We start from the raw sequence: 72,089 nt of genomic DNA, 5'->3' as shown, positions 1-72,089 counted from the left end.
CCAGGAACAGTTAAACTGTTCCAGAAGATGGTGATAATTCTGACAATTGAGATGCACGTGTGGTGGTGTTTCTGGAGGCTAAAGCACAGGTGCCAAGTGGTTCCAAAGAGCTGGGTGCAGTTTGTCTCAGGGGCTTCTCTGGAGAGTCAGCCTGTTTCTTTCAGCCTCTAGAGGGCAGACATGAGTCCCTGACCATGTTCTCTGCATTGTCCTAGCCTTTCTGTGCTGTTTGTGAGGCAACTGCTGATAAGAATGTGTCCTGCATCGGGCACAGTGTATGTGGATGTTCTCCAGGAACAATCTTGGCTGGCAAGGAGAGCTAGACTCAAGGCTATCCAAATTGGAGTATCCAACACAAAATTCAAGCTTTTTCTTATTTTTTAAATATTTTTTTCATAATTAATTCAACATTACTCAGACTCAACAATTTCCAAGTTTTTGTCTTAGTTATTGTTCTATTACTATGACAAACACCATGAACAAGACAACACTTATAAAAGTCAACATTTAATTAGGGGCTAATTCAGAGGGTCAGTCTATTACCATCATGGAGGGAAGCCTACAGGCACATTGGTAGAGAATTAGCTGAGAGTGTTACATCCTGACCCACAGGCAGCAGAGAGAGAGAGAAAGAGAGAGAGACAGAGAGAGACAGAGAGAGAGACAGAGAGAGACAGAGAGAAACAGAGAAAGAGAGAGATAGAGGGAGGGAGAGGGAGAGAGAGAGACGGAGAGAGACAGAGAAAGAGAGAGGGAGGGAGGGAGAGGGAGAGGGAGAGGGGGAGGGGGAGAGAGAGTGAGAGCGAGCAAGACACTGGTTCTGGTGTAGACATTTGAACCCTCAAATCGTACTTCCAGTGGCACAGTTTCTTCAATAAGGCCACACTTCCTAATCCCTCTCATATAGTGCCACTCCCTGGTGATCTGTATTCAAATCTATGGTTCTGTGGGGCAGGGGTATTGTCATTCAAACCACTACTTGATTCAAAAGAGAAATAAAGAAATGAACTACTTTGCAGAACTTTTGAAAACTCATACACAACATTAGCAAACTAATGGAATACACTGAAGTCAGTTCTAAAGGGGATATTCATAGCATTAAGTGCTTATATAAAAAACACACAACTGAAAACTCTAGAACAAAAAGAGAAGATCACACTGCAAAGAAGTAGATGCCAAGAAATATTTTAATTACGGGCAGAAATAGATAATATAGAACAAAACAAAGCAACACAAGAATCCATGAAACAAAGTTCTTTGGAAAGTTATAGATGGCCTTCCGCTCGACTCGAGACTCGAGCCCCGGGCTACCTTGCCAGCAGAGTCTTGCCCAACACCCGCAAGGGCCCACACGGGACTCCCCACGGGACCCTAAGACCTCTGGTGAGTGGAACACAGCGCCTGCCCCAATCCAATCGCGCAGAACCTGAGACTGTGGTACATAGGGAAGCAGGCTACCCGGGCCTGATCTGGGGCACAAGTCCCTTCCGCTCGACTCGAGACTCGACCCCTGGGCTACCTTGCCAGCAGAGTCTTGCCCAACACCCGCAAGGGCCCACACGGGACTCCCCACGAGATCCTAAGACCTCTGGTGAGTGGAACACAGCGCCTGCCCCATTCCAATCGCGCGGAACCTGAGACTGCGGTACATAGGGAAGCAGGCTACGCGGGCTTGATCTGGGGCACAAACCCCTTCCACTCCACTCGAGGCCCGGGCTACCTTGCCAGCTGAGTCGCATGACACCCGCAAGGGCCCACACAGGATTCCACACGTGATCCTAAGACCTCTAGTGAGTGGAACACAACTTCTGCCAGGAGTCTGGTTCGAACACCAGATATCTGGGTACCTGCCTTGCAAGAAGAGAGCTTGCCTGCAGAGAACACTCTGCCCACTGAAACTAAGGAGAGTGCTACCCTCCAGGTCTGCTTATAGAGGCTAACAGAGTCACCTGAAGAACAAGCTCTTAACAGTGACAACTAAAACAGCTAGCTTAAGAGATTACCAGATGGCGAAAGGCAAACGTAAGAATCCTACTAACAGAAATCAAGACCACTCACCATCATCAGAACGCAGCACTCCCACCCCACCTAGTCCTGGGCACCCCAACACAACCGAAAATCTAGACCCAGGTTTAAAAACATTTCTCATGATGATGATAGAGGACATCAAGAAGGACTTTCATAAATCACTTAAAGAACTACAGGAGAGCACTGCTAAAGAGTTACAGGCCCTTAAAGAAAAGCAGGAAAACACAGCCAAACAGGTAGAAATCATTAAAGAAAAACAGGAAAACACATCCAAACAGGTGATGGAAATGAACAAAACCATACTAGAACTAAAAGGGGAAGTAGACACAATAAAGAAAACCCAAAGCGAGGCAACGCTGGAGATAGAAACCCTAGGAAAGAGATCTGGAACCATAGATGCGAGCATCAGCAACAGAATACAAGAAATGGAAGAGAGAATCTCAGGTGCAGAAGATTCCATAGAGAACATCGACACAACAGTCAAAGAAAATACAAAATGCAAAAGGATCCTAACTCAAAACATCCAGGTAATCCAGGACACAATGAGAAGACCAAACCTACGGATAATAGGAATTGATGAGAATGAAGATTTTCAACTTAAAGGGCCAGCTAATATCTTCAACAAAATAATAGAAGAAAACTTCCCAAACATAAAAAAAGAGATGCCCATGATCATACAAGAAGCCTACAGAACTCCAAATAGACTGGACCAGAAAAGAAATTCCTCCCAACACATAATAATCAGAACAACAAATGCACTAAATAAAGATAGAATATTAAAAGCAGTAAGGGAGAAAGGTCAAGTAACATATAAAGGAAGGCCTATCAGAATTACACCAGACTTTTCACCAGAGACTGTGAAAGCCAGAAGAGCCTGGACAGATGTTATACAGACACTAAGAGAACACAAATGCCAGCCCAGGCTACTATACGCGGGCAAACTCTCAATTACCATAGATGGAGAAACCAAAGTATTCCACGACAAAACCAAATTCACACAATATCTTTCCACGAATCCAGCCCTTCAAAGGATAATAACAGAAAAGAAGCAATACAAGGACGGAAATCACGTCCTAGAACAACCAAGACAGTAATCACTCAACAAACCAAAAAGAAGACAGCCACAAGAACAGAATGCCAACTCTAACAACAAAAATAAAAGGGAGCAACAATTACTTTTCCTTAATATCTCTTAATATCAATGGACTCAATTCCCCAATAAAAAGACATAGACTAACAGACTGGCTACCCAAACAGGACCCAACATTCTGCTGCTTACAGGAAACCCATCTCAGGGAAAAAGACAGACACTACCTCAGAGTGAAAGGCTGGAAAACAATTTACCAAGCAAATGGACTGAAGAAACAAGCTGGAGTAGCCATTTTAATATCGGATAAAATCGACTTCCAACCCAAAGTTATCAAAAAAGACAAGGAGGGACACTTCATACTCATCAAAGGTAAAATCCTCCAAGAGGAACTCTCAATTCTGAATATCTACGCACCAAATGCAAGGGCAGCCACATTCATTAGAGACACTTTAGTAAAGCTCAAAGCATACATTGCACCTCACACAATAATAGTGGGAGACTTCAACACACCACTTTATTCAAAGGACAGATTGTGGAAACAGAAACTAAACAGGGACACAGTGAAACTAGCAGAAGTTATGAAACAAATGGACCTGACAGGTATCTACAGAACATTTTATCCTAAAACAAAAGGATATACCTTCTTCTCAGCACCTCATGGGACCTTCTCCAAAATTGACCATTTAATTGGTCACAAAACAGGCCTCAACAGATACAAAAATATTGAAATTGTCCCATGTATCCTATCAGACCACCATGGCCTAAGACTGATCTTCAATAACAACATAAATAATGGAAAGCCAACATTCACGTGGAAACTGAATAACACTCTTCTCAATGATACCTTGGTCAAGGAAGGAATAAAGAAAGAAATAAAAGACGTTTTAGAGTTTAATGAAAATGAAGCCACAACGTACCCAAACCTATGGGACACAATGAAAGCATTTCTAAGAAAGAAACTCATAGCTCTGAGTGCCTCCAAGAAGAAACGGGAGACAGCACATACTAGCAGCTTGACAACACATCTAAAAGCCCTAGAAAAAAAGGAAGCAAATTCACCCAAGAGGAGTAGACGGCAGGAAATAATCAAACTCAGGGGTGAAATCAACCAAGTGGAAACAAGAAGAACTATTCAAAGAATTAACCAAACGAGGAGTTGGTTCTTTGAGAAAATCAACAAGATAGATAAACCCTTAGCTAGACTCACAAAAGGGCACAGGGACAAAATCCTAATTAACAAAATCAGAACTGAAAAGGGAGACATAACAACAGATCCTGAAGAAATCCAAAACACCATCAGATCCTTCTACAAAAGGCTATACTCAACAAAACTGGAAAACCTGGACGAAATGGACAAATTTCTGGACAGATACCAGGTACCAAAGTTGAATCAGGATCAAATTGACCATCTAAACAGTCCCATATCACCTAAAGAAATAGAAGCAGTTATTAATAGTATCCCAACCAAAAAAAGCCCAGGACCAGATGGGTTTAGTGCAGAGTTCTATCAGACCTTCAAAGAAGATCTAATTCCAATTCTGCACAATCTATTTCACAAAATAGAAGTAGAAGGTACTCTCCCCAACTCATTTTATGAAGCCACTATTACTCTGATACCTAAACCACAGAAAGATCCAACAAAGATAGAGAACTTCAGACCAATTTCTCTTATGAATATCGATGGAAAAATCCTCAATAAAATTCTTGCTAACTGAATCCAAGAACACATTAAAGCAATCATCCATCCTGACCAAGTAGGTTTTATTCCAGGGATGCAGGGATGGTTTAATATACGAAAATCCATCAATGTAATCCATTATATAAACAAACTCAAAGACAAAAAACACATGATCATCTCGTTAGATGCAGAAAAAGCATTTGACAAGATTCAACACCCATTCATGATAAAAGTTTTGGAAAGATCAGGAATTCAAGGCCCATACCTAAACATAATAAAAGCAATCTACAGCAAACCGGTAGCCAACATCAAAGTAAATGGAGAGAAGCTGGAAGCAATCCCACTAAAATCAGGGACTAGACAAGGTTGCCCACTTTCTCCCTACCTTTTCAACATAGTACTTGAAGTATTAGCCAGAGCAATTCGACAACAAAAGGAGATCAAGGGGATACAAACTGGAAAAGAGGAAGTCAAAATATCACTTTTTGCAGATGATATGATAGTATATATAAGTGACCCTAAAAATTCCACCAGAGAACTCCTAAACCTGATAAACAGCTTCGGTGAAGTAGCTGGATATAAAATAAACTCAAACAAGTCAATGGCCTTTCTCTATACAAAGAATAAACAGGCTGAGAAAGAAATTAGGGAAACAACACCCTTCTCAATAGTCACAAATAATATAAAATATCTTGGCGTGACTCTAACTAAGGAAGTGAAAGATCTGTACGATAAAAACTTCAAATCTCTGAAGAAAGAAATTAAGGAAGATCTCAGAAGATGGAAAGATCTCCCATGCTCATGGATTGGCAGGATCAACATTGTAAAAATGGCTATCTTGCCAAAAGCAATCTACAGATTCAATGCAATCCCCATCAAAATTCCAACTCAATTCTTCAACGAATTGGAAGGAGCAATTTGCAAATTTGTCTGGAATAACAAAAAACCTAGGATAGCAAAAAGTCTTCTCAAGGATAAAAGAACTTCTGGCGGAATCACCATGCCAGACCTAAAGCTTTACTACAGAGCAATTGTGATAAAAACTGCATGGTACTGGTATAGAGACAGACAAGTAGACCAATGGAATAGAATTGAAGACCCAGAAATGAACCCACACACCTATGGTCACTTGATCTTTGACAAGGGAGCGAAAAACATCCAGTGGAAGAAAGACAGCATTTTCAACAATTGGTGCTGGCACAACTGGTTGTTATCGTGTAGAAGAATGCGAATCGATCCATACTTATCTCCTTGTACTAAGGTCAAATCTAAGTGGATCAAGGATCTCCACATAAAACCAGAGACACTGAAACTTATAGAGGAGAAAGTGGGGAAAAGCCTTGAAGATATGGGCACAGGGGGAAAATTCCTGAACAGAACAGCAATGGCTTGTGCTGTAAGATCGAGAATTGACAAATGGGACCTAATGAAACTCCAAAGTTTCTGCAAGGCAAAAGACACCGTCAATAAGACAAAAAGACCACCAACAGATTGGGAAAGGATCTTTACCTATCCTAAATCAGATAGGGGACTAATATCCAACATATATAAGGAACTCAAGAAGGTGGACTCCAGAAAATCAAATAACCCCATTAAAAAATGGGGCTCAGAACTGAACAAAGAATTCTCACCTGAGGAATACCGAATGGCAGAGAAGCACCTGAAAAAATGCTCAACATCCTTAATCATCAGGGAAATGCAAATCAAAACAACCCTGAGATTCCACCTCACACCAGTCAGAATGGCTAAGATCAAAAACTCAGGTGACAGCAGATGCTGGCGTGGATGTGGAGAAAGAGGAACACTCCTCCATTGTTGGTGGGAGTGCAGGCTTGTACAACCACTATGGAAATCAGTCTGGCGGTTCCTCAGAAAACTGGATATAGTACTACCGGAGGATCCAGCAATACCTCTCCTGGGCATATATCCAGAAGATGCCCCAACTGGTAAGAAGGACACATGCTCCACTATGTTCATAGCAGCCTTATTTATAATAGCCAGAAGCTGGAAGGAACCCAGATGCCCCTCAACAGAGGAATGGATACAGAAAATGTGGTACATCTACAAAATGGAGTACTACTCAGCTATTAAAAAGAATGAATTTATGAAATTCCTAGCCAAATGGATGGACCTGGAGGGCATCATCCTGAGTGAGGTAACACATTCACAAAGGAACTCACACAATATGTACTCACTGATAAGTGGATATTAGCCCAAAACCTAAGATACCCAAGATATAAGATACAATTTCCTAAACACATGAAACTCAAGAAAAATGAAGACTGAAGTGTGAACACTATGCCCCTCCTTAGAAGTGGGAACAAAACACCCTTGGAAGGAGTTACAGAGACAAAGTTTGGAGCTGAGATAAAAGGATGGACCATGTAGACACTAGCATATCCGGGGATCCATCCCATAATCAGCTTCCAAATGCTGACACCATTGCATACACTAGCAAGATTATGCTGAAAGGACCCTGATATAGCTGTCTCTTGTCAGAGTATGCCTGGGCCTAGCAAACATAGAAGTGGATGCTCACAGTCGGCTATTGGATGGATCACATGGCCCCCAATGAAGGAGCTAGAGAAAGTACCAAAGAAGCTAAAGGGATCTGCAACCCTATAGGTGGAACAACATTATGAACTAACCAGTACCCCGGAGCTCTTGACTCTAGCTGCATATGCATCAAAAGATGGCCTAGTCGGCCATCACTGGAAAGAGAGGCCCATTGGACACACAAACTTAATATGCCCCAGTACAGGGGAACGCCAGGGCCATAAAAGGGGAGTGGGTGGGTAGGGGAGAGGGGGTGGGTGGCTATGGGGGACTTTTGGTATAGCATTGCAAATGTAAATGAGCGAAATACCTAATAAAAAATGGAAAAAAAAAATTCTACCAGAGAACTCCTAAACCTGATAAACAGCTTCGGTGAAGTAGCTGGATATAAAATAAACTCAAACAAGTCAATGGCCTTTCTCTATACAAAGAATAAACAGGCTGAGAAAGAAATTAGGGAAACAACACCCTTCTCAATAGTCACAAATAATATAAAATATCTTGGCGTGACTCTAACTAAGGAAGTGAAAGATCTGTACGATAAAAACTTCAAATCTCTGAAGAAAGAAATTAAGGAAGATCTCAGAAGATGGAAAGATCTCCCATGCTCATGGATTGGCAGGATCAACATTGTAAAAATGGCTATCTTGCCAAAAGCAATCTACAGATTCAATGCAATCCCCATCAAAATTCCAACTCAATTCTTCAACGAATTGGAAGGAGCAATTTGCAAATTTGTCTGGAATAACAAAAAACCTAGGATAGCAAAAAGTCTTCTCAAGGATAAAAGAACTTCTGGCGGAATCACCATGCCAGACCTAAAGCTTTACTACAGAGCAATTGTGATAAAAACTGCATGGTACTGGTATAGAGACAGACAAGTAGACCAATGGAATAGAATTGAAGACCCAGAAATGAACCCACACACCTATGGTCACTTGATCTTTGACAAGGGAGCGAAAAACATCCAGTGGAAGAAAGACAGCATTTTCAACAATTGGTGCTGGCACAACTGGTTGTTATCGTGTAGAAGAATGCGAATCGATCCATACTTATCTCCTTGTACTAAGGTCAAATCTAAGTGGATCAAGGATCTCCACATAAAACCAGAGACACTGAAACTTATAGAGGAGAAAGTGGGGAAAAGCCTTGAAGATATGGGCACAGGGGGAAAATTCCTGAACAGAACAGCAATGGCTTGTGCTGTAAGATCGAGAATTGACAAATGGGACCTAATGAAACTCCAAAGTTTCTGCAAGGCAAAAGACACCGTCAATAAGACAAAAAGACCACCAACAGATTGGGAAAGGATCTTTACCTATCCTAAATCAGATAGGGGACTAATATCCAACATATATAAGGAACTCAAGAAGGTGGACTCCAGAAAATCAAATAACCCCATTAAAAAATGGGGCTCAGAACTGAACAAAGAATTCTCACCTGAGGAATACCGAATGGCAGAGAAGCACCTGAAAAAATGCTCAACATCCTTAATCATCAGGGAAATGCAAATCAAAACAACCCTGAGATTCCACCTCACACCAGTCAGAATGGCTAAGATCAAAAACTCAGGTGACAGCAGATGCTGGCGTGGATGTGGAGAAAGAGGAACACTCCTCCATTGTTGGTGGGAGTGCAGGCTTGTACAACCACTATGGAAATCAGTCTGGCGGTTCCTCAGAAAACTGGATATAGTACTACCGGAGGATCCAGCAATACCTCTCCTGGGCATATATCCAGAAGATGCCCCAACTGGTAAGAAGGACACATGCTCCACTATGTTCATAGCAGCCTTATTTATAATAGCCAGAAGCTGGAAGGAACCCAGATGCCCCTCAACAGAGGAATGGATACAGAAAATGTGGTACATCTACAAAATGGAGTACTACTCAGCTATTAAAAAGAATGAATTTATGAAATTCCTAGCCAAATGGATGGACCTGGAGGGCATCATCCTGAGTGAGGTAACACATTCACAAAGGAACTCACACAATATGTACTCACTGATAAGTGGATATTAGCCCAAAACCTAAGATACCCAAGATATAAGATACAATTTCCTAAACACATGAAACTCAAGAAAAATGAAGACTGAAGTGTGAACACTATGCCCCTCCTTAGAAGTGGGAACAAAACACCCTTGGAAGGAGTTACAGAGACAAAGTTTGGAGCTGAGATAAAAGGATGGACCATGTAGACACTAGCATATCCGGGGATCCATCCCATAATCAGCTTCCAAATGCTGACACCATTGCATACACTAGCAAGATTATGCTGAAAGGACCCTGATATAGCTGTCTCTTGTCAGAGTATGCCTGGGCCTAGCAAACATAGAAGTGGATGCTCACAGTCGGCTATTGGATGGATCACATGGCCCCCAATGAAGGAGCTAGAGAAAGTACCAAAGAAGCTAAAGGGATCTGCAACCCTATAGGTGGAACAACATTATGAACTAACCAGTACCCCGGAGCTCTTGACTCTAGCTGCATATGCATCAAAAGATGGCCTAGTCGGCCATCACTGGAAAGAGAGGCCCATTGGACACACAAACTTAATATGCCCCAGTACAGGGGAACGCCAGGGCCATAAAAGGGGAGTGGGTGGGTAGGGGAGAGGGGGTGGGTGGCTATGGGGGACTTTTGGTATAGCATTGCAAATGTAAATGAGCGAAATACCTAATAAAAAATGGAAAAAAAAAATTCTACCAGAGAACTCCTAAACCTGATAAACAGCTTCGGTGAAGTAGCTGGATATAAAATAAACTCAAACAAGTCAATGGCCTTTCTCTATACAAAGAATAAACAGGCTGAGAAAGAAATTAGGGAAACAACACCCTTCTCAATAGTCACAAATAATATAAAATATCTTGGCGTGACTCTAACTAAGGAAGTGAAAGATCTGTACGATAAAAACTTCAAATCTCTGAAGAAAGAAATTAAGGAAGATCTCAGAAGATGGAAAGATCTCCCATGCTCATGGATTGGCAGGATCAACATTGTAAAAATGGCTATCTTGCCAAAAGCAATCTACAGATTCAATGCAATCCCCATCAAAATTCCAACTCAATTCTTCAACGAATTGGAAGGAGCAATTTGCAAATTTGTCTGGAATAACAAAAAACCTAGGATAGCAAAAAGTCTTCTCAAGGATAAAAGAACTTCTGGCGGAATCACCATGCCAGACCTAAAGCTTTACTACAGAGCAATTGTGATAAAAACTGCATGGTACTGGTATAGAGACAGACAAGTAGACCAATGGAATAGAATTGAAGACCCAGAAATGAACCCACACACCTATGGTCACTTGATCTTTGACAAGGGAGCGAAAAACATCCAGTGGAAGAAAGACAGCATTTTCAACAATTGGTGCTGGCACAACTGGTTGTTATCGTGTAGAAGAATGCGAATCGATCCATACTTATCTCCTTGTACTAAGGTCAAATCTAAGTGGATCAAGGATCTCCACATAAAACCAGAGACACTGAAACTTATAGAGGAGAAAGTGGGGAAAAGCCTTGAAGATATGGGCACAGGGGGAAAATTCCTGAACAGAACAGCAATGGCTTGTGCTGTAAGATCGAGAATTGACAAATGGGACCTAATGAAACTCCAAAGTTTCTGCAAGGCAAAAGACACCGTCAATAAGACAAAAAGACCACCAACAGATTGGGAAAGGATCTTTACCTATCCTAAATCAGATAGGGGACTAATATCCAACATATATAAGGAACTCAAGGAGGTGGACTCCAGAAAATCAAATAACCCCATTAAAAAATGGGGCTCAGAACTGAACAAAGAATTCTCACCTGAGGAATACCGAATGGCAGAGAAGCACCTGAAAAAATGCTCAACATCCTTAATCATCAGGGAAATGCAAATCAAAACAACCCTGAGATTCCACCTCACACCAGTCAGAATGGCTAAGATCAAAAACTCAGGTGACAGCAGATGCTGGCGTGGATGTGGAGAAAGAGGAACACTCCTCCATTGTTGGTGGGAGTGCAGGCTTGTACAACCACTATGGAAATCAGTCTGGCGGTTCCTCAGAAAACTGGATATAGTACTACCGGAGGATCCAGCAATACCTCTCCTGGGCATATATCCAGAAGATGCCCCAACTGGTAAGAAGGACACATGCTCCACTATGTTCATAGCAGCCTTATTTATAATAGCCAGAAGCTGGAAGGAACCCAGATGCCCCTCAACAGAGGAATGGATACAGAAAATGTGGTACATCTACAAAATGGAGTACTACTCAGCTATTAAAAAGAATGAATTTATGAAATTCCTAGCCAAATGGATGGACCTGGAGGGCATCATCCTGAGTGAGGTAACACATTCACAAAGGAACTCACACAATATGTACTCACTGATAAGTGGATATTAGCCCAAAACCTAAGATACCCAAGATATAAGATACAATTTCCTAAACACATGAAACTCAAGAAAAATGAAGACTGAAGTGTGAACACTATGCCCCTCCTTAGAAGTGGGAACAAAACACCCTTGGAAGGAGTTACAGAGACAAAGTTTGGAGCTGAGATAAAAGGATGGACCATGTAGACACTAGCATATCCGGGGATCCATCCCATAATCAGCTTCCAAATGCTGACACCATTGCATACACTAGCAAGATTATGCTGAAAGGACCCTGATATAGCTGTCTCTTGTCAGAGTATGCCTGGGCCTAGCAAACATAGAAGTGGATGCTCACAGTCGGCTATTGGATGGATCACATGGCCCCCAATGAAGGAGCTAGAGAAAGTACCAAAGAAGCTAAAGGGATCTGCAACCCTATAGGTGGAACAACATTATGAACTAACCAGTACCCCGGAGCTCTTGACTCTAGCTGCATATGCATCAAAAGATGGCCTAGTCGGCCATCACTGGAAAGAGAGGCCCATTGGACACACAAACTTTATATGCCCCAGTACAGGGGAACGCCAGGGCCATAAAAGGGGAGTGGGTGGGTAGGGGAGAGGGGGTGGGTGGCTATGGGGGACTTTTGGTATAGCATTGCAAATGTAAATGAGCGAAATACCTAATAAAAAATGGAAAAAAAAAATTCTACCAGAGAACTCCTAAACCTGATAAACAGCTTCGGTGAAGTAGCTGGATATAAAATAAACTCAAACAAGTCAATGGCCTTTCTCTATACAAAGAATAAACAGGCTGAGAAAGAAATTAGGGAAACAACACCCTTCTCAATAGTCACAAATAATATAAAATATCTTGGCGTGACTCTAACTAAGGAAGTGAAAGATCTGTACGATAAAAACTTCAAATCTCTGAAGAAAGAAATTAAGGAAGATCTCAGAAGATGGAAAGATCTCCTATGCTCATGGATTGGCAGGATCAACATTGTAAAAATGGCTATCTTGCCAAAAGCAATCTACAGATTCAATGCAATCCCCATCAAAATTCCAACTCAATTCTTCAACGAATTGGAAGGAGCAATTTGCAAATTTGTCTGGAATAACAAAAAACCTAGGATAGCAAAAAGTCTTCTCAAGGATAAAAGAACTTCTGGCGGAATCACCATGCCAGACCTAAAGCTTTACTACAGAGCAATTGTGATAAAAACTGCATGGTACTGGTATAGAGACAGACAAGTAGACCAATGGAATAGAATTGAAGACCCAGAAATGAACCCACACACCTATGGTCACTTGATCTTTGACAGGGGAGCGAAAAACATCCAGTGGAAGAAAGACAGCATTTTCAACAATTGGTGCTGGCACAACTGGTTGTTATCGTGTAGAAGAATGCGAATCGATCCATACTTATCTCCTTGTACTAAGGTCAAATCTAAGTGGATCAAGGATCTCCACATAAAACCAGAGACACTGAAACTTATAGAGGAGAAAGTGGGGAAAAGCCTTGAAGATATGGGCACAGGGGGAAAATTCCTGAACAGAACAGCAATGGCTTGTGCTGTAAGATCGAGAATTGACAAATGGGACCTAATGAAACTCCAAAGTTTCTGCAAGGCAAAAGACACCGTCAATAAGACAAAAAGACCACCAACAGATTGGGAAAGGATCTTTACCTATCCTAAATCAGATAGGGGACTAATATCCAACATATATAAGGAACTCAAGAAGGTGGACTCCAGAAAATCAAATAACCCCATTAAAAAATGGGGCTCAGAACTGAACAAAGAATTCTCACCTGAGGAATACCGAATGGCAGAGAAGCACCTGAAAAAATGCTCAACATCCTTAATCATCAGGGAAATGCAAATCAAAACAACCCTGAGATTCCACCTCACACCAGTCAGAATGGCTAAGATCAAAAACTCAGGTGACAGCAGATGCTGGCGTGGATGTGGAGAAAGAGGAACACTCCTCCATTGTTGGTGGGAGTGCAGGCTTGTACAACCACTATGGAAATCAGTCTGGCGGTTCCTCAGAAAACTGGATATAGTACTACCGGAGGATCCAGCAATACCTCTCCTGGGCATATATCCAGAAGATGCCCCAACTGGTAAGAAGGACACATGCTCCACTATGTTCATAGCAGCCTTATTTATAATAGCCAGAAGCTGGAAGGAACCCAGATGCCCCTCAACAGAGGAATGGATACAGAAAATGTGGTACATCTACAAAATGGAGTACTACTCAGCTATTAAAAAGAATGAATTTATGAAATTCCTAGCCAAATGGATGGACCTGGAGGGCATCATCCTGAGTGAGGTAACACATTCACAAAGGAACTCACACAATATGTACTCACTGATAAGTGGATATTAGCCCAAAACCTAAGATACCCAAGATATAAGATACAATTTCCTAAACACATGAAACTCAAGAAAAATGAAGACTGAAGTGTGAACACTATGCCCCTCCTTAGAAGTGGGAACAAAACACCCTTGGAAGGAGTTACAGAGACAAAGTTTGGAGCTGAGATAAAAGGATGGACCATGTAGACACTAGCATATCCGGGGATCCATCCCATAATCAGCTTCCAAATGCTGACACCATTGCATACACTAGCAAGATTATGCTGAAAGGACCCTGATATAGCTGTCTCTTGTCAGAGTATGCCTGGGCCTAGCAAACATAGAAGTGGATGCTCACAGTCGGCTATTGGATGGATCACATGGCCCCCAATGAAGGAGCTAGAGAAAGTACCAAAGAAGCTAAAGGGATCTGCAACCCTATAGGTGGAACAACATTATGAACTAACCAGTACCCCGGAGCTCTTGACTCTAGCTGCATATGCATCAAAAGATGGCCTAGTCGGCCATCACTGGAAAGAGAGGCCCATTGGACACACAAACTTTATATGCCCCAGTACAGGGGAACGCCAGGGCCATAAAAGGGGAGTGGGTGGGTAGGGGAGAGGGGGTGGGTGGCTATGGGGGACTTTTGGTATAGCATTGCAAATGTAAATGAGCGAAATACCTAATAAAAAATGGAAAAAAAAATTCTACCAGAGAACTCCTAAACCTGATAAACAGCTTCGGTGAAGTAGCTGGATATAAAATAAACTCAAACAAGTCAATGGCCTTTCTCTATACAAAGAATAAACAGGCTGAGAAAGAAATTAGGGAAACAACACCCTTCTCAATAGTCACAAATAATATAAAATATCTTGGCGTGACTCTAACTAAGGAAGTGAAAGATCTGTACGATAAAAACTTCAAATCTCTGAAGAAAGAAATTAAGGAAGATCTCAGAAGATGGAAAGATCTCCCATGCTCATGGATTGGCAGGATCAACATTGTAAAAATGGCTATCTTGCCAAAAGCAATCTACAGATTCAATGCAATCCCCATCAAAATTCCAACTCAATTCTTCAACGAATTGGAAGGAGCAATTTGCAAATTTGTCTGGAATAACAAAAAACCTAGGATAGCAAAAAGTCTTCTCAAGGATAAAAGAACTTCTGGCGGAATCACCATGCCAGACCTAAAGCTTTACTACAGAGCAATTGTGATAAAAACTGCATGGTACTGGTATAGAGACAGACAAGTAGACCAATGGAATAGAATTGAAGACCCAGAAATGAACCCACACACCTATGGTCACTTGATCTTTGACAGGGGAGCGAAAAACATCCAGTGGAAGAAAGACAGCATTTTCAACAATTGGTGCTGGCACAACTGGTTGTTATCGTGTAGAAGAATGCGAATCGATCCATACTTATCTCCTTGTACTAAGGTCAAATCTAAGTGGATCAAGGATCTCCACATAAAACCAGAGACACTGAAACTTATAGAGGAGAAAGTGGGGAAAAGCCTTGAAGATATGGGCACAGGGGGAAAATTCCTGAACAGAACAGCAATGGCTTGTGCTGTAAGATCGAGAATTGACAAATGGGACCTAATGAAACTCCAAAGTTTCTGCAAGGCAAAAGACACCGTCAATAAGACAAAAAGACCACCAACAGATTGGGAAAGGATCTTTACCTATCCTAAATCAGATAGGGGACTAATATCCAACATATATAAGGAACTCAAGAAGGTGGACTCCAGAAAATCAAATAACCCCATTAAAAAATGGGGCTCAGAACTGAACAAAGAATTCTCACCTGAGGAATACCGAATGGCAGAGAAGCACCTGAAAAAATGCTCAACATCCTTAATCATCAGGGAAATGCAAATCAAAACAACCCTGAGATTCCACCTCACACCAGTCAGAATGGCTAAGATCAAAAACTCAGGTGACAGCAGATGCTGGCGTGGATGTGGAGAAAGAGGAACACTCCTCCATTGTTGGTGGGAGTGCAGGCTTGTACAACCACTATGGAAATCAGTCTGGCGGTTCCTCAGAAAACTGGATATAGTACTACCGGAGGATCCAGCAATACCTCTCCTGGGCATATATCCAGAAGATGCCCCAACTGGTAAGAAGGACACATGCTCCACTATGTTCATAGCAGCCTTATTTATAATAGCCAGAAGCTGGAAGGAACCCAGATGCCCCTCAACAGAGGAATGGATACAGAAAATGTGGTACATCTACAAAATGGAGTACTACTCAGCTATTAAAAAGAATGAATTTATGAAATTCCTAGCCAAATGGATGGACCTGGAGGGCATCATCCTGAGTGAGGTAACACATTCACAAAGGAACTCACACAATATGTACTCACTGATAAGTGGATATTAGCCCAAAACCTAAGATACCCAAGATATAAGATACAATTTCCTAAACACATGAAACTCAAGAAAAATGAAGACTGAAGTGTGAACACTATGCCCCTCCTTAGAAGTGGGAACAAAACACCCTTGGAAGGAGTTACAGAGACAAAGTTTGGAGCTGAGATAAAAGGATGGACCATGTAGACACTAGCATATCCGGGGATCCATCCCATAATCAGCTTCCAAATGCTGACACCATTGCATACACTAGCAAGATTATGCTGAAAGGACCCTGATATAGCTGTCTCTTGTCAGAGTATGCCTGGGCCTAGCAAACATAGAAGTGGATGCTCACAGTCGGCTATTGGATGGATCACATGGCCCCCAATGAAGGAGCTAGAGAAAGTACCAAAGAAGCTAAAGGGATCTGCAACCCTATAGGTGGAACAACATTATGAACTAACCAGTACCCCGGAGCTCTTGACTCTAGCTGCATATGCATCAAAAGATGGCCTAGTCGGCCATCACTGGAAAGAGAGGCCCATTGGACACACAAACTTAATATGCCCCAGTACAGGGGAACGCCAGGGCCATAAAAGGGGAGTGGGTGGGTAGGGGAGAGGGGGTGGGTGGCTATGGGGGACTTTTGGTATAGCATTGCAAATGTAAATGAGCGAAATACCTAATAAAAAATGGAAAAAAAAAATTCTACCAGAGAACTCCTAAACCTGATAAACAGCTTCGGTGAAGTAGCTGGATATAAAATAAACTCAAACAAGTCAATGGCCTTTCTCTATACAAAGAATAAACAGGCTGAGAAAGAAATTAGGGAAACAACACCCTTCTCAATAGTCACAAATAATATAAAATATCTTGGCGTGACTCTAACTAAGGAAGTGAAAGATCTGTACGATAAAAACTTCAAATCTCTGAAGAAAGAAATTAAGGAAGATCTCAGAAGATGGAAAGATCTCCCATGCTCATGGATTGGCAGGATCAACATTGTAAAAATGGCTATCTTGCCAAAAGCAATCTACAGATTCAATGCAATCCCCATCAAAATTCCAACTCAATTCTTCAACGAATTGGAAGGAGCAATTTGCAAATTTGTCTGGAATAACAAAAAACCTAGGATAGCAAAAAGTCTTCTCAAGGATAAAAGAACTTCTGGCGGAATCACCATGCCAGACCTAAAGCTTTACTACAGAGCAATTGTGATAAAAACTGCATGGTACTGGTATAGAGACAGACAAGTAGACCAATGGAATAGAATTGAAGACCCAGAAATGAACCCACACACCTATGGTCACTTGATCTTTGACAAGGGAGCGAAAAACATCCAGTGGAAGAAAGACAGCATTTTCAACAATTGGTGCTGGCACAACTGGTTGTTATCGTGTAGAAGAATGCGAATCGATCCATACTTATCTCCTTGTACTAAGGTCAAATCTAAGTGGATCAAGGATCTCCACATAAAACCAGAGACACTGAAACTTATAGAGGAGAAAGTGGGGAAAAGCCTTGAAGATATGGGCACAGGGGGAAAATTCCTGAACAGAACAGCAATGGCTTGTGCTGTAAGATCGAGAATTGACAAATGGGACCTAATGAAACTCCAAAGTTTCTGCAAGGCAAAAGACACCGTCAATAAGACAAAAAGACCACCAACAGATTGGGAAAGGATCTTTACCTATCCTAAATCAGATAGGGGACTAATATCCAACATATATAAGGAACTCAAGAAGGTGGACTCCAGAAAATCAAATAACCCCATTAAAAAATGGGGCTCAGAACTGAACAAAGAATTCTCACCTGAGGAATACCGAATGGCAGAGAAGCACCTGAAAAAATGCTCAACATCCTTAATCATCAGGGAAATGCAAATCAAAACAACCCTGAGATTCCACCTCACACCAGTCAGAATGGCTAAGATCAAAAACTCAGGTGACAGCAGATGCTGGCGTGGATGTGGAGAAAGAGGAACACTCCTCCATTGTTGGTGGGAGTGCAGGCTTGTACAACCACTATGGAAATCAGTCTGGCGGTTCCTCAGAAAACTGGATATAGTACTACCAGAGGATCCAGCAATACCTCTCCTGGGCATATATCCAGAAGATGCCCCAACTGGTAAGAAGGACACATGCTCCACTATGTTCATAGCAGCCTTATTTATAATAGCCAGAAGCTGGAAGGAACCCAGATGCCCCTCAACAGAGGAATGGATACAGAAAATGTGGTACATCTACAAAATGGAGTACTACTCAGCTATTAAAAAGAATGAATTTATGAAATTCCTAGCCAAATGGATGGACCTGGAGGGCATCATCCTGAGTGAGGTAACACATTCACAAAGGAACTCACACAATATGTACTCACTGATAAGTGGATATTAGCCCAAAACCTAAGATACCCAAGATATAAGATACAATTTCCTAAACACATGAAACTCAAGAAAAATGAAGACTGAAGTGTGAACACTATGCCCCTCCTTAGAAGTGGGAACAAAACACCCTTGGAAGGAGTTACAGAGACAAAGTTTGGAGCTGAGATAAAAGGATGGACCATGTAGACACTAGCATATCCGGGGATCCATCCCATAATCAGCTTCCAAATGCTGACACCATTGCATACACTAGCAAGATTATGCTGAAAGGACCCTGATATAGCTGTCTCTTGTCAGAGTATGCCTGGGCCTAGCAAACATAGAAGTGGATGCTCACAGTCGGCTATTGGATGGATCACATGGCCCCCAATGAAGGAGCTAGAGAAAGTACCAAAGAAGCTAAAGGGATCTGCAACCCTATAGGTGGAACAACATTATGAACTAACCAGTACCCCGGAGCTCTTGACTCTAGCTGCATATGCATCAAAAGATGGCCTAGTCGGCCATCACTGGAAAGAGAGGCCCATTGGACACACAAACTTTATATGCCCCAGTACAGGGGAACGCCAGGGCCATAAAAGGGGAGTGGGTGGGTAGGGGAGAGGGGGTGGGTGGCTATGGGGGACTTTTGGTATAGCATTGCAAATGTAAATGAGCGAAATACCTAATAAAAAATGGAAAAAAAAAATTCTACCAGAGAACTCCTAAACCTGATAAACAGCTTCGGTGAAGTAGCTGGATATAAAATAAACTCAAACAAGTCAATGGCCTTTCTCTATACAAAGAATAAACAGGCTGAGAAAGAAATTAGGGAAACAACACCCTTCTCAATAGTCACAAATAATATAAAATATCTTGGCGTGACTCTAACTAAGGAAGTGAAAGATCTGTACGATAAAAACTTCAAATCTCTGAAGAAAGAAATTAAGGAAGATCTCAGAAGATGGAAAGATCTCCCATGCTCATGGATTGGCAGGATCAACATTGTAAAAATGGCTATCTTGCCAAAAGCAATCTACAGATTCAATGCAATCCCCATCAAAATTCCAACTCAATTCTTCAACGAATTGGAAGGAGCAATTTGCAAATTTGTCTGGAATAACAAAAAACCTAGGATAGCAAAAAGTCTTCTCAAGGATAAAAGAACTTCTGGCGGAATCACCATGCCAGACCTAAAGCTTTACTACAGAGCAATTGTGATAAAAACTGCATGGTACTGGTATAGAGACAGACAAGTAGACCAATGGAATAGAATTGAAGACCCAGAAATGAACCCACACACCTATGGTCACTTGATCTTTGACAAGGGAGCGAAAAACATCCAGTGGAAGAAAGACAGCATTTTCAACAATTGGTGCTGGCACAACTGGTTGTTATCGTGTAGAAGAATGCGAATCGATCCATACTTATCTCCTTGTACTAAGGTCAAATCTAAGTGGATCAAGGATCTCCACATAAAACCAGAGACACTGAAACTTATAGAGGAGAAAGTGGGGAAAAGCCTTGAAGATATGGGCACAGGGGGAAAATTCCTGAACAGAACAGCAATGGCTTGTGCTGTAAGATCGAGAATTGACAAATGGGACCTAATGAAACTCCAAAGTTTCTGCAAGGCAAAAGACACCGTCAATAAGACAAAAAGACCACCAACAGATTGGGAAAGGATCTTTACCTATCCTAAATCAGATAGGGGACTAATATCCAACATATATAAGGAACTCAAGAAGGTGGACTCCAGAAAATCAAATAACCCCATTAAAAAATGGGGCTCAGAACTGAACAAAGAATTCTCACCTGAGGAATACCGAATGGCAGAGAAGCACCTGAAAAAATGCTCAACATCCTTAATCATCAGGGAAATGCAAATCAAAACAACCCTGAGATTCCACCTCACACCAGTCAGAATGGCTAAGATCAAAAACTCAGGTGACAGCAGATGCTGGCGTGGATGTGGAGAAAGAGGAACACTCCTCCATTGTTGGTGGGAGTGCAGGCTTGTACAACCACTATGGAAATCAGTCTGGCGGTTCCTCAGAAAACTGGATATAGTACTACCGGAGGATCCAGCAATACCTCTCCTGGGCATATATCCAGAAGATGCCCCAACTGGTAAGAAGGACACATGCTCCACTATGTTCATAGCAGCCTTATTTATAATAGCCAGAAGCTGGAAGGAACCCAGATGCCCCTCAACAGAGGAATGGATACAGAAAATGTGGTACATCTACAAAATGGAGTACTACTCAGCTATTAAAAAGAATGAATTTATGAAATTCCTAGCCAAATGGATGGACCTGGAGGGCATCATCCTGAGTGAGGTAACACATTCACAAAGGAACTCACACAATATGTACTCACTGATAAGTGGATATTAGCCCAAAACCTAAGATACCCAAGATATAAGATACAATTTCCTAAACACATGAAACTCAAGAAAAATGAAGACTGAAGTGTGAACACTATGCCCCTCCTTAGAAGTGGGAACAAAACACCCTTGGAAGGAGTTACAGAGACAAAGTTTGGAGCTGAGATAAAAGGATGGACCATGTAGACACTAGCATATCCGGGGATCCATCCCATAATCAGCTTCCAAATGCTGACACCATTGCATACACTAGCAAGATTATGCTGAAAGGACCCTGATATAGCTGTCTCTTGTCAGAGTATGCCTGGGCCTAGCAAACATAGAAGTGGATGCTCACAGTCGGCTATTGGATGGATCACATGGCCCCCAATGAAGGAGCTAGAGAAAGTACCAAAGAAGCTAAAGGGATCTGCAACCCTATAGGTGGAACAACATTATGAACTAACCAGTACCCCGGAGCTCTTGACTCTAGCTGCATATGCATCAAAAGATGGCCTAGTCGGCCATCACTGGAAAGAGAGGCCCATTGGACACACAAACTTAATATGCCCCAGTACAGGGGAACGCCAGGGCCATAAAAGGGGAGTGGGTGGGTAGGGGAGAGGGGGTGGGTGGCTATGGGGGACTTTTGGTATAGCATTGCAAATGTAAATGAGCGAAATACCTAATAAAAAATGGAAAAAAAAAATTCTACCAGAGAACTCCTAAACCTGATAAACAGCTTCGGTGAAGTAGCTGGATATAAAATAAACTCAAACAAGTCAATGGCCTTTCTCTATACAAAGAATAAACAGGCTGAGAAAGAAATTAGGGAAACAACACCCTTCTCAATAGTCACAAATAATATAAAATATCTTGGCGTGACTCTAACTAAGGAAGTGAAAGATCTGTACGATAAAAACTTCAAATCTCTGAAGAAAGAAATTAAGGAAGATCTCAGAAGATGGAAAGATCTCCCATGCTCATGGATTGGCAGGATCAACATTGTAAAAATGGCTATCTTGCCAAAAGCAATCTACAGATTCAATGCAATCCCCATCAAAATTCCAACTCAATTCTTCAACGAATTGGAAGGAGCAATTTGCAAATTTGTCTGGAATAACAAAAAACCTAGGATAGCAAAAAGTCTTCTCAAGGATAAAAGAACTTCTGGCGGAATCACCATGCCAGACCTAAAGCTTTACTACAGAGCAATTGTGATAAAAACTGCATGGTACTGGTATAGAGACAGACAAGTAGACCAATGGAATAGAATTGAAGACCCAGAAATGAACCCACACACCTATGGTCACTTGATCTTTGACAAGGGAGCGAAAAACATCCAGTGGAAGAAAGACAGCATTTTCAACAATTGGTGCTGGCACAACTGGTTGTTATCGTGTAGAAGAATGCGAATCGATCCATACTTATCTCCTTGTACTAAGGTCAAATCTAAGTGGATCAAGGAACTTCACATAAAACCAGAGACACTGAAACTTATAGAGGAGAAAGTGGGGAAAAGCCTTGAAGATATGGGCACAGGGGGAAAATTCCTGAACAGAACAGCAATGGCTTGTGCTGTAAGATCGAGAATTGACAAATGGGACCTAATGAAACTCCAAAGTTTCTGCAAGGCAAAAGACACCGTCAATAAGACAAAAAGACCACCAACAGATTGGGAAAGGATCTTTACCTATCCTAAATCAGATAGGGGACTAATATCCAACATATATAAGGAACTCAAGAAGGTGGACTTCAGAAAATCAAATAACCCCATTAAAAAATGGGGCTCAGAACTGAACAAAGAATTCTCACCTGAGGAATACCGAATGGCAGAGAAGCACTTGAAAAAATGTTCAACATCCTTAATCATCAGGGAAATGCAAATCAAAACAACCCTGAGATTCCACCTCACACCAGTCAGAATGGCTAAGATCAAAAATTCAGGTGACAGCAGATGCTGGCGAGGATGTGGAGAAAGAGGAACACTCCTCCATTGTTGGTGGGAGTGCAGGCTTGTACAAACACTCTGGAAATCAGTCTGGCGGTTCCTCAGAAAACTGGACATAGTACTACCGGAGGATCCAGCAATACCTCTCCTGGGCATATATCCAGAAGATGCCCCAACAGGTAAGAAGGACACATGCTCCACTATGTTCATAGCAGCCTTATTTATAATAGCCAGAAGCTGGAAAGAACCTAGATGCCCCTCAACAGAGGAATGGATACAGAAAATGTGGTACATCTACACAATGGAGTACTACTCAGCTATTAAAAAGAATGAATTTATGAAATTCCTAGCCAAATGGATGGACCTGGAGGGCATCAACCTGAGTGAGGTAACACATTCACAAAGAAACTCACACAATACGTATTCACTGATAAGTGGATATTAGCCCCAAACCTAGGATACCCAAGATATAAGATATAATTTGCTAAACACATGAAACTCAAGGAGAATGAAGACTGAAGTGTGGACACTATGCCCCTCCTTAGATTTGGGAACAAAACACCCATGGAAGGAGTTACAGAGACGGAGTTTGGAGCTGAGATGAAAGGATGGACCATGTAGAGACTGCCATAGCCAGGGATCCACCCCATAATCAGCATCCAAACACTGACACCATTGCATACACTAGCAAGATTTTATTGAAAGGACGCAGATGTAGCTGTCTCTTGTGAGACTATGCCGGGGCCCAGCAAACACAAAAGTGGATGCTCACAGTCAGCTAATGGATGGATCATAGGGCTCCCAATGGAGGAGCTAGAGAAAGTAGCCAAGGAGCTAAAGGGATCTGCAACCCTATAGGTGGAACAACATTATGAGCTAACCAGTACCCCGGAGCTCTTGACTCTAGCTGCATATATATCAAAAGATGGCCTAGTCGGCCATCACTGGAAAGAGAGGCCCATTGGACTTGCAAACTTTATATGCCCCAGTACAGGGGAATACCAGGGACAAAAAGGGGGAGTGGGTGGGCAGGGGAGTGGGGGTGGTTGGATATGGGGGACTTTTGGTATAGCATTGGAAATGTAAATGAGTTAAATACCTAATAAAAAATGGAAAAAAAAAAGAATGCGAATCGATCCATACTTATCTCCTTGTACTAAGGTCAAATCTAAGTGGATCAAGGATCTCCACATAAAACCAGAGACACTGAAACTTATAGAGGAGAAAGTGGGGAAAAGCCTTGAAGATATGGGCACAGGGGGAAAATTCCTGAACAGAACAGCAATGGCTTGTGCTGTAAGATCGAGAATTGACAAATGGGACCTAATGAAACTCCAAAGTTTCTGCAAGGCAAAAGACACCGTCAATAAGACAAAAAGACCACCAACAGATTGGGAAAGGATCTTTACCTATCCTAAATCAGATAGGGGACTAATATCCAACATATATAAAGAACTCAAGAAGGTGGACTCCAGAAAATCAAATAACCCCATTAAAAAATGGGGCTCAGAACTGAACAAAGAATTCTCACCTGAGGAATACCGAATGGCAGAGAAGCACCTGAAAAAAATGTTCAACATCCTTAATCATCAGGGAAATGCAAATCAAAACAACCCTGAGATTCCACCTCACACCAGTCAGAATGGCTAAGATCAAAAATTCAGGTGACAGCAGATGCTGGCGTGGATGTGGAGAAAGAGGAACACTCCTCCATTGTTGGTGGGAGTGCAGGCTTGTACAAACACTCTGGAAATCAGTCTGGCGGTTCCTCAGAAAACTGGACATAGTACTACCGGAGGATCCAGCAATACCTCTCCTGGGCATATGTCCAGAAGATGCCCCAACTGGTAAGAAGGACACATGCTCCACTATGTTCATAGCAGCCTTATTTATTTATAATAGCCAGAAGCTGGAAAAAACCTAGATGCCCCTCAACAGAGGAATGGATACAGAAAATGTGGTACATCTACACAATGGAGTACTACTCAGCTATTAAAAAGAATGAATTTATGAAATTCCTAGCCAAATGGATGGACCTGGAGGGCATCATCCTGAGTGAGGTAACACATTCACAAAGAAACTCACACAATATATATTCACTGATAAGTGGATATTAGCCCCAAACCTAGGATACCCAAGATATAAGATATAATTTGCTAAACACATGAAACTCAAGAAGAATGAAGACTGAAGTGTGGACACTATGGCCCTCCTTAGATTTGGGAACAAAACACCCATGGAAGGAGTTACAGAGACAAAGTTTGGAGCGGAGATGAATGGATGGACCATGTAGAGACTGCCATATCCAGGGATCCACCCCATAATCAGCACCCAAACGTTGACACCATTGCATACACTAGCAAGATTTTATTGAAAGGACCCAGATGTAGCTGTCTCTTGTGAGACTATGCCGGGGCCTAGCAAACACAGAAGTGGATGCTCACAGTCAGCTAATGGATGGATCACAGGGCTCCCAATGGAGGAGCTAGAGAAATTACTCAAAGAGCTAAAGGGATCTGCAACCCTATAGGTGGAACAACATTATGAACTATCCAGTACCCCGGAGCTCTTGACTCTAGCTGCATATATATCAAAAGTTGGCCTAGTCGGCCATCACTGGAAAGAGAGGCCCATTGGACTTGCAAACTTTACATGCCCCTGTACAGGGGAACACCAGGGCCAAAAAGGGGGAGTGGGTGGGCAGGGGAGTGGGAGGTGGGTGGATATGGGGGACTTTTGGTATAGCATTGGAAATGTAAATGAGTTAAATACCTAATAAAAAATGGGAAAAAAAGGGAAAACTCTAAAAAAAAAAAAAGAAGAAAGTTATAGATGGAAAAGCCCTTATACAAAATTAATTAAAACCTCAGGAAAGAATGTTCAAATGAAAATAATTAGAAGTGAAAGAGAAATATGACAACAGAACCATGGAAATCCACAGAATCATAAAGACATAGTTTAAAATCTGTACTTCATCAAATTGGAAAATCCAAAAGAAATTGATAATTTTCTCTGTACATCCCACTTACCAAAGTTAAATCAACATAAGCAAACTAGATAGATCTGTACCTGTGACTGAAATAGAAGCAGTCAATAAAATATCCCACCACTCCCCAAAATTCCAGGGCCAAATGGTTTTACCGCAGAGTGCCACCAGTCTAGTTTATAAAAATAATTGTATTATGTTATTTGTGCGAGTCTTCTGCCTGTATGAATATATGTGCACTGCCAGTGTGCCTGGTGCTTTCAGAAGTCAGCAGTATATCCACCGGATTGGAGTTAGAGATGGTTGTGGGCCATCATGTAGGTGTTGGGAATTGAGCCTGGTCCTCTGAAAGAGCAGCAGCTACTGAGCCATTTCTCCAGACTTTTAAAAAAAAAGATATATTTCCTTATTATATGTAAGTACAATGTACCTTTCTTCAGACACACCAGAATAGGGCATCAGATCTCATTGCAGATTGTTGTGAGCCACCATGTGGTTGCTGGGAATTGAACTCAGGACGTTTGGAAGAGCAGTAAGTGCTCTTAACTGCTGAGACATCTCTCCAGCCCTTCTCCAGACTTCTAAAGAAGGGTTAATGCCAATGCTCATCAGAGTATTCCACAAAACAGAAACAAAAGAAACACTGCCCAATTCATTTTATGAGGCCACAATTACTCTGATACCCAAACCACATAAAAAACTAACAACAAAAGAGGGTTACAGACTAATTTCCCTTTATAAAAACATACAGGCAAAAATATTCATTAAGATACTTGCAAACCAAATCCAAGAACACATCACCAAGATCAAGTACCATGATCAGGCAGGCTTCATCCCAGAGATGTAAGCATGGTTAAACATACATGAATAGATAAATGTAATACACCATATGAGCAACCTGAAAGAGTAAAAGCTACATTAGATGCAGAAAAGACCTCTGACAAAATCCAAACCACTTTATAAAAGTCCTGGATAGAATAGGGACACAAGGGACATACCTCAACATAAAAGAAGCAGTTTAAACTCAGAAGAATTCCACTAAAATAAGGAATAAGACAAGGTTGTCCACTCTCTCCATACGTGTTCAATAGCTTAAAGCCTTAGCTACATCAATAAAAAGACAAGTGAAGGAGATCAATGGGAAACAAATTGGAAAGGAAGATGTCAAAGTATCTGCATTTGCAGATGATACGATATTGTATATAAGTGACCCTAAAAATTCTACCAGGAAACTTCTATAGCACATAAACATTTTCAGCAAAGTATTTAAATCCAAAATTGACCCCCCAAAAATCAGTAGCCCTCCTATATACAAATGACAAATGGACTGAGCAAGAAATCAGAGAAACAACGCCATTTGCAATAATATCAAATAATATATTGTTGGGTAACTCTAACCAAGCAAGGGAAAGACTTGGACAATAAAAATGTCAAGTCATTGAGGAAAGAAATTAAAGTCTTCTTTATCAGAACATGGAAAGCGATCCCATGGTCATTAACTTGTAAAAATGACCTTCCTATTGAAAGCAATCTACAGATTCAATACAATACCCATCAAACTGTAACACAATTCTTTAGAGACATTAAATGGACAATGTTCATGTTCATATGGAAACACAACACCCACAGGATAGTTAAAACAGTCCTGAAAAATAAAAGAACTGCCGGAGGTCTCGTCATTACCAACTTCAATGTGTACTATAGAGGTAGGATAATTAAAACAGCATGGTATTGGTTTCTGGATCCTGCTGAGACTAGTTTGCGCAGGTGAGAGTGAGGACTACAGAAGCTCACAGATTCTGGGACAGATGGAAGCCATAGAGTTTCTGAGGCAGACCTCGTTTCCGGCTCCAGACATCTGGGCACCTTCCCTGCCAGAGGAGAGGTGTCCGCCCCTTCTGGGAGGTCTTGCTGGAACACCCGGGGGACCCATCTTGGTTCCCGGATCCCTCTGAGACTAGTCTGCTCAGGTGAGACTGCGGAATACAGAAGCTAACAGCTTCTGTGACAGGCCCTGTTTCAGGCCTTCATCATCTGCTGGGAGACAGGTCCAAAAACCAGATATCTGTGCACCCTTCCGAGAAACCCTGTCTCGAAAAAAAGAAAAAAAAAAAAACAAAAACATAAACCAAAACATAAAAAAATAAAGAGGAGAGCTCGCCTGCAGAGATTGCTCTAACCACTGAAATTCAGGAGAGAGCTAGTCTCCCAGGTCTGGTGATAAAGTCTAACAGAATCACGAGAGGAACACGCTCTAACCAGAGACAACTATAACAACTAACTCCAGAGATTACCAGATGGTGAAAGCCATTGTAAGAATCTTACTAACAGGAGGTTTTTGCCTCAGGATCGGCGGGAGCCATCTTGGCTCCGGGACTCCTCAGAAAGTTGTCTGCACAGGCGAGAGTGTGGACCACAGAAGCTAACAGCTTCTGGGACAGGTGAGAGCCACAGAGCTTCTGAGGCAGTGCCATTTTTGGGCTCCAGACATCCAGCCATCTTCCCGGCCAGAGCACAGGTGTCTGCCCGGCCCCGGAGGCTTTTGCCTCAGGATCGGCGGGAGCCACCTTGGTTCCTGGACTCCTCAGAAAGTAGCCTCCACAGGTGAGAGTGTGGACTACAGAAGCTAACAGCTTTTGGGACAGGCAAGAGCCACAGAGCTTCTGAGGCAGCACCATTTTCGGGCTTCAGACATCCGGCCACCTTCCCAGCCAGAGGACAGGAGTTCACCCGGCCCGGAAGTCCCTAGCCTCAGGATCCACGGGAGCCATTTTGGTTCCAGGACTCTGCAGAAAGTATTCTGCACAGGTGAAAGTGTGGACTACTGAAATTAACAGCTTCTGGGACAGGCCAAAGCAACACAGCTTCTGGGAAAGGTCCTGTTTTGGCCCTTCATCTTCGGCCAGGAGGAGGTCCAAACGCCAAATAACTATGCATCTTCCCTGTAAGAGGTGAGCTTGCCTGCAGAGACTGCTCTGACCATTGAAACTCAGAGGAGAGAGCTAGTCTCCCAAGTCTGCTGATAGAGGGTAACAAAATCACCAGAGGAACAAGCTCTAAACAGAGACAACTATAACAAATAACTCCAGAGATTACCAGAAAGGGAAAGGCAAACGTAAGAATCTTACTAACAGAAAACAAGACCACTCACCATCATCAGAACCCAGCACTCCCACTTCACCCAGGCCAGGGCACCCTAACACACTTGAAAAGGTAGACCCAGATTTAAAAGCATATCTCATGATGATGGTAGAGTACATCAAGAAGGACTTTAATAACTCACTTAAAGAAATAGAGGAGAACACTGCTAAAGAGTTACAAGTCCTTAAAGAAAAACAGGAAAACACAACCAAACAGGTAGAAGTCCTTATAGAAAAACAGGAAAACACATCCAAACAGGTGATGGAAATGAACAAAACCATACTAGAACTAAAAAGGGAAGTAGACACAATAAAGAAAACCCAAAGTGAGGCAACGCTCGAGATAGAAACCCTAGGAAAGAAATCTGGAACCATAGATGCGAACATCAGCAACAGAATACAAGAGATGGAAGAGAGAATCTCAGGTGCAGAAGATTCCATAGAGAACATCGGCACAACAATCAAAGAAAATGGAAAATGCAAAAAGATCCTAACTCAAAATGTCCAGGAAATCCAGGACACAATGAGAAGACCAAACCTACGGATAATAGGAGTAGATGAGATTGAAGATTTTCAACTCAAAGGACCAGCAAATATCTTCAACAAAATTATAGAAGAAAACTTCTCAAATCTAAAGAATGACATGCCCATGAACATACAAGAAGCCTACAGAAATTCAAATAGACTGGATCAAAAAAGAAATTCCTCTCGACACATAATAATCAGAACAACAAATGCACTAAAGAAATATAGAATACTAAAAGCAGTAAGGGAAAAAAGTCAAGTAACTTATAAAGGAAGGCCTATCAGAATTACACCAGACTTTTCACCAGAGACTATGAAAGCCAGAAGAGCCTGGGCAGATGTTATACAGACACTAAGAGAACACAAATTCCAGCCCAGGCTACTATACCCAGCCAAACTCTCAATTACCATAGATGGAGAAACCAAAGTATTCCATGCCAAAATCAAATTCACACAATATCTTTCCACAAATCCAGCCCTTCAAAGGATAATAATAGAGAAAAACCAATACAAGGACGGAAATCAAGCCCTAGAAAAAGCAAGAAGATAATCCCTCAACAAACCTAAAAGAAGACAGCCACAAGAACAGAATGCCAACTTTAAAAACAAAAAAACAGGAAGCAACAATTACTTTTCCTTAATATCTCTTAATATCAATGGACTCAATTCCCCAATAAAAAGACATAGACTAACAGACTGGCTACATAAACAGGACGCAACATTCTGCTGCTTACAGGAAACTCATCTCAGAGAAAAAGATAGACACTACCTCAGTGTGAACTGCTGAAAAACAATTTTCCAAGCAAATGGTCTGAAGAAACAAGTTGGAGTAGTCATTCTAATATCAAATAAAATTGACTTCCAACCCAAAATTATCAAAAAAGACAAGGAGGGACACTTTATACCAATCAAAGGTAAAATCCTCCAAGAGGAAATCTCAATTCTAAATATCTATGCTCCAAATGCAAGGGCAGCCACATTCATTATAGACACTTTAGTAAAGCTCAAAGCACACATTGCACCTCACACAATAATAGTGGGAGACTTCAACACACCACATTCATCAATGGACAGATCGTGGAAACAGAAACTAAACAGGGACACAGTGAAACTAACAGAAGTTATGAAACAAATGTACTTAACAAATATCTACAGAACATTTTATCCTAAAACAAATGGATATATCTTCTTTTTAGAACATCATGGGACCTTCTCCAAAATTGACACAATTGGTCACAAAACAAGCCTCAACAGAAAAAAAAATATTGAAATTCTCCCATGCATCCTATCAGATCACCATGGACTAAGGGTGATCTTCAATAACAACATAAATAATGGAAAGCCAACATTCAGTGGAAACTGAGCAACACTCTTCTCAATGATACCTTGGTCAAGGAAGGAATAAAAAGAAATTAAAGACTTTTTAGAGTTTAATGAAAATGAAGCCATATCATACACAACAATATGGGACACAATGAAAGTATTCCTAAGAGGAAAACTCATAGCTCTGAGTGCCTCAAAAAGAAACTAGAGAGAGCAGACACTAGCAGCTTGAAAACACACCTACAAGCTCTAGAAAAAAAGGAAGCAAATTCACCCAAGAGGAGTAGATGGCAGGAAATAATCAAACTCAGGGGCGAAATCAACCAAGTGGAAACAAGAAGAACTATTCAAAGAATCAACCAAACGAGGAGCTGTTAATTTAGAAAAATCAACAAGATAGATAGACCCTTAGCTAGACTCACTAGAGGGCACAGGGACAGCAACCTAATTAACAAAATCAGAAATGAAAAGGGAGACATAACAACAGATCCTGAAGAAATTCCAAACCATCATCAGATCCTTCTACAAAAGGCTATACTCAACAAAACTGGAAAACCTGGACGGAATGGACAAATTTCTAGACAAATACCAGGTACCAAAATTAAATCAGGATCAAGTTAATTATCTAAACAGTCCTATATCCCCTAAAGAAATAGAAGCAGTCATTAATAGTCTCCCAACCAAAAAAGCCCAGGACCAGATGGGTTTAGTGCAGAGTTCTATCAGACCTTCAAAGAAGATCTAATCCCAGTTCTTCACACACTATTCCACAAAATAGAAAAAGAAGGTACTCTACCCAACTCATTCTATGAAGCCACAATTACTCTGATACCTAAACCACAAAAAGACCCAACAAAGATAGAGAACTTCAGACCAATTTCCCTTATCAATATCAATGCAAAAATCCTCAATAAAGTTCTTGCTAACCGAATCCAAGAACACATCAAAACAATCATCCATCCTGACCAAGTAGGTTTCATCCCAGAGATGCAGGGATGGTTCAATATATGGAAATCCATCAACGTAATCCAGTATATAAACAAACTCAAAGACAAAAACCACATGATCATCTCGTTAGATGCAGAAAAAGCATTTGACAAGATCCAACACCCATTCATGATAAAAGTCTTGGAAAGATCAGGAATTCAAGGCCCATACCTAAACATGATAAAAAGCAATCTACAGCAAACCAGTAGCCAACATCAAAGTAAATGGAGAGAAGCTGGAAGCAATCCCACTAAAATCAGGGACTAGACAAGGCTGCCCACTTTCTCCCTACCTTTTCAACATAGTACTTGAAGTATTAGCCCGAGCAAATCGACGACAAAAGGAGATCAAGGGGATACAAATTGGAAAAGAGGAAGTCAAAATATCACTTTTGCAGATGATATGACAGTATATATAAGTGACGCTAAAAATTACACCAGAGAATTCCTAAACCTGATAAACAGCTTTGGTGAAGTAGCTGGATATAAAATAAACTCAAACAAGTCAATGGCCTTTCTCTACACAAAGGATAAACAGGCTGAGAAAGACATTAGGGAAACAACACCCTTCTCAATAGTCAGAAATAATATAAATACCTTGGCATGACTCTAACTAGGGAAGTGAAGGATCTCTATGATAAGAACTTCAAGTCCCTGAAGAAAGAAATTATAGACGATCTCAGAAGATGGAAAGATCTCCCATGCTCATGGATTGGCAGGATCAACACTGTAAAAATGGCTATCTGGCCAAAAGCAATCTACAGATTCAATGCAATCCCCATCAAAATTCCAACTCAATTTTTCAACGAATTAAAAAGAGAAATCTGCAAATTCATCTGGAATAACAAAAAACCTAAGATAGCAAAAAGTCTTCTCAAGGATAAAAGAACCACTGGTGGAATCACCATGCCCGACCTAAAGCTGTACTACAGAGCAATTGTGGTAAAAACTGCATAGTACTGGTATAGAGACAGACAAATAGACCAATGAAACAGAATTGAAGACCCAGAAATGAACCCACACACCTATGGTCACTTGATCTTCGACAAGGGAGCTAAAACTATCCAGTGGAAAATAGACAGCATTTTCTTTTTTTTCCCCCATTTTTTAATAGGTATTTAGCTCATTTACATTTCCAATGCTATACCAAAAGTCCCCCATACATACCCACCCCCACTCCCCTTCCCACCCACTTCCCCTTTTTGGCCCTGGCATTCCCCTGTACTGGGGCATATAAAGTTTGAGTGTCCAATGGGCCTCTCTTTCCAGTGATGGCTGACTAGGCCATCTTTTGATACATATGCAGCTAGAGTCAAGAGCTCCGGGGTACTGGTTAGTTCGTAATGTTGTTCCACATACAGGGTTGCAGATCCCTTTAGCTCCTTGGTACTTTCTCTAACTCCTCCATTGGGAGTCCTGTGATCCATCAATTAGCTGACTGTGAGCATCCACTTCTGTGTTTGCTAGGCCCCAGCATAGTCTCACAAGAGACAGCTACATCTGGGTCCTTTCGATAAAATCTTGCTAGTGTATGCAATGGTGTCAGCGTTTGGATGCTGATTATTGGGTGGATCCCTGGATATGGCAGTCTCTACATGGTCCGTCCTTTCATCTCAGCTCCAAACTTTGTCTCTGTAACTCCTTCCATGGGTGTTTTGTTCCCAAATCTAAGGAGGGGCATAGTGTCCACACTTCAGTCTTCATTCTTCTTGAGTTTCATGTGTTTAGCAAATTGTATCTTATATCTTGGGTATCCTAGGTTTTGGGCTAATATCCACTTATCAGTGAGTACATATTGTGTGAGTTCCTTTGTGAATGTGTTACCTCACTCAGAATGATGCCCTCCAGGTCCATCCATTTTCCTAGGAATTTCATAAATTCATTCCTTTTAATAGCTGAGTAGTACTCCATTGTGTAGATGTACCACAATTTCTGTATCCATTCCTCTGTTGAGGGGCATCTGGGTTCTTTCCAGCTTCTGGCTATTATAAATGAGGCTGTTATGAACATAGTGGAGCATGTGTCCTTCTTACCAGTTGGGGCATCTTCTGGATATATGCCCAGGAAAGGTATTGCTGGATCCTACGGTAGTACTATGTCCAATTTTCTGAGGAACCGCCAGATGGATTTCCAGAGTGGTTGTACAAGCCTGCAATCCCACCAACAATGGAGGAGTGTTCCTCTTTCTCCACATCCATGCCAGCATCCAGCCTAGCAAACACAAAACTGCATGCTCACAGCTATTCGACGAATCACAGGGCCCCCAATGGAGGAGCTAGTGAAAGTACCCAAGGAGCTAAAGGGATCTGAAACCCTATAGGTGGAACAACAATATGATCTAACCTGTACCCCCCCAGACCTTGTGTGTCTAGCTGCATATGTATCAGAAGATGACCTAGTTGGCCATCAGTGGAAAGAGAGGCCCATTGGTCTTGCAAACTTTATATGCCTCAGTACAGGGGACCACCAGGGCAAAGAAGTGGGAGTGGGTGGGAGGGGAGTGGGGGCAAGGGTATGGGGGACTTTTGGGATAGCTTTGGAAATGTAAATGAAGAAAATACTTAATAAAAAACAAACAAAAAAGCCTGAAAAAAAGCATGGTATTGGCATAAAAACAGACAAGTTGATTAATGAAATCTAATTGAAGACCTATACATTAAGCCACATACCCATGGACACCTGTTCTTTGATAAAGAGTCCAAAATTAAATACTGGAAAGATGACAGCATCTTCAATGAATGGTGCTGTCAACCTGAAAAGTGGACGTTTGCATGCAGAAAAATCAATATATACCATATCTATCACTCTGCACCAATCTCAAACACAAATGTTCCAAGACCTCAACAGAAAGACCGATACACTGATAGGAGAGAGAGAGAGAGAGAGAGAGAGAGAGAGAGAGAGAGAGAGAGAGTTAGAGAGAGAGTGGGGACCTTTGAACTTATTGTCACAGGGGACGATTTTCTGAACAGAACACTCCAGGCTCTAAGATCAACAGTCAGTGGGACCTAATAAACTGAGAGGCTTCTGTAAGGCAAAGGACAGTCATTCAGAAAACGTGGCAGGCCACAGAATGGGAAAAGATATTCACCAACGCTGAATATACAGAGGGTCAATATCCAAAATATATAAAGTGCTCAAGAAATTCAAAGTCAGAAAATCAAATAATCCAATTAAAAAGTGGGTACAGATCTAAAGAGAATTCTCAGTAGAAAAACTACAAACAGCTGAGAAACACTTAAAGAAATGTTCAACATCCTTAGCCAGTAGGGAAATGCAAATCAAAACCATGAGGTTCCATCTTGCACTTGTCAGAATGGCTAAGATCAACAAAATAAGTGACAGTTCATGAAATAAGAAGAGGAAAACCTATCCATTGCTGGTGGGAGTGCAAACAGGTACAGTCACTATGGAAATCAGGGTGACAGTTCCTCAGGAAGGTGGGTGTTGATCTACTTCAAAATCCAGCTATACTACTCTTGAGTATAAACCTAAAGGATGCTCCATCCTATCATAAGGACCTTTACTCAACCATGTTAATTGCTGCTATATTCATAATAGCAAGAACTTGGAAACAAACCAGATGTCCTTCAACCGAAGAATGAATAAAGGAAATATGGTACATTTACACAATGGGGAATTACTCAGCTCTTAAAAATGATATCATAATATTTGCAGTCAGAATACATGAGTGAGGCATTCCAGATCCAGAAAGACAAATATGGTACATATTCATTGTATGTGTATATTAGCTGTGAAGTTAATGATACTTAAGAACACAGACTATAGTAGTATTAACAGTATTATAGTAGGTGTACTATAAGTGACTAGAGGGGACAAATGCTTCTCATTAGGAAAGGGAGACAGAATAAATAATTACTGATAGATATGTAGAGCTAGAATGGAAGAATCAAGAGGGAGGGAGAAGGGATAGGAGAGAGTGTGAGGAAATATGGGGAAAGGCACCTAACATTAGGGGGCATTTGAGTGGTAGTCATATATGTATGTATGTATGGAAATCTAAGCGAAATTGCCATATAATAGGAAAGAGTCCCAACTGGCATCTCTTGTCACCAAATGTACCTTCTGGTACCAGAACTGAGTTACATCTAATTGTGTTGTTGGCCAGGGGAATCCCCAAAAACCCTGTTGGTTGCTAAGACTACAGACTGCATTTCACAATTAGAGCAAGGCTCACTGCTGAAGATACCTGTACGACTGTCCCTCTCTCTTCCCACTGTTATCTCTGTAAAACATGGAAAAATAAGTGTCTGAATGTGTGTACATAGGATGGCATGTGACTTCATTAGGATGGGATACAGGACAGTGAGCATACAAACTGAATGTGGTATATGTTTGCCACTCACTCATTATCTATAATAATACGCATTCATTATTCTTGTTGTAGAATTTTATGTGATATGCCTTCCAGATAATTCTGCAGATGAAATCCTGTCCACCTGGCCATGGCATGAAGAAGAAGAAAGGAGCTGCTTGTAACCTTCTCAGGCATCTTGACTGAAAAACATATCCTTTTTAGTGATGAGGGTTCAGATGTTTGTTGGGTAAAGCAGGCACAGGAAGGCAGAAGTCACAATGTTTGAATCCATATGTGGAAAGTGAAAACTTTCCTTCTATAGAAGACAAGCATATTATCTTCCCTCCCCCAATACCAGTTCAGGTTCCCCTCTGTCCCCCCACACCCCTCACGAGTCAACTTTTCCTCCCAGGTCCCTTCGTTCCCAATTGTAATAGCTTTCTGAGGGCCAGCACAAAGAATGGAAACAGAGAGATAGGAGGTTGTGGGGCCCCTCCAGAATGCACCTGAGTTCTGGGAGGTGAGAGACTCTCAGGACCCAAAGGGAGGGACCTTAGATGCTGTGCCCAACAGTAGGGAGAGGGAACTTATAGAGTCAACCTCCAGCAGGAAGACAGGTCATCAAGTGAGGGATCGGGTTGCCATCCCACAGTGATATCTCTGTACCATAGTTGTTTCTGTCTGAAATAATTACAGGGATGGAAATGGAGAGGAGCCTGAGGAAAAGAAGGTCTATTGACAGGCCTAAAGTGGGATCCAGCTCAAAGGGAGGCCCCAAGGCCTGACCCTATTACTGAGGCTATGGAGTGCTTACAGAAATGGACCTAGCATGACTGCTCTCTGAAAGACCCAACAAGCAGCTGAAAAAAATCAGAGACAGACATTTGCACAAAACAAATGAATAGAAGCACCTAACCACTGTTGTTGGATTAGGGAAGGCTGATAGAAGCTAAGGAGAAGGGTGATCCTGTAGGAGGATCAGCAGTCTCAATTAATCTGTACCCCTGGGATCTCTCAAACACTGGATAATCAAACAGACAGGATACACCAGCTGATATGAGGCCCCCAACACACATAAAATAGAGGACTTCCGGGACTGTGTTCAATCAGAGATGATGCACTTAACCCTCAAGAGACTGGAGACCCCAGGGAGTTTAGAGGTCATGTGTGGTGGTTGAGAGGGGACATCCACGTGGCTCACTGCTGAAGACACCTGCAGAACTCTTCTCCCTCGTCCCAGTGTTAGAGTCAGGGGGTTGAGGAGGGGGTGTGGGATTGACAGCAGTGAGGGAACATTACATAGTGTATTTAATTATTAATTAATTATTTATTAATTAATTAATAATTAATAAAAAAAAGAAAAAAGAAGAATCTTATGTAGTGGCATTTGTCACTAGATGCTTACCATAACTGCTTATAAACTGCAGACCCTCAAATTGTACTGCAGAATATTGTTGCTTTGGGACAGAGAGAGAGGGCTCAGCAAAAAAGACTCTTTCAGAGCAAGCCTGACCATGTGAGTTGGTTCCTTTGAACCCATATAAAGATGAAGGAGAGAGTCCATCAGAAGTAGGTAAGATGATGATAAGTACCAAATACAGTTGGATGAGGGGCTGAAGTACTAGAGGGTCTTAAAATCATTTACTTTTATTAAATACTACTACCAGTACATGCATTTCTGATCTGCTTATGTGTGTGTACATGCCACTATGCGCATGCTAAACAATACATTTGTCTAGCTGGTTCTCTCATAATAAGCGGATATTAGCCCAAATGTACAGAACCCCTAGGATAAACCACATAGATTATAAGAAGTTTAACTAGAAAGAAGGCCCAAGCAATGATGCTTCAATCCCACTTAGAAGGGGGAAGACAATAATCACTGGAGGCAGAGGGAGAGAGGGACCTGGGTGGGAGAGGTGCAGGGGAGAAGAAAGATGGGGGGAAGTGCCGCAGGCCCTCTGGGCCCCTTTGTCTATGTGGAACGGGTCTCTAGTCACAGGTGGGCAAAGCGTTGGATGAAATGATAGACAGATGCACACAGGAGAGGTTGTGTAGAATCTGAATGTAATTTGTCAAATTGAGGATCAAACTTTTTATACAGAAGAAAATAGGGAAGTTAGGTGACATATTAGCAAGGTACAAATGAGGTTACCGGATGCTTAATGACTCTTACACAAAACAGAGAAATGTAAACATAAAGACTGGCAGGAACTGGGCAGTAAAATAACTGAGACAAAGTCAGCCCTATCTAAGGTCAGCTGTAGTCTTAGAAGCCAGGTGTGAGGTCTTTACACTCCTAGGGCAAGGGCTTTCACACCTAACACATGCTTCTAATTAGGGAGTTCCGTTCAAGCTAACCATCTCATGAATAATGCAATACTCTAAGACCACAGCCTGATCTACTTCCTAAACCATTGTAAATTCCTGTATATGGGAGCAACTTGGCTTTTATTCCAAGTGATAGTGAAATACAAGAGGCAATTCTGAATATCACTGAATGGGCAACATTCTTACTGAATTCCAAGCCCATGGTCAGCTCAAGGACTTTCTAGGACGTTGGAACATTGGTGAAGGCTTAGCTATGTCAGAATTCAATTTTAAAAGGCACTTATAATAAGATAATACTAAAAGAGAGCACGTGGATCCATACACCAGACTAACTCGGGAATAGGGTATGAGTATATGGGTTAATGAGAATGCCAGAAGTCCAGGAGGTGAACTTCCTTGAAACTCTTTGTCTCGTGAGCACTTCCAGGCCTCTCAGCCTGCCAAGCAGACTTCACGGGAGTGTGCATGGCAGGGCAGGATCAGGTATTGGGGGAGACAGGATACAGTTCCAGAAAGCCAGGAGAATGGAAATATGCTACTGCTGGGGTGGAAATGGGGGGGAACCTCTAGAAAGTCCAAGAGCCCTGGGATGTGAGTCTCCCAGGGCTCAATTGCGATGACTTTAGCTGAAATGCCCAACACTAGGGGGATAGAACCTAAAGTGACCACCTCCAGTAGATAGACATGGTCTACCTTGGAGGGGTAGGGTCACCAACACACTTTCAAAAGTTTTGATCCAGAATTGGTCCCATCTAAAAGAAATGCAGGAACAAAAGTGGAGCAGAAACTGAAGATAAGGTTGTTCAGTGACCAGACCAAGTTGGGGTCCATCCCATGGTGGGCACCAATCCCTGACATTATTACTGATGCCATGTTAGGCTTGCAGACAGGAGCCTGGCATGGCTGTCCTGTGAGAGGCTCTACCAGCAGCTGGCAGAGACAGATGCAGATACTTACAGCCAAGCACTGGACTGAGCTTGGGGACCCCTATGGAAGAGTTAGGGAAAGGAGTGAAGGTAATGAAGGGGATGGCAACCCTATAGAAATACTAACATTGTCAACTAACCTGAATCCCTCAGAGCTCCCAGAGACCAAGCTACCAACTAAAGAGAATACACAGGCTGGTCAAAGGCCCCTGGTATATATATGCAGCATAGGACTGCCTTATCTGGTCTCAGTGAGAAAGGCCATACCTAATCCTGTAGAGAATTGATGACCCAGGAAAGCAGGATGCCTAGGCCAAGGGCTAAGGTGAGGGGACTAGGAGGAGGGCAATGTTTGGGATGCAAATAAATAATTAAATATATCATCCTGTTGGTCGCATCTCTAGGATGTGCCAGAGACCCAGGATGGGGGATGCTCCCAGGAGCCTCTATGGGGGCAATTTTAGTTGAGACTCCTAGCTGTGGAAATATGGAACCTGAAGTGGTCACCTCCTGTAGCCAGACAGGACCCTTGGTGAAGGGATAAGGACACTGATCCACCCACAGAAATTTCAACCCCAAATTTGTCCTGTCTGCAAGAAATGCAGGGACAAAAATGGAGCAGAGTCTGAAGGAATGGTTAAGCATTAACAAGCCCAAATTGAGACCCATTTCATGGACAATCATCAATCACTGAAACTATTAATGATACTGCTATGCTTGCTGACAGGAGCATAGCATTACTGTCCTCTGAGAGACTCTATCCAGCAGGTAACTGAAACAGATGCAGAAACCTACAGCCAAACAGTCGATGGAGGTCAGGGACCATTTTGGAAGAGGTAGGAGAGGATTGAAGGCTCTGAAGGGGATAGGAAGTTCACAGGAAGAGCAATAGAGTCAACTAACCTTTGGCAGTTCCCAGAAACGGAACTACCAACCAAACAACAGACTGGAACTAGGCCTCTGCACTCATATGTAGAAGATGTGCAGCTTGGTCTTCATGGTGGTCCCCCAGCAACTGGATGAGGAGCTTTCCCTAAATCTACTGCCTGTCTGTGAAATCTGTTCCACAGCAGGGCTGCCATGTCTGGCCTCAGTGGGACAGCATGCACCTAGTTATGCAGAGAAATGATGTGTAAGGATTTGGGGATACTGGGGGGGGGGCTCCACCCTCTCAAAGGAGAAAGGTAGGGGGTTTGGAGGAAGAACTGTGTGAGGGAGAGGACTGGGGGGACAGGGGCAGAATCTGGATGTAAGGTGAATAAATAAATTAAGGAAAAAATATAGTTAGGTTTTATGCTGACTTCATTAAGTTGTATTATAGGATCTTCTCAGATCCATGACCTCACTAGGCCTGGATAGTTGGCTTCCTTTGTCGCCTGATTTGTTAAAAAAAAATTATATATTTTATATTCATGAGGGCTCTGTCATCAGACACACAAGAGGAGGGTATCAGATCCCATTATAAATGGTTGTGAGCCACCATGTGAGTGGTGGGATTTGAACTCAGGACCCCTGAAAGAGCAGACAGTGATCTTCACCACTGAACCATCTCTCCAACCCTTTTACCTGATTTTTGAAAATTGATTATCTCTTACTATCTACTGAGTTGACTTTGTTTTGTTTTTCCAAATTCTTGTGTTGCATAAGTCATTTGTGTGCACTCTTTTCTTTCTTAAATGTAGACACTTAGGGCTGTATACTTTTCTTTTAAAAGCGCTTTTACTGTTTCCCAAAGGGTTTGTCATGTTGGGATTCTGGTTTCCTTAGTTCCATGAATATCTAAGTTTCTTGTTTGACCCATTTCTCATTCAGTAATGAAATGTTAATCTCCATGAGTGTATATACTTAGTAGAGTTTTGTTTACTGTTGATCTTAAGGATATTGCACAATGGCTGGGGCTGGGCAGGATATGTGGAATTATTTCAATTTTTCTGCATTTACTAAGGTTTGTGTTGCAGCAGATGCTCCATTCTGGAGAAAGTCCATTGTGCTGCGTTGTAGCATGTATATTTGTGTATTTTTGGTGTTTGGTTTGAATACTTTGTAGATATCTCTTAGGTCCATTTCATAAAAGAGGTCATTGAATTCTAAAGTATCTGTTTCTTTTTTATTTTTGGTCCAGATTTCCCATCTATTGCAGAAACTGGAGTGCTGAAATTGCCTCCTATTATGCAGTTTGTGTTAATCTGGAGTTTTAATTCCATTAAAATGCTTTTATGAAATTGGCTGCATGAGAGTTTTGTGCATATTTGCTTAGTATTATAGTGTTTTATTAATTGATTGATCCCTCGATTAAAATGAAGTAGCTTTGTCTACAGTTATAGCTTCAGGCACTAGATGGAAAGGAGTGGGGCAGTGGACAGCCCTGACTTATTTATGTTTTTAGAGGGACTGCTTCACAGTGTTCTCCATTTAGGATAACACTGACTGTGGACAGTGGTGGAAGCAATTTCTTTGTAATATGATTTAAAATTAATTTTTATAAATGATTAAGAAGAAAACATAGGAGAATATGCAGTGAAAGTCTTAATGCTGGTCCCAAGGTCCACCATTGCCTTGCCAGAAGAAATGTCTCAGTCATTCTGAGCAGGGTATTATTGACAGAGCAGTCCTCAGAATACAAAGTCAGAAAGCATTAAGGGGCCAGTGGAGGCACATACTATTTGAGTAGAGAAGCCTTCCTAAAAGAAGCACTTGGAATCTATTTAAAAAGCACCATAAACTCTAATCACATGCAGACTGTTTTGCTATTATTCATAAGAATATTAGTAGAAAACAAGCTCTTGGGTCTTTGGAGAAAGAGCACATATAGGAATAGTTTCAACTCTAATGCTTTCCTTTAATAAATAATTGAAATGTTATGGGTTTATTGTAAAGAGATCCCAGGTTAGAATGACTAAGGAAGACAGAAGAGCAAAATTTGAAGTGGTTAGCCAATTTTTCAGAGAAACAACTGCCTAGTAGAGGTGTGTCTAGATATAATTGAAAGCCCAAGTATCCAGAGAAATGCACGTTTCAACAGTCAAACATATCCAGGAGTAAGCAATGCCAGGGGGTGGGGATCATCATACTTTAGTGGGGATATTTAGTACATCCCTTTGGTGATGTACTTCCTGCCTAGAATCCTGGGCTCCAACATTCTGTTCTTACCTCACTTCCCCCCTCAGTTACCTGAGGAATTCAAAGGGTTTGGCTGCCCTGGTTGCTGAGTCTCTAGCAACAGCTGAATCCGGGTGCTTATTTGGGTCTCTTCTTGGATAAACACTCCTTTGTCCCTTCCTGTCTGAGGTAGGTTCTTCCTTGGGGATATCCCAGAAAACTAAACCTTAACAGATAGAAAAGTTAGCCTGTATAGACCAACCTGTGCCTTTCTTGTGTCTCCAGCATTCCTCAGAATTCCTCCTTGGAAGTGTTCTTTGAGCTAAACCGTCACTGGGCAATTACTTATGAAACCAAGAACTTATAATCCTTTTATGTCTGACAGACTGTATGTCACTCTTTGTGAGGGAAGTAGTATACCTCTTAGCTTCACAAACTTTGAAACTTCCTATTTGCCTTGAGATTTCCTCCATCCTCAGTGACACCAAATGATCTCTGTCCGAGGGGTTACTTTAAAACTTCCTCTTGGATGAAGACACAGTCTTCAAGGTCCCAGAGACACCTCAATGTCTACTCACTAAATGGTTTCTGGGGGATTTAGTTTGAGGATCCTTGGTTAGTGTATCTTGAGATGTGCCAAGGTCTTTGACCTTCTGTGACAGTTGGTCCTGTAGATGTGGAGATTCTAGGTCTTTAATCTAAGCTACCCTAGTAACACCCCAGAGGTCATACTCTACTTAACATGTGCATCCTCTTTCAGCTCAGCATCGCCATATAGCCATTTCCTAGGTCCCTGGAAACCATCAGTTGGGACAGGGGGACTATTAAATCTGTGGCAATCCTCTCACCAAGTATATATTGGACACACCACAAAAGATCTACACATGATGCAGTGCACTGTACTACAAAATGGTGATCTAAATTCCTTAAAACGCAGGTACAGGAGAAGTGTTTGGGTTCATGGTTTCTCTGTTAACCTTAGCAACCAAGCCAAATTCTGTCTCCAGGGGAAAAACTTAAGAGTAGGTAATAAAGTAGACATATGTATTTAAGTTTCAGCATGTGCCCAGAACTGTCTTTTATTAAAAAGTTTATAGTGTTTATTACTTTTACATCTATTTATATACTCATTTACTTACTCTGAGCATCCCTCCAATTGCAGTCCCCCGCCCTTCTCTCTTCCAAGTCCTCCCCCCAACTCCCTTCTACCCCCCATCCACTCCTCCTCAGTTCCTCTTCAGAAAAGGGCAACCCTCCCATGGATATCAACCAATCTTAGCATATCAAATTGCAGTACGACTAGGCACATCCTCTGTTAAGGCTAGAGGTAACCCCGGAGGAAAGAGTCCCAAAGACAAGCAACAGATTCACAGACAGCCCCTGCTGTTAGGAGTCCTACATGAAGCCTAACCTGAACTGTTATATGCGCAGAGGGATTAACTCAATTCCATGCACACTCCCTGGATGGCGGTTCAGTCTCCATGAGCCCCTATGGACCAAAGTTATTTGATTCTTAAGTTTTCTTCTAGTGTCCTTGAATCTTCTGGCTCCTACAGCCCTTCCTCCCCCTGTGGGTCTGTGCATCTGTTTCCATCAGGTGCTGGGTGAAGCCTCTCTGTGCCTATTACATTTGTAATAAAATAAAAAGTCAAAGCATTTATTTACTCATGAAGGGAAAATTCTGGAAAGGTTAAGCAATCACCCAGAGCTTGAAGAGACTACAGGAAAGGAGCATGGGAGGCAACATATAGGAAAAGTGTGATGGTTCAAGACACACATGTGTCTGCTTATCAAGTATGGCTAATTCATCCTATTTCTCCGTTTTCCTATTCATTTCCACATGAGTGAAGCTTTATGATTTCTCTCTTCTACAATTTTCTTTTTGGAAAAACTAGGGAATTAATGCAAGGGCCACTCTCATGTTCCATAAGAATCCTACTACCAAGCTACAACTTAAACCCTGATTGAGTCTTTGAGACAGGATTCAATTATATATTACCCAGACTGGCCTAAATCTCACTTTATAGTTGACTCAGACAGGCATTGAACATATGACCCTTCTACCTCAGCCTCCCAACTACCCTGTGTTACAGGCATAAGAAGGGAACTCTGGCTTCTCTTCATCCCTTACAACCTCACCCTAGGTAGCTACAAACTAGTCGCTAAAGGGTTTTGTAAAACACTAGGAGCTATTCTTTCCCTCTTTTTGCATTTGGTGCTTGGTGTACCTTTTTCTTCTGAACTTCTCACCACCCGTCTTCTAGTGACAACTGCTGCATTCTTCTATGAAATCAGTTTTCACTTTCCTCGCCTGAGTGAGAAAATGTGCTTGCCCAATTCAATAACTTTCTGTTTCCTTTAATCTCGATGAACCCTTCAGGGCAACTAATCAGGACAGACACTTGACCCACTCTCAGAGACTCAGGATACCTTCATACATGTTTATGAATGTTCATAGAATCTAATTGATTCCTAACCACCAACTCTCCATAGACCTAATCAAGGATAGATGGTCTCTGGGTGAAGAGGAGTACAAGTAATGTCAGCTACCTACTCTTACTGTGTATGTGCAACCCCTTCCTTCACAGGACATTTGGTTTTGTGCTTGAAGAAGACAAGATTGTGTCTTTTCAAAATCACCCTGACATGGAAACAGTGAGTTCCTGTGAAAAGAACCCCATGGAAGTGCTTTATGAACCAAAGAATATCTGCAAGGTGAGGGGGCCATAGTGGGGTGGACAGAAGCAGCTGAGTGACCAAGGGCCACTGTAGAATGACTTACCAGAAGGTGGAAATCAGAGGCACTTGGGACAAGGTCTACAGTCTCCACTGGTCCTCCATAAGTCTCAGGATTTCTCTCCATACACAAATGCTCCATGAGTCCTTCTACAGCCTTCATTAGGACTTCAGATTAGTGACCTAGTATTACATTCATTTGGTGACACGCAGTCCCTTGTAAGTGGGGGAGGAGAACACATGAGCAGCATTGAGAATTTGTAGTGGCTGGGGAAAAGGCTGTCTCTCGCTCAACCCTCATATTTCCCAGGTTCGATTGTGTTGATTCTCTGGTGGACCATAAAGGTCCTCCACCACAGAGGGCATTCTGGGATGAATGGTACACACATCCAGGGGAGCAGTTGCCAGAGTTTTCATCCCCTTCTTTTCTAGGCCTTCCAGGATATTTCTACATACTTCTCTGATGAAGAGTGGGGAAAGCTGACTCAATGGCAGAAAAGTGCCTACGTGTACATGAAAAGAAACTACATCAGAATGACTGACCTAGGTAAGATGAAATGTGGGTTCACACCAGTCTGGTGTTTTCCAGTTTGTTTGCTATGCCAACCTTCTCAACCTGTATACAGCAGGGCCCTCTCCCACAATACATTTCTTTCCTGAGAAATGTCAAGGTGTTTGTCAAGCCTGCTGCTCTTTTCCATCCTGTGCAGAGCTGACAGTATAGATCACAGGCAATAGGGCTCAGGCCTCTGTGGGACTTAAGATCTGGGCTGTCCCCCAGCTCCTAGCAGCATTTCCCCTTGTTGTGCTGCCTATTAAAGAACAAGCACTCTGCTTCCTCTTAGGGGTCACCGTGAACCAACCGGTTTTCATGCGTGGTAAGGAGCAGGACAAGCAATCCCTGGTTGAAGGCATTGAAGTTCATGACAGTGATGGTGAGTGATCAGGGAGGGGCTGTGAAAGTGCACCTTCTCAATCAGGATGCATGCTAAGGTGATAGGCAGCTCTTTTCTTGTTCAGATCAGGGTTGTGTGGAACAGAGCTCACTCTGAGGATTATGTAGAAGATCCTGTCATGCAAAATTCTAAAACATTATTGTGTACATTATACTGGATAATAAGTAAATGGCCAATGTGTAACACCTTCAAAGAGAGTCAGAATGTCCCGTGTCCTACCAGGTTGTGAGGGGATGAGGCAGTGATGAGGCTTAGCTGACACTTCCTAACCAATCAGAAGGAGACTTCTAAAAGGGCACCTGTCATTGGTCAGATGAAAGAGAGCCAGGCTCCACTAGTTCCTCCTTCATGAATGGGCCCACTCTCCACTCTAGCCTTCCCTAAATCAGCAAGATGCTGAGCCTTTGTGCAGTCCAACCAGATGGGAGTTTCTGCATTAGCCACCAATCACTGTACAAAACAACTTCTCTGATGCTGTCTCAGAGCTCCTTTCCCTATGGGTAGAGACGTATGAGTTTAGAAGACAGTTTATAATATATTCATTTAGCAAAATTATAGTAACAGGTTTCCCAGGGGTCCTGAATAACTACAATTTCTTGGTCAGAGTTACAGTACAGGACCTGTGTTTCTTCAATTAGAGCATTTTAGTACTTAGAGTACTGATAATGAGGATTGCCTCAACTGTGCTAGAATATTGATCCAAAGAGCAGTTCAACTTGCTTGCTAATCTGTAGCCGAACCCACTGAAGTGTAGTCAAGTCTTCCTTAGTTTTTGAAGGCCAGGTGATGCTCCTGTCTGTATTCTCTCGCAGAGCTTGCACATTCTTTCATCCTGACACTCACTTTCCACATACGGATCTCCAGCTGGCCTATGCTCTGTGAAGGGCCCATGCTCTCTTCTGGCTACAAATGACTGTGATCAAGTTCAGGACATATCTATACCTGAGAACTGTCTGCCCCAGAGCCCCAAGCCAGAGGACCCCCAGAGGCACCTGACTATGTAATGGGGGTTTCCAAAGCTGCAGGGTCCAGTGTAGTGTAGAGAGAGTTCTGGGAGCTGAGGTTAGTGACCAGTGAGGACCCAGCTAAGGACTGACTGTGTGAAGGGAGGGATCCTGATAGTGCAAATGTAGGTGCTTACATATCTGACAATCCAGGTCCAGAGTATCTGACCCAGTGTTTCCTCCACAGGTATACCCACATACATGTTCCACATACACAGAGACATACAGAGAAATACAAATGTAAACATACAATAAAAGGCTTTACATTCAGTTACTGACTTCTTTTGGTTGTACATATACCCCCTCATGCATGACTCAGGAAGGTGAATGTAAGGTAGCTGAGGATTAGTGACTAATGGCACATCTTGGCATATCAACAGAAAGGGTATAGGCACCAGCTTGCCCAGTTCCACCTGAAGTGCTCTCACCAGCATCACATGAGATACTACCTCTGGCACGAGGTTCTTTAATACCTACATCCCTGTCTCCTTTCTTTCTACCCCGTCCCCTGATGCGTTTACTTGCACATGCGACCACGATGTGTTCATCAGCATACACAACCACGGTGCATTCACTTGCACACGACACCACAGTGCATTGATCTGCAAATGCCACCATGGTGTGTTTATCTGCACATACTACCATGGTGCATTCATCACCACAGGCCACCCTGGTGTGTTCACCTGCACGTGCCACCACGGTGCATGCAGTGCTGTGTCCTTCATTCTGTTCATGCTTTACATACTGTGCACGGAGCGCACCACCAGCTTCTGTGTGTAGCCGTGTATTTCATATCCCTGCCTCTCCCAGAGCCTGTGGCTTCCTCCAGCGCTTTTCTTCGCCTACTCTTTGTTCCTCACTCTTAATTATATCTCTTCTGCTTGTGCAAATGACAGTGTATTAACAATATAAAGGCAAACATTGTAGCTTTGGAAACTAGGTTTACTTAGAACATTTCCTTCCCTTTCAAACACCTATGTTCCTTTTTTATTTAGTTACAAAAAGTGAAAAACTTTATCAAGTGTGATTCATGCGTTATGAAAAATCCTTTAAAAAGCCCTTTAACATTCTGCCATGGAAGGAGGGGCTCACCAGCTTCAGCCCCTCTCAGAGGATATGATGGCAGTTGCCAGGTGCTAGGAAAAAGGCCAATGAGGCCCAATGCACATATAAGTAAGCCGAACTCAACTCACTGGGTCTCACCTATAGCAACCAAGAGGCAGTATAAGGGAATCTAGGGGTAGGGAGGAAGGGCGTCAGTGTGACTCAAGCGAGCAATTAGGCACAAACATGATCAAAATACATTATATATGCATATAAAATATAATAATGAAATGGAACAACATATATAACTAATATATGTTAATAGAACCTTTAGAAAAATACATGAAAAGACACTTAACCTCTAATACAATACAAACATACTACTGACTACCTGAATAAGTTCTTCAGTGTTTAAAAAACGCTGAAGAAGGTAGCACGGGAGGAATAACCCAACATGTGTTCCAGGAACAGCAGGCTCAGAGACACCAGCACAACAAAGAGAAATCCCATGCTTTGGGGACAGACAACAGGGTGGCGTTGGATGAGAAAAAAAGCACAGGGGAAACAATACTCTGGTTTCCCTAGATTGTTCGAGGTGTTTGGCCTTTCTGGGTGAGGCACTCCCCCCAGCACCAGTTCAGATGTTACAAAGGGTCTCTATAATCATAATTTGACTTGTCCTTCTGAAAGCCTTGTGACATTAGAGAAGTCTTCTACATGCTCTGAAGCTAACCCTGAAATCCATACAATATAAGTGAATAGTCACTGGGCCCTCCTCCTAATGGAGGATAAAATAGGAATTCTATATCGGGGGTTGGGATCCTGATGGGGACAAGAGAGTACACTGGACGGTATAACCCAAACTAGCCTTTGGTCTGTATTGCTGTAGGGCTGACATCTCAGTCTCATGAGCCAGCAGTAAAGGCCCAGAGGCTCATGGGAGGGCCAAGCCCTGTTCTTTTCTGATGAGAAAAGCCTTGCACTCATGCACTAACCTCTCCACATTTTAGAAACTAGTGGCATTCGGGTCAATGTTTGGAGCCACCGGCTGCGAGAGAGGAAGTATCGAGTGATATATGAAGAGATTAGTGATCCTGAAGAGGAAGAAGACGATGATTACTGAACCAGTAAGTTGTCCTCTGACGCATCTCACAAACCCAGAACACACAGGTTTCCCATATGGTATTAGACCCTACCCAATCATCCACTTCTAGTCCTTTGGGGTGCAAGACTGAACCGGAAGCAGTATGTCATGCTTCTGTTACTGTAGTGCTGGGTAGTTTGGAGACCTTCCCTAGCCAGGATGCTATGGGCTTCTAAATCCCAGATTATCACTCAAATTGTAGGCCATTACTTCCTCTCGTGAGGCAGGCCCATGCTCTAGAAGAGGGTGTGCTTGTGGGGCAGAGCTTTGAAGATGGGCAGAAGGAGAGCATGCAGGCTGTGGAGGACAGGTGGAAACAGAGCACTGAGTAGGTGGTGGCAACTCAGTAGCATTTCTCTCCCTTCTCTTTCTTGTCTCAACCACAGACAGTCGAAATAAGCCCACGGTGGAAGAAGGATGGAGTGGCGATTCAACATCACAGCTACAGCTTTGAAAGACTAAATATCAGCAGTATAGATACATACATTTATTTATATATTTATTGATGATATACACTTATACCTATATTTATTTATTTATAAAAGTCTACTGGAATTCTGAGTTAAGCATGTGTCACGTGTTTGTTCTCTTAGCAATTTTGTAGGATGTGCCAAACACTGTTAGGAGTCTTTTTCCGTCGTGCCAAACATTTCCTATTATTATTGTCACTGTGCTGAGCTCCACTAGAACTGCTCTTTCTGTGCCAGGCACTCTTTAAACAAAGATCTTTGTGTATGGCAAGCATCTGGACAGCAATGTGGGTAGTACATGCTAAGAACTCTGTTAGTATTGTCTTACTGTGTGACAGACACTCTGGCAGATGTTTCAAGCAGGCTAAATGGCTCAGTGATAAAGGATCCTGCTGTCAGACTTGAGTTCAAATTAAAGACCTACATGGTTGACACAGAGAACTGGCTCCCTCACAGTGTCCTTTGCTATTCACAACTGAACACATCTGTGCGTGCACACACATACACACATATCCATGCATACAAGCACAAAATAACTCAAAAAACAATTGGAAATATAATAAGCCTATCAACATTCCATTTAGCAAGGCATATACCTAATGCATATTGCTGGTTTTGTGCCCTGTAGTCATATGAGGAATCGTGTGTCAGCTATCATTGCACTGAAGCACACTGCCCTCTCCTTCCCTGAGACTGCCAAGCAGCCTTCTATTTGTCTATGTTAACATGTGGTCTGTCTCTCACACACACATATATATATACAAGTCATCACTAGGGACACCTGTTACCTGCCATGCTACACTAGAAATGTGTCTACTTACAACTATCTCGTGTCATTGTTTGGCTAGGATACACTTCCTTCCCTGTTTGCACAAAGGTGACAAATCCAAATTCTGTGATGTGGTAGAATCTGGCTTTGCTTGACCACACATAGGACCTTCATCTACCAAAGAGCCTGAGGCTCAATGTAGACAGATGCTCATGTCTATGGAGATCAAAAGTTATTTTTTTTACCCTCTAATTTTAACTTTTTGGGAGTAAGTGTATTATCTGATTCTAGGGATTGAACCCAGGCCCTCCTGCATGTGAGGCGAGGGCTCACCACTGAGCTGCACTGGACTAGTTTTTATTGCTTTATTGTTGACAGAATCCCGAAAGAAAGTCAAGGCAGAACGATGTCTCTGGGCTTACACTTTCAGTGGGCTCAGTTGATAGACACTTTTTCCATATATGCAGCCTATGAAGGGAGGCTGTTCTTCCCTTCATCTTGGATTAGGGTGGCCAAAAAGAAATATAGGAAAGGCCCAAGGTAGGAAACAGACTCAAGTACTTGGTTCTAATGAGCTAATTCCTCAAGCATCCTTGTCTCCCACATGATACCAAGATCATGTGACATCGCCAACAGATTTGCTTAGCGATTAGATGAGAGATACCACAACATAATTACTTTCAGAAATGTCCTCACACGTCGGAAAATGTGGAACTTTTCCTACTATGTCCTAGACTAATCTGAAACACTCAGACTATCAGAATTAACACACATACTCAGTTGTTTGTGTCATTTCCGGATGAGGTTTCACTAAATCACCCAGGCTGGCATCAAATTTCAGTTGTCCTCTGTCAAATTCCAAGTCATCAGGATCAGAGCTTCTCCTGGGCTATAATCAATATCTTTCACTTTATTTTTGTTCACTGATATATGTTCCATTATGCATCCCAGGCTATACTGGAACTCACGTTATAGCCCAATTGTGGTATTTGTGCCCCACCCATCCTCTGGAGTACCTGGCTTACAAGAGTAGACTACTGCACATAGTGTGATTGAATACATTCCAAGTGAGATTAACATTGACCTAGGTCCCTAGAACAGGATTTAGGGAGAAACAAGCTGAGGAAGACAGTAAGGTCATCACAAGGAAAGTGTTGTGAGCAGTACTCACCAAACTCACAGTAAAGAATACTCCTCGGGGGCTGGTGAGATGGCTTAGTGGTTAAAGTGCTGACTGATCTTCCAGAGGTCCTGAGTTCAAATCCCACCAACCACAGGGTGGCTCACAACCATCTGTAATAGGATCTGATGCCCTCTCCTGGTGTGTATGAAGACAATGACAGTGTGCTCATATACATTAACATAAATAATAATTCTTTAAAAAATACTTCTCTTTAGCCTGGGATATGGTTTACTAGTAAGGACTGACTAACATATACAACAGGCCTAGGGGACAAGGTATCACTCTAGAAAAATAAGATACATCGGCAGAAATTTAGGATTTTATATGAACAGGAATAGATGATAAAGTAGATACTTAACAGAGCCTAAGGGAGTTCTCACAAATGTGGAACTAGAGCCAAGTCCAAAGTCAGAGCCGAATGGCAGCAAAGGTAGAAGAGCTTATGGAATAGAAGAATTAAGGCTTATATCTGAAGGACATAAATAGTACAAATGAGACCTAGGGTTCTGGACCACTGCAGGCAAGGGACACATAAACTGTGTTGGTATGATAAAGGTTTCAGTCAGGTTTAGAATTATTATTAGTGTTCCACGGTCGATGTTATGAGGTGAGCTCTGTCATGTGCGTATTTCACATAGCACTCGTATGTAGGAGCCATAATGCCCCATGTAACTCTCCTAGGGATGATGGAGGTAATGTGTGTTCCTATGCATATGGCACTGATGAACAGAACTATAGAGAGGGAAGAGACAGGAGGCCTGTGCTTCACCACTATGTGAGGATGCAGAGAGGGTTCAGAGGCACTGATAAATGGATGTGTTCAACAAAACAAACCAAATGCAGAAAGAGATGGTTCAGGGTTAACTTAAATGAGTAACCATGTTTAAATTTGTGTCTTGTGTAATTTTGTATTGGGGGTGCACGAAATTGGAAAGGGTATCATAAATGAGAGGTGGGGTCCTTAAAGAGGTACAAAGAGTAACGTTGTGTACAGGGGCTAGGAATGTAGTTACAGGGACAATCAGGGAGAAAGATGGGGACTAGTAAGATGGGAATAAGGGTTGGGACAAGGTTTGGGAATATGTCATCATGAAACCCATTACTTAATATGCTGTCTAAAAACATCAAAGAAATAAATTCTTGAGGATGAAATGGGAAGAGAAAATAATCTACTTTTGAAGCAGAATCAGTGGTCCTCCGTTGGAGGAAGAAAATTTTATATTTAAGGAAAACTGAGAGTCATGAATGGAAGTTGGAAGCTGGCTCTTCTTGTCACTCTCTAGAAGTGTCCTTACCATGTCATCTGTCTCACTAACACTCACTGAATGGCCATCAGAACAATAACACATGTCACGTACTGAAGATCAAGCCCAAGGCAAATGCTAATATTGGCGGACTAATGCTTTCCAGCTGCAGGAGCATGTTCAGAGGAATGTGGGATGGACCTTGTGGTGCAGGGTTCTGAAAATACACCCTCTAAACCATTTTGATTTACAGTCATGCTAAATGGAAGGCTACCACCCATAGCTCAATTCATTTATGCATATTTAAGTGTTCTTCATATCTTCCTATAGGAATTAAAATGTATATGATTTGTTATGAACATACTAGGACTCCCAAAATAATAACTATTTGTTAAAATACGAAATACACAATGAATACAACTGATATGGTCCAAGTGCCAGCTGAGCCATTTGGAAGTTCTGTATGCAAGTTATCCAGAATTCAAGCTGTGTTTGTACCTGAATTTTGCTTCCTCCCATCTTAAGATGCTTCACCCAATGCTCTTCACTTCTCACTCTTAGAGTGTCTGGACCAGCCCCGTTCCACAGAAACTCCTTGAGAGTCTCCTAGAGTGGAGAATCTGGTTCTAAGTCACTACTTTTACCCAGTTCAATGAGCAAAATAGCTTTAGGAAGCAGCCGGTAGTCTGACAATGACACAAAGTTTAGTGTCTCTTGGAATGAGAGAGACTGAACATAATGAATAGAATGCAAATATTTCAAGCAACAAAGGAATCATTAGAGGTATTACAGGGCATGTTAACAGGTGAAATTTATAAGTTCCCTGCTCTGCTACATCATCCTAAATAGTTCAGCTTGTATAAATCCACGTATTACTGGAGTATATAGGTGGATGTACCTACTTCTAAGACAGAATTTCTGAAGCTCTAGGTTATAGCTAGTGTGGCCTGGATAATTCTTTTAGTGAGAAGCTATTTGTGCATTTTAGCATGGTCCCTGAGGCTTAGCAGGTTTAGCAGTGTCCATTAGTTATTGGCAAATAGACAGCATCCTAATTGTGGCAAGAAGGGCCAAATGTCAAGAGGGGATGGTGGTAGCAGTAAACATTCACTATTGATGATGACAATCAGGAAAAGGCACCACTTTTGTGTATTTTAGCACAGTATAATGACAAGTTTGTTTTTCTAATTATTCATTTTTTTAATTTGTATTTTTTACGGCTTTGTATTTTATTTTTAAATTAAAGATATCATAAAACAAATGATTCCGAGTGCCTTTCATACAAGATAAGTTACTCACTAAAACATTTGTGTTTGTGTCAGTTTGTGAACTTATATCTTTTAAATATTTTTATTAGGTATTTATTCATTTATATTTCCAATGCTATCCCAAAAGTCCCCCACATCCTCCCCCACCCATTCCCCCACCCACCCACTCCCACTTCTTGGCACTGGCGTTCCCCTGTACTGAGGCATATAAAGTTTGCACAGCCAATGGGCCTCTCTTTCCACTGATGGCCGACTAGGCCATCTTTTGATACATATGCAGCTAGGGAAATGACCTCCAGGGGATACCGGTTAGTTCACATTATTGTTCCACCTATAGGGTTGCAGATCCCCCAGCTCCTTGGGTACTTTCTGTAGCTCCTCCATTAGGGGCCCCGTATTCCATCCAATAGCTGACTGTGAGCATCCACTTCTGTGTTTGCCAGGCCCCGGCGTAGTCTCACAAGAGACAGCTATATCAGGGTCCTTTCAGCAAAATCTTGCTAGTGTATGCAATGGTATCAGCGTTTGGAGGCTGATTATGGAATGGATCCCCGGGTATGGCAGTCTCTAGATGGTATATCATTTTGTCTCAGCTTAGAGCCACTTCTAAGGTACCCATGATTCTAGTTCAATCCCTTAGCAATGCCCTTAAAGGAAACAAATGTAAACCATGTGTTGACCAAAATATCTTGAAGATAAGTGACTACCTGGGTGTGATGTTTTGTATATTTTTGGCACAGGGAGTGGCACTATTAGAAGGTGTGGGTGGCTCTGTTGGAGTTGGTGTGACTCTGTTGGAGTAGGTGTGATCCTGTTGGAGTAGATGTGTCACTGTGGGCATGGGTTTTAAGACTGCCTGGAAGCCAGTCTTCTGCTAGCAGCCTATGGATGAAAATGTTGAACTGTCAGCTCCTCTTGCAACATGCCTGCCTAGATGCTGCCTTGTTCCCTCTTTGATGACAATAGACTGAACCTCTGAACCTGTAAGCCATCCCCAATTAAGTGTTGTCCTTTTAAGAGTTACCTTGGTCATGGTGTCTGTTCACAGTAGTAAAACCCCAACTAAGACATTGGTTGGTACTGGGAGTTGGGTATTGCTGTGATAAGCCTGACCATGTGTTTGTTTGGAAGAATGTAGATTCTGGGACTTTGGATTTGGAGAGCAATGGAATGCTTTAAGTGAGGCTTAATGGGCTATCCTAGAAGGAATATGGAAGACTTTGCTGCTGTGAGTGGTTTGAACTGTGAGGACGGGGCCCAAGATATTCCAGTGGAAAAGAAATTCAGTATGAGGCTCAGACACTGTTTCTGTGGTATTTTGGCGAAGAATGTGGCTGCTTCTTGCCATTGTCCAAAGAGTCTGTCCTGACACTAAGGTGAAGAAATTTAGATTAATTGCTTTGAAACAAGAAGTCTCAAAACAGCCTGGTGTAAATTCTGTTGTGTGATTACTAAAGTTCTCTCTTGTGAAGAGCATTTTAGTGAAAAGGAGCAAGTTGAGAAAGGAAAGAAACAAAACCTATGTTTCAAGAGTCCAATTAAAGAGGCACCAGGAAGTAGAATGGAGCTGAATCCTGTGTTCTAGAAGATACCACATTAAGAGAGTGTGACTTTGGGGCAAGTTCCTACCCAGCTACTCTTAGATCCAGGCTTGGTGGTACACACGTTTAATCCATGGAGACAGGCATTCAGATCTCTGAACTCAAGGTCAATCTATAGAACAGCCAAACTTAGGGAGAGCAGCAGGTGACAAGAAAGATAAGACCCTCATCCTAGCTGCCTGGAGGTGAGTCTTCCACCAGCAGCCTCCAGATGAAGATGTAGAATCCTCAGCTGTTTCTGGACTATGCCTGCGTGGATGCTGCCCTGTTCCCACCTTGATGATAATGGACTGAACCTCTGAAATTGTAAGGCAGCCCTAATTAAATGTTGCCCTTTATAAGACTTGACTTGTTCATGGTGTCTGTTCACATCAGTAAATCCCTAAGTAAGACACTTGTCGTGTTGCACATGGGCCTCTCCTATTCCTAGTGGCCAACCTCATGTCCATACACTCAGGATCTACCTTCTCTATGGTGGCTCACACCCCCTCCCCCATGTTCTTCTTGCTTCTCTCCTCACGGTCTCCGACTGAGACTTCATGTTAAGGAACTCTGCTCCTTCTCCTCTCACATGTCCAGCTCAGGCCTCAGGCATCTTTATTAAGCAAACAGGGATAACTTGGTGTGGCAATGTTTATAAAACAAAAGCTGGTGTACATGACGATCTTCTTGTTTTGGAGAAGCCAGATCTTGGGGTACAGAATTTAGCATTTGCATACAAACAGCACCAGACCAACCCACTACAAAAAGGCACAATGTCATATCTTCTTAAAATTGAATATATGTCTGAGATGAAACTAAACTCTTTTTGGGTCAGATGCATTTACGTGTACAAAGTTCAAAAACAAAAGTATCTTTTGGTGGCTGTCTTAGTTTCTGTCATTGTGAAGAGACATCATGACCAAGGCAACTCTTGTAAAGGCAAACACTGAATCGGGGCTAGCTTACAATTTTAGAAGTGTAGTTCATTGTCATAATGGCAGGAAACATGGTAGGACACAGGCAGATATAGCAGCTAGAGAAAAATCTGGGAATTCTACATCTTGATCCATAGGCAGAGTGGTAGAAGGAGAGGGAGAGGAGAGAGAGGAGAAAGACAGAGACTGCTGGACACTGAACTGCCTTGAACTTTTGAAGCCCAAGCCCCCATTGACACATCAACTCTAACAAGGTCATACCACTCAATCCCTCTCAAGTAGTCACTGAGCATCCAAATCTATGAGCCTACAGGGACCATTCACATCCAAACCAGCATGGTGGCTAAGCAAACAGCCCAGAGCAAGCTAAGGAAGGCAACTTGGTCACATGGGAGCAGTTGCATGATTCTAGCCAAACTACAAGGCAACCTTCCTTAAGGCCATTGGGTAGAGAACCCATGTAGTGCCATGAGCCTCAAAGATGTGAAGTAAGAAGAGAAGTAGACTGGAGCTTTTGCAGAAGAAGAAACATTTATTCCCCATCCTTGTTTGTAGCTTTTCTCTCTTGCTAATTTGCAGGTTCTTCTGTCCCCTTTTCTTGCAAACATCAGCCCTCCTCTCAGTTTCCAGGCCAGTCCCTTCCAAAGTGTGTTTTCACTGCTCCTCCCTCAGTTCCCCAACAGTGAGCTAAAACAGCCCCATCTCCCACTTTCCCCAACACTAGCAGCTCCAAACACCTACCAGGGTTATAGTCTATCTGCTAAGTTCAGCTTCTGCTGGCTCACTTGTCACAAACTATCTTCTCTCTCTGTTAGCACTATCATCTTTCTACTGTCTCCTAAAAATATGGTGCCTGGCTTGGCTCACCTTTTCCTGCTTCTACCTCAGATATTCTTCTGATTTTCCCTCTGGTTTTTGAGTAAATCAAGTTGGATCACTCCACTCTTCTCTCTCCTCCTCTTCTCATTTCCTCTGTCCAGCCTTCCTTCCAGATTCTCCAGTCTGATTACCTTTGTAAACAGTTTGCTAATATATCTTGGCAGCAGAGGCAGCTATGGTAGCCACAGCAGGCAGAGAACACAGGAGACTCAGGGCAGTGGGGCTCTCAGCAGGGCTGTTGTAGGTGATCCTTGGACTCTCTATCCTCCAGGAACAGTTTCATTGTTCCAGAAGATGGTGATGATTCTGACGAGTGAGATGCACGTGTGGTGGAGTTTCTGGAGGCTAAAGCACAGGTGACAAGTGGTTCCAAATAGCTGGGTGCAGTTTGTCTCAGGAGCTTCTCTGGAAGGTCAGCCTGTTTCTTTCAGCCTCTAGAGGGCAGACATGAGTCCCCGACCTTGTTCTCTGCATTGTCCTAGCCTTTCTGTGCTGTTTGTGAGGCAACTGCAGATAAGAATGTGTCCTGCATGGGGCACAGTGTATGTGGATGTTCTCCAGGAACAATCTTGGCTGGGAAGGAGAGCTAGATTCAAGGCTATCCAAATTGGAGTATCCAGCACAAAATTCAAGCTTTGGGACACAATGAAAGCATTTCTAAGAGGGAAACTCATAGCTATGAGTGCCTTCAAGAAAAAACGGGAGAGAGCACATACTAGCAGCTTGACAACACATCTAAAAGCTCTAGAAAAAAAGGAAGCAAATTCACCCAAGAGGAGTAGACGGCAGGAAATAATCAAACTCAGGGGTGAAATCAACCAAGTGGAAACAAGAAGAACTATTCAAAGAATTAACCAAACGAGGAGTTGGTTCTTTGAGAAAATCAACAAGATAGATAAACCCTTAGCTAGACTCACTAAAGGGCACAGGGACAAAATCCTAATTAACAAAATCAGAAATGAAAAGGGAGACATAACAACAGATCCTGAAGAAATCCAAAACACCATCAGATCCTTCTACAAAAGGCTATACTCAACAAAACTGGAAAACCTGGACGAAATGGACAAATTTCTGGACAGATACCAGGTACCAAAGTTGAATCAGGATCAAGTTGACCTTCTAAACAGTCCCATATCCCCTAAAGAAATAGAAGCAGTTATTAATAGTCTCCCAGCCAAAAAAAGCCCAGGACCAGACGGGTTTAGTGCAGAGTTCTATCAGACCTTCAAAGAAGATCTAACTCCAGTTCTGCACAAACTTTTTCACAAGATAGAAGTAGAAGGTATTCTACCCAACTCATTTTATGAAGCCACTATTACTCTGATACCTAAACCACAGAAAGATCCAACAAAGATAGAGAACTTCAGACCAATTTCTCTTATGAACATCGATGCAAAAATCCTTAATAAAATTCTCGCTAACCGAATCCAAGAACACATTAAAGCAATCATCCATCCTGACCAAGTAGGTTTTATTCCAGGGATGCAGGGATGGTTTAATATACGAAAATCCATCAATGTAATCCATTATATAAACAAACTCAAAGACAAAAACCACATGATCATCTCGTTAGATGCAGAAAAAGCATTTGACAAGATCCAACACCCATTCATGATAAAAGTTCTGGAAAGATCAGGAATTCAAGGCCAATACCTAAACATGATAAAAGCAATCTACAGCAAACCAGTAGCCAACATCAAAGTAAATGGAGAGAAGCTGGAAGCAATCCCACTAAAATCAGGGACTAGACAAGGCTGCCCACTTTCTCCCTACCTTTTCAACATAGTACTTGAAGTATTAGCCAGAGCAATTCGACAACAAAAGGAGATCAAGGGGATACAAATTGGAAAAGAGGAAGTCAAAATATCACTTTTTGCAGATGATATGATAGTATATATAAGTGACCCTAAAAATTCCAACAGAGAACTCCTAAACCTGATAAACAGCTTCGGTGAAGTAGCTGGATATAAAATTAACTCAAACAAGTCAATGGCCTTTCTCTACACAAAGAATAAACAGGCTGAGAAAGAAATTAGGGAAACAACACCCTTCTCAATAGCCACAAATAATATAAAATATCTCGGCGTGACTCTAACGAAGGAAGTGAAAGATCTGTATGATAAAAACTTCAAGTCCCTGAAGAAAGAAATTAAAGAAGATCTCAGAAGATGGAAAGATCTCCCATGCTCATGGATTGGCAGGACCAACATTGTAAAAATGGCTATCTTGCCAAAAGCAATCTACAGATTCAATGCAATCCCCATTAAAATTCCAACTCAATTCTTCAACGAATTAGAAGGAGCAATTTGCAAATTCATCTGGAATAACAAAAAACCGAGGATAGCAAAAACTCTTCTCAAGGATAAAAGAACCTCTGGTGGAATCACCATGCCTGACCTAAAGCTTTACTACAGAGCAATTGTGATAAAAACTGCATGGTACTGGTATAGAGACAGACAAGTGGACCAATGGAATAGAATTGAAGACCCAGAAATGAACCCACACACCTATGGTCACTTGATCTTCGACAAGGGAGCCAAAACCATCCAGTGGAAGAAAGACAGCATTTTCAACAATTGGTGCTGGCACAACTGGTTGTTATCATGTAGAAGAATGCGAATCGATCCATACTTATCTCCTTGTACTAAGGTCAAATCTAAGTGGATCAAGGAACTTCACATAAAACCAGAGACACTGAAACTTATAGAGGAGAAAGTGGGGAAAAGCCTTGAAGATATGGGCACAGGGGAAAAATTCCTGAACAGAACAGCAATGGCTTGTGCTGTAAGATCGAGAATTGACAAATGGGACCTAATGAAACTCCAAAGTTTCTGCAAGGCAAAAGACACTGTCTATAAGACAAAAAGACCACCAACAGACTGGGAAAGGATCTTTACCTATCCTAAATCAGATAGGGGACTAATATCCAACATATATAAAGAACTCAAGAAGGTGGACCTCAGAAAATCAAATAACCCCCTTAAAAAATGGGGCTCAGAACTGAACAAAGAATTCTCACCTGAGGAATACCGAATGGCAGAGAAGCACCTGAAAAAATGTTCAACATCCTTAATCATCAGGGAAATGCAAATCAAAACAACCCTGAGATTCCACCTCACACCAGTGAGAATGGCTAAGATCAAAAATTCAGGTGACAGCAGATGCTGGCGAGGATGTGGAGAAAGAGGAACACTCCTCCATTGTTGGTGGGATTGCAGGCTTGTACAACCACTCTGGAAATCAGTCTGGCGGTTCCTCAGAAAATTGGACATAGTACTACCGGAGGATCCAGCAATACCTCTCCTGGGCATATATCCAGAAGAAGCCCCAACTGGTAAGAAGGACACATGCTCCACTATGTTCATAGCAGCCTTATTTATAATAGCCAGAAACTGGAAAGAACCCAGATGCCCCTCAACAGAGGAATGGATACAGAAAATGTGGTACATCTACACAATGGAGTACTACTCAGCTATTAAAAAGAATGAATTTATGAAATTCCTAGCCAAATGGATGGACCTGGAGAGCATCATCCTGAGTGAGGTAACACAATCACAAAGGAACTCACACAATATGTACTCACTGATAAGTGGATACTAGCCCAAAACCTAGGATACCCACGATATAAGATACAATTTCCTAAACACATGAAACTCAAGAAAAATGAAGACTGAAGTGTGGACACTATGCCCCTCCTTAGAAGTGGGAACAAAACACCCATGGAAGGAGTTACAGAAACAAAGTTTGGAGCTGAGATGAAAGGATGGACCATGTAGAGACTGCCATATCCAGGGATCCACCCCATAATCAGCATCCAAACGCTGACACCATTGCATATACTAGCAAGATTTTATCGAAAGGACCCAGATGTAGCTGTCTCTTGTGAGACTATGCCGGGGCCTAGCAAACACAGAAGTGGATGCTCACAGTCAGCTAATGGATGGATCACAGGGCTCCCAATGGAGGAGCTAGAGAAAGTACCCAAGGAGCTAAAGGGATCTTCAACCCTATAGGTGGAACAACATTATGAACTAACCAGTACCCCTGAGCTCTTGACTCTAGCTGCATATGTATCAAAAGATGGCCTAGTCGGCTATCACTGGAAAGAGAGGCCCATTGGACACGCAGACTTTGTGTGCCCCGGTACAGGGGAACGCCAGGGCCAAAGGGGGGGAGTGGGTGGGTAGGGGAGTGGGGGTGGGTGGGTAAGGGGGACTTTTGGTATAGCATTGGAAATGTAAATGAGCTAAATACCTAATAAAAAATGGAAAAAAAAAAAAGTTTGATGCTCAATTTGACAAATTACATTCAGATTCTACACAACCTCTCCTGTGTGCATCTGTCTATCATTTCATTCAACGCTTTGCCCACCTGTGACTAGAGACCTGTTCCACATAGACAAAGGGGCCCAGAGGGCCTGCGGCACTTCCCCCCATCTTTCTTCTCCCCTGCACCTCTCCCACCAAGGTCCCTCTCTCCCTCTGCCTCCAGTGATTATTGTCTTCCCCCTTCTAAGTGGGATTGAAGCATCATTGCTTGGGCCTTCTTTCTAGTTAAACTTCTTATAATCTATGTGGTTTATCCTAGGGGTTCTGTACATTTGGGCTAATATCCGCTTATTATGAGAGAACCAGCTAGACAAATGTATTGTTTAGCATGCGCATAGTGGCATGTACACACACATAAGCAGATCAGAAATGCATGTACTGGTAGTAGTATTTAATAAAAGTAAATGATTTTAAGACCCTCTAGTACTTCAGCCCCTCATCCAACTGTATTTGGTACTTATCATCATCCTACCTACTTCTGATGGACTCTCTCCTTCATCTTTATATGGGTTCAAAGGAACCAACTCACATGGTCAGGCTTGCTCTGAAAGAGTCTTTTTTGCTGAGCCCTCTCTCTCTGTCCCAAAGCAACAATATTCTGCAGTACAATTTGAGGGTCTGCAGTTTATAAGCAGTTATGGTAAGCATCTAGTGACAAATGCCACTACATAAGATTCTTCTTTTTTCTTTTTCTTTATTAATTAATTAATTATTAATTAATTAATAATTAATTAATTAATAATTAAATTCTCTATGTAATGTTCCCTCATTGCTGTCAATCCCACACCCCCTCCTCAACCCCCTGACTCTAACACTGGGACGAGGGAGAAGAGTTCTGCAGGTGTCTTCAGCAGTGAGCCACGTGGATGTCCCCTCTCAACCACCACACATGACCTCTAAACTCCCTGGGGTCTCCAGTCTCTTGAGGGTTAAGTGCATCATCTCTGATTGAACACAGTCCCGGAAGTCCTCTATTTTATGTGTGTTGGGGGCCTCATATCAGCTGGTGTATCCTGTCTGTTTGATTATCCAGTGTTTGAGAGATCCCAGGGGTCCAGATTAATTGACACTGCTGATCCTCCTACAGGATCACCCTTCTCCTTAGCTTCTATCAGCCTTCCCTAATCCAACAACAGTGGTTAGGTGCTTCTATTCATTTGTTTTGTGCAAATGTCTGTCTCTGATTTTTTTCAGCTGCTTGTTGGGTCTTTCAGAGAGCAGTCATGCTAGGTCCATTTTTGTAAGCACTCCATAGCCTCAGTAATAGGGTCAGGCCTTGGGGCCTCCCTTTGAGCTGGATCCCACTTTAGGCCTGTCAATGGACCTTCTTTTCCTCAGGCTCCTCTCCATTTCCATCCCTGTAATTATTTCAGACAGAAACAACTATGGGACAGAGATATCACTGTGGGATGGCAACCCCATCCCTCACTTGATGACCTGTCTTCCTGCTGGAGGTGGACTCTATAAATTCCCTCTCCCTACAGTTGGGCACAGCATCTAAGGTCCCTCCCTTTGGGTCCTGAGAGTCTCTCACCTCCCAGAACTCAGGTGCATTCTGGAGGGGCCCGACAACCTCCTATCTCCCTGTTTCCATTCTTTGTGCTGGCCCTCAGAAAGCTATTACAATTGGGAACGAAGGGACCTGGGAGGAAAAGTTGACTCGTGAGGGGTCTGGGGGGACAGAGGGGAACCTGAACTGGTATTGGGGGAGGGAAGATAATATGCTTGTCTTCTATAGAAGGAAAGTTTTCACTTTCCACATATAGATTCGAACATTGTGATTTCTGCCTTCCTGTGCCTGCTGTATCCAACAAACATCTGAACCCTCATCACTAAAAAGGATATGTTTTTCAGTCAAGATGCCTGAGAAGGTTACAAGCAGCTCCTTTCTTCTTCTTCATGCCATGGCCAGGTGGACAGGATTTCATCTGCAGAATTATCTGGAAGGCATATCACATAAAGTTCTACAACAAGAATAATGAATGCATATTATAGATAATGAGTGAGTGGCAAACATATACCACATTCAGTTTGTATGCTCACTGTACTGTATCCCATCCTAATGAAGTCACATGCCATCCTATTTACACACATGCAGACACTTATTTTTCCATGTTTTACAGAGATAACAGTGGGAAGAGAGAGGGACAGTCGTACAGGTATCTTCAGCAGTGAGCCTTGCTCTAATTGTGAAATGCAGTCTGTAGTCTTAGCAACCAACCGGGTTTTTGGGGATTCCCCTGGCCAACAACACAATTAGATGTAACTCAGTTCTGGTACCAGAAGGTACATTTGGTGACAAGAGATGCCAGTTGGGACTCTTTCCTATTATATGGCAATTTCGCTTAGATTTCCATACATACATACATATATGACTACCACTCAAATGCCCACTAATGTTAGGTGCCTTTCCCCATATTTCCTCACACTGTCTCCTATCCCTTCTCCCTCCCTCTTGATTCTTCCATTCTAGCTCTACATATCTATCAGTAATTATTTATTCTGTCTCCCTTTCCTAATGAGAAGCATTTGTCCCCTCTAGTCACTTATAGTACACCTACTATAATACTATTAATACTACTATAGTCTGTGTTCTTAAGTATCATTAACTTCACAGCTAATATACACATACAATGAATATGTACCATATTTGTCTTTCTGGATCTGGAATGCCTCACTCATGTATTCTGACTGCAAATTTTATGATATCATTTTTAAGAGCTGAGTAATTCCCCATTGTGTAAAAGTACCATATTTCCTTTATCCATTCTTCGGTTGAAGGACATCTGGTTTGTTTCCAAGTTCTTGCTATTATGAATACAGCAGCAATTAACATGGTTGAGTAAAGGTCCTTATGATAGGATGGAGCATCCTTTAGGTTTATACTCAAGAGTAGTATAGCTAGATTTTGAAGTAGATCAACACCCACCTTCCTGAGGAACTGTCACCCTGATTTCCATAGTGACTGTACCTGTTTGCACTCCCACCAGCAATGGATAGGTTTTCCTCTTCTTATTCCATGAACTGTCATTTATTTTGTTGATCTTAGCCATTCTGACAAGTGCAAGATGGAACCTCATGGTTTTGATTTGCATTTCCCTACTGGCTAAGGATGTTGAACATTTCTTTAAGTGTTTCTCAGCTGTTTGTAGTTTTTCTACTGAGAATTCTCTTTAGATCTGTACCCACTTTTTAATTGGATTATTTGGTTTTCTGACATTGAATTTCTTGAGCACTTTATATATTTTGGATATTGACCCTCTGTATATTCAGCGTTGGTGAATATCTTTTCCCATTCTGTGTCCTGCCACGTTTTCTGAATGACTGTCCTTTGCCTTACAGAAGCCTCTCAGTTTATTAGGTCCCACTGACTGTTGATCTTAGAGCCTGGAGTGTTCTGTTCAGAAAATCGTCTCCTGTGACAATAAGTTCAAAGGTCCTCACTCTCTCTCTAACTCTCTCTCTCTCTCTCTCTCTCTCTCTCTCTCTCTCTCTCTCTCTCTCTCTCTCTCTCCTATCAGTGTATCTGTCTTTCTGTTGAAGTCTTGGAACATTTGTGTTTGAGATTGGTGCAGAGTGATAGATATGGTATATATTGATTTTTCTGCATGCAAACGTCCACTTTTCAGGTTGACAGCACCATTCATTGAAGATGCTGTCATCTTTCCAGTATTTAATTTTGGACTCTTTATCAAAGAACAGGTGTCCATGGGTGTGTGGCTTAATGTATAGGTCTTCAATTAGATTTCATTAATCAACTTGTCTGTTTTTATGCCAATACCATGCTTTTTTTTCAGGCTTTTTTGTTTGTTTTTTATTAAGCATTTTCTTCATTTACATTTCCAAAGCTATCCCAAAAGTCCCCCATACCCTTGCCCCCACTCCCCTCCCACCCACTCCCACTTCTTTGCGCTGGTGGTCCCCTGTACTGAGGCATATAAAGTTTGCAAGACCTATGGGCCTCTCTTTCCACTGATGGCCAACTAGGTCATCTTCTGATACATATGCAGCTAGACACACAAGGTCTGGGGGGGGTACAGGTTAGTTCATATTGTTGTTCCACCTATAGGGTTTCAGATCCCTTTAGCTCCTTGGGTACTTTCACTAGCTCCTCCATTGGGGATCCTGTGATTCGTCGAATAGCTGACTGTGAGCATCCAGTTTTGTGTTTGCTAGGCCTCGGCATAGCCTCGCAAGAGACAGATATATCAGGGTCCCTTCAGCAAAATCTTGCTAGTGTGTGCAATGGTGTCAGGGTTTGGAGGCTAATTATGGGATGGATTCCCGGGTATGGCAGTCTCTAGATGGTCCTTCCTTTTGTCTCAGCTCCAAAATTTGTCTGTGTAACTCCTTCCATGGGTGTTTTGTTCCCAATTTTAAGAAGTGGCAAAGTGTCCACCCATTGATCTTTGTTCTTCTTGAGTTTCATGTGTTTTGTAAATTGTATCTTATATCTTAGGTATTCTAAGTTTCTGGGTTAATATCGACTTATCAGTGAATACATATCATGTGATTCTTTTGTGATTGGGTTACCTCACTCAGGATGATGCCGTCCAGTTCCATCCATTTGCCTAGAAATTTCTTTTTTTTTAATTAATTTATTTTTTCCTTTTTTTAATTAGGTATTTTCTTCATTTATATTTCCAATGCTACACCAAAAGTCCCCCAAATCCTCCCCCCACACTCCCCTCCTGCACACATCCACTTCTTGGCCCTGGCATTCTCCTGTACTGAGGCATATAAAGTTTGCAAGACCAATGGGCCTCTCTTTCAACTGATGGCCAAATAGGTCATCTTCTGATACATATGCAGCTAGAGACAGAGCTCCTGGGGGTGCTGGTTAGTTCATATTATTATTTTTTTCTTTTTTAATAATTTTTATTGGGTATTTTCCTCGTTTACATTTCCAATGCTATCCCAAAAGTCCTGCATACCCTCTCCTCACCATTCCCTAACAACCCACTCCCACTTTTTAGCACTAGTGTTCCCCTGTACTGGGGCATATAAAGTTTGTGTGTCCAATGGGCCTCTCCAGTGATAGCCGACTAGGCCATCTTTTGATACATATGCAGATAGAGAAAAGAGCTCCGGGGTACTGGTTAGTTCATATTGTTGTTCCGCCTATAGGGTTGCAGTTCCCTTTCGCTCCTTGGGTACTTTCTCTAGCTCCTCCATTGGGGGCCCTGTGATCCATCCAATAGCTGAATGTGAGCATCCACTTCTGTGTTTGCTAGGCCCGGGCATAGTCTCACAAGTGACAGCTATATCAGGGTCCTTTCAGCATAATCTTGCTAGGGTATGCAATGGTGTCAGCGTTTGGAGGCTGATTATGGGACAGATTCCCAGATATGGCAGTCTTTAGATGGTCCATCATTTTGTTTCAGCTACAATCTTTATCAGTGTAACACCTTCCATGGGGTTTTGTTCCCAATTCTAAGAAGGGCATCGTGTCCACACTTTGGTCATCGTTCTTCTTGAGTTTCATGTGTTTCGAAAATTGTATCTTGTATTTTCGGTATTCTAAGTTTCTGTGCTATATCCACTTATCAGTGAGAAGAAATCATTTAAGTAATTTTGTGATTGAGTTACCTCACTCAGGATGATGCCCTCCAGGTCCAACCATTTGTCTAGGAATTTCATAAATTCATTCTTTTTAATAGCTGAGTAGTACTCCATTGTGTAAATGTACCACATTTTCTGTATCCATTCCTCTGTTGAGGGGCATCTGGGTTCTTTCCAGCTTCTGGCTATTATAAATAAGGCTTCTATTAACAAAGTGGAGCATGTGTCTTTCTTGCTAGTTGGAGCATTTTCTAGATATATGCCCAGGAGAGGTATTGTGGGATCCTCCAGTAGTACCATGTCAAATTTTCTGAGAAAACACCAGACTGATTTCCAGAGTGGTTGTACAAACTTGCAATCCCACCAACAGTGGAAGAGTGTTCCTCTTTCTCCACATCATCGCCAGCATCTGCTGCCACCTGAATTTTTGATCTTAGCCATTCTGACTGGTGTGAGATGGAATCCCAGGGTTGTTTTGATTTGCATTTCCCTGATCATTAAGGATGCTGAACAGCCCTTCCGCTCCACTAGAGCACGGGGTGCCTTGCCAGCGGAGTCGCCCGACACCCGTAAGGGCCCACACAGGATTTCCCACGGGATCCTAAGACCTCTGGTGAGTGGAACACAGCGTCTGCCCCAATCCAATCGGGCAGAACCTGAGACTGCAGTAACTAGGGAAGCGGTAGACCCGGGCCTGACCTGGGGCACAAGTCCCTTCCACTCCACTCGAGCACTGGGGTGCCTTGCCAGCAGAGTCGCCCAACACCCGCAAGGGCCCGCACAGGATCACCCACGGGATCCTAAGACCTCTGGTGAGTGGAACACAACATCTGCCAGAAGGCAGGTTCGTACACCAGATATCTGGGTACCTTCCCTGCAAGAAGAGAGCTTGCCTGCAGAGAATACAATGCCCACTGAAACTAAGGAGAGAGCTAGCCTCCCAGGTCCGCTTATAGAGGCTAACAGAGTCACCTGAGGAACAAGCTCTAACCAGAGACAACTATAACAGCTAGCTTCAGAGATTACCAGATAGCGAAAGGCAAACGTAAGAATTTTACTAACAGAAATCAAGACAACTCACCATCATCAGAACCCAGCACTCCCAACCCACCTAGTCCTGGGCACCCCAACACAACCGGAAATCTAGACCCAGATTTAAAAACATTTCTCATGATGATGGTAGAGGACATCAAGAAGGACTTTCATAACTCACTTAAAGAAATACAGAAGAGCACTGCTAAAGAGTTACTGGCCCTTAAAGAAAAGCAGGAAAACACAACCAAACAGGTAGAAGTCCTTAAAGAAAAACAGGAAAACACATCCAAACAGGTGATGGAAATGAACAAAACCATACTAGAACTAAAAAGGGAAGTAGACACAATAAAGAAAACCCGAAGTGAGGCAACGCTGGAGATAGAAACCCTAGGAAAGAGATCTGGAACCATAGATGCCAGCATCAGCAACAGAATACAAGAGATGGAAGAGAGAATCTCAGGTGCAGAAGATTCCATTGAGAACATTGGCGCAACAATCAAAGAAAATAAAAAATGCAAAAGGATCCTAACTCAAAATATCCAGGAAATCCAGGACACAATGAGAAGACCAAACCTACGGATAATAGGAGTTGATGAGAATGAAGTTTTTCAACTTAAAGGGCCAAATCTGAATATCTTCAACAAAATAATAGAAGAAAACTTCCCAAACATAAAGAAAGAGATGCCCATGATCATACAAGAAGCCTACAGAACTCCAAATAGACTGGACCAGAAAAAGACACTTTAGTAAACCTCAAAGCACACATTGCACCTCACACAATAATAGCGGGAGACTTCAACACACCACTTTCATCAGTGGACAGATCGTGGAAACAATAACTAAACAGGGACACAGTGAAACTAACAGAAGTTATGAAACAAATGGACCTGACAGATATCTACAGAACATTTTATCCTAAAACAAAAGGATATACCTTCTTCTCAGCACCTCACGGGACCTTCTCCAAAATTGACCATATAATTGGTCACAAAACAGGCCTCAACAGAAACAAAAATATTGAAATTGCACCATGTATCCTATCAGACCACCATGGACTAAGGCTGATCTTCAATAACAACATAAATAATGGAAAGCCAACATTCACGTGGAAACTGAACAACACTCTTCTCAAAGATTCCTTAGTCAAGGAAGGAATAAAGAAAGAAATTAAAGACTTTTTAGAGTTTAATGAAAATTAATCCACAAGGTACCCAAAAATATGGGACACAATGAAAGCATTTCTAAGAGGGAAACTCATAGCTGTGAGTGCCTCCAAGAAGAAACGGGAGAGAGCACATACTAGCAGGAAAGAAATCTGGAACCATAGATGCCAGCATCAGCAACAGAATACAAGAGATGGAAGAGAGAATCTCAGGTGCAGAAGACTCCATAGAGAACATCGGCACAAAAATCAAAGAAAATGGAAAATGCAAAAAGATCCTAACTCAAAACATCCAGGAAATCCAGGACACAATGAGAAGACCAAACCTACGGATAATAGGAGTGGATGAGAATGAAGATTTTCAACTCAAAGGACCAGCAAACATCTTCAACAAAATTATTGAAGAAAACTTCCCAAATCTAAAGAAAGAGATGCCCATGAACATACAAGAAGCCTACAGAACTCCAAATAGACTGGACCAGAAAAGAAATTCCTCCCGACACATAATAATCAGAACACCAAATGCACTAAATAAAGATAGAATACTAAAGCAGTAAGAGAAAAAGGTCAAGTAACATATAAAGGCAAGCCTTTCAGAATTACACCAGATTTTCCACCAGAGACTATGAAAGCCAGAAGAGCCTGGACAGATGTTATACAGACACTAAGAGAACACAAATGCCAGCCCAGGCTACTATACCCAGCCAAACTCTCAATTACCATAGATGGAGAAACCAAAGTATTCCACGACAAAACTAAATTCACCCATTATCTCTCCACGAATCCAGCCCTTCAAAGGATAATAACAGAAAAAAACCAATACAAGGACGGGAACCACGCCCTAGAAAAAACAAGAAGATAATCCCTCAACAAACCTAAAAGAAGACAGCCACAAGAACAGAATGCCAACTTTAACAACAAAAATAACAGGAAGCAACAATTACCTTTCCTTAATATCTCTTAATATCAATGGACTCAATTCCCCAATAAAAAGACATAGACTAACAGACTGGCTACACAAACGGGACCCAACATTCTGCTGCTTACAGGAAACCCATCTCAGGGAAAAAGACAGACACTACCTCAGAGTGAAAGGCTGGAAAACAATTTTCCAAGCAAATGGTCTGAAGAAACAGGCTGGAGTAGCCATTCTAATATCGGATAAAATCGACTTCCAACCCAAAGTTATCAAAAAAGACAAGAAGGGACACTTCATACTCATCAAAGGTAAAATCCTCCAAGAGGAACTCTCAATTCTGAATATCTACGCTCCAAATGCAAGGGCAGCCACATTCATTAAAGACACTTTAGTAAAGCTCACAGCACACATTGCACCTCACAAAATAATAGTGGGAGACCTCAACACACCACTTTCATCAATGGACAGATCGTGGAAACAGAAACTAAACAGGGACACAGTGAAACTAACAGAAGTTATGAAACAAATGGACCTGACAGATATCTACAGAATATTTAATCCTAAAACAAAAGGATATACCTTCTTCTCAGCACCTCACGGGACCTTCTCCAAAATTGACCATATAATTGGTCACAAAATAGGCCTCAACAGATACAAAAATATTGAAATTGTCCCATGTATCCTATCAGACCACCATGGCCTAAGACTGATCTTCAATAACAACATTAAGAATGGAAAGCCAACATTCACGTGGAAACTGAACAACACTCTTCTCAATGATACCTTGGTCAAGGAAGGAATAAAGAAAGAAATTAAAGACTTTTTAGAGTTTAATGAAAATGAAGCCACAACGTACCCAAACCTTTGGGACACAATGAAAGCATTTCTAAGAGGGAAACTCATAGCTCTGAGTACCTCCAAGAAGAAACGGGAGAGAGCACATACTAGCAGCTTGACAACACATCTAAAAGCTCTAGAAAAAAAGGAAGCAAATTCACCCAAGAGGAGTAGACGGCGGGAAATAATCAAACTCAGGGGTGAAATTAACCAAGTGGAAACAAGAAGAACTATTCAAAGAATTAACCAAACGAGGAGTTGGTTCTTTGAGAAAATCAAC

General features: G+C 42.1%; 1 protein-coding gene across 2 annotated transcripts; it reads left to right on the top strand.

Annotated features, from left to right (window-relative positions):
• The first annotated feature begins 42,817 nt into the window (after positions 1-42,817).
• On the top strand, positions 42,818-50,201 carry Ssxb2 (synovial sarcoma, X member B2). Of its 2 annotated transcripts, NM_001001450.4 has the most exons (7): positions 42,818-42,940; positions 43,512-43,688; positions 45,340-45,466; positions 45,920-46,034; positions 46,333-46,422; positions 49,502-49,618; positions 50,022-50,201. In NM_001001450.4, exons 2-6 carry the CDS (start codon positions 43,636-43,638, stop codon positions 49,612-49,614), a joined length of 498 nt encoding a protein of 165 aa, NP_001001450.1. In that variant the 5' UTR covers positions 42,818-42,940; positions 43,512-43,635; the 3' UTR covers positions 49,615-49,618; positions 50,022-50,201. The 2 variants fall into 2 exon arrangements, with proteins under 2 accessions (NP_001001450.1, NP_001127698.1); NM_001134226.1 differs by lacking the exon at positions 43,512-43,688.
• The last annotated feature ends 21,888 nt before the right edge of the window (positions 50,202-72,089 follow it).

This window comes from Mus musculus, chromosome X (assembly GCF_000001635.26).
Source record: "Mus musculus strain C57BL/6J chromosome X, GRCm38.p6 C57BL/6J".
Classification (NCBI taxonomy): domain Eukaryota; kingdom Metazoa; phylum Chordata; class Mammalia; order Rodentia; family Muridae; genus Mus; species Mus musculus.
Note: the sequence above shows the minus strand (reverse complement) of the source record. Positions and strands in the feature narration are given on the sequence as shown.

Bases quoted from the DNA above. Each gene is read 5' to 3' on its own strand.
- Ssxb2 (NM_001001450.4), top strand. From the start codon at position 43,636: ATGATGCAGTGCACTGTACTACAAAATGGTGATCTAAATTCCTTAAAA. The intron at 45,467-45,919 runs GTGAGGGGGCCA...CTTCTTTTCTAG, and splicing joins AACCAAAGAATATCTGCAAG to GCCTTCCAGGATATTTCTAC. The intron at 46,423-49,501 runs GTGAGTGATCAG...TCCACATTTTAG, and splicing joins TGAAGTTCATGACAGTGATG to AAACTAGTGGCATTCGGGTC.